The following is a 72,089-nucleotide window of genomic DNA, read 5'->3' as shown; positions in this document are numbered from 1 at the left end:
CGACAGTACGGTAAGTTTGTGGACGTTGTCAAGAACCTCCAGGTAACTGTCCCTTTTTCCAAAGTTATTACTCAGGTACCTACTTACGCTAAATTAATGAAAGATATTGTGACGCGTAAGAGAGAGCTAAGTGAATTTGAGACCGTTTCATTTTTGGAAGAGTCTAGTAATTTACTTTTAAATAAGGCTCCACCTAAAATGAAGGACCCGGGTAGCTTCTATATTACCTGTATTATAGGCAATGAGGTAATTGATAAGACTCTTTGTGATTTAGGAGCCAGTGTCAGTGTCATGCCCATATCTATCTGCAAGAAATTGAATATGGGTCATCTTAAATTAACTAACATCACCCTACAGATGGCTGATAGATCTGTTAGGTGACCCCTGGATGTCTTAGAGGACGTGCCTGTGAAAATAGGCAAGCTCTTTATACTAGTAGATTTTATTGTTTTAGACATAGCTGAGGACACCCGGACCTCAATTATATTAGGAAGACCGTTCCTTTGTACAACTGGGGCCATTATTGATGTCAAACAATGGCGTTTGACTCTTGCAGTAGGGGATGACGCGATCACTTTCAGTCTGCCTAGTACTTTGGCTCGGCTAATGATAGAGCACACATGTTATTCTGTTGATATTATTGACGAGTCTATTTATGATTTCTGGTCGGGTTCTTTTATAAAAGGACCCACTAGAAGCTCTTATGCTTTTGGATGAGTGTGCAGATAACCCAGATGACGATGACGCTGTGTTATTTGCTTAACGATGATTTAGATGAGCGTGAACTCACCGACGCTGAGGGAGAGCAAGTGGAACAAATGATCAGTACCCTTTGCTCCATTGAAGTAAAGGTACCTGAGCGTAAGCCTCTTCCCTCTCATCTAAAATATGTTTTCTTAGATGATACTGAGCAATATCCAGTCATTGTTAGCGCTAAGCTTGATAATGATCATCTGACTTCCTTGTTAGCTGTGCTTAAGAAAAACAGGAAAGCTTTGGGTTATTCCTTGGACGATATCAAGGGGATTAGTCCCGATATTTGTATGCACAGAATAGCTGGAGGAAGATCACAAACCTTGCGCAGACAGTGGTCGGCGCGCCGAACAACCGAAGATGCAAGATGTTGTGATGGCTGAGGTAATGAAGCTGCTTGATGCAGGTATTATCTATTCTGTTGGTCATTCTAAGTGGGTGAGTCCAGTGCAGGTGGTCCCTAAGAAAGGAGGGACTACCGTGGTTAGGAATGACAAAAATGAGTTAATTGTGGGAAATTATCTGTATACTTCCCATAAACTAGAAGGATTATAACGAGTTTAACAATGATGATCAATGGTCATAAACAAAATACATAAACAAAGTGGAAAGTATTTAGAATTAACCTTCTGTCCTAGCAAAATTGGTCTAAGAACAATATCAAAATTGATATTCGCCTATTAGTTGCACCCAAGACTATATGAGATATGCCCCTTGATTATGCTAGAAATCGATCTAAAATTTTCTGTAAAATTTAGTTGTTTTTGTGTTTTTCTGATGAAAGAGAGGAGGCAAGGTCAAGAAAAAGCATTAGGGTAGAAATAATTCTCTCCCTTTTTTTTATACAGACCGAAATTTGGAGTCAGTTAGGAAAGAACAATCCTTCCTAATTTTCGGCCAAACTGACCGAAATAAGGAGTATCTCCTCCTTATTTTTGGTCTTTCCAAAAATATATAATATGTGTTGAATTGTCATCTAGTGAGGATCGAACCCAAGACCTCTTGGTTTGTGTACCCTCACTATTACCACTATGACACATTCATCTTGTTGATATTAAATATAACTGATTATATTTGATTACGAATTAACAGATTAATCCGTCCAAGCTAACATTATATACATTTAATTAAATATAACTTATTATATTTAATTTACGAATTGACAGTAATTCGCCTCAACTAATATTATTTAAGTTTCATTAAATAATTATCTCATCAACACATTGACTAACTTTTTAGTCATATTGGGCATCAATGTGATTATATTTCTATAACCACATTTCTCAAACACATCCTATAGGTGTGACCTTTAGGGACCAGTTGATCACCGCCATCTGTATGATAATAACGTCAAACTTTCTAGCAAGCCAACCGTTATTAGGTAAACGTTAATCAACTGATTAAATATACGAAGTATACCCTTGTGAACCTGTAAGAGATTTACAAATGTTATCACACTAATTTGTGGAGGACACAAGCTCCAACAAACTCCCACTTGTCTTCATAAGTGTATGTGCGATAACCGATTCTCATATCTTATAAAATTTCTCCCACTCAATGTAAAACAATTTGCAAATCCGAATTCACAAAGGTCGTATTTTACAAGCGATCAATATCAAGAGTGGTTTCCCCGATTAGAGAGTAACTTAACTGATAAACGAATCAACATTCGAGCATGGCCATGTATTTAAGTTACAACTCCTCGAGTGGCCCTGAGAAATAACTATACCTGATAAGGTTGAATATTTTCCTCAACTCGAATCCTGCATATGTAAGCACAGTATGAAATGACCCAGAAAAAATCTACTTAGCCTCCGATTCTACGGCATCGTGAGAAAGAAACCAAAGTCACCCAAAAACTGCCTTAATCTCAAGAGACAATCAATAGTAAAAAGAATCGACTCTAGAACACAATGGATGTCCTATCCACGACCTGGAACCGAATGTTTTAAACATTTAGGACTCCATTACGTCGTCACAAAAAGTTGTCCTACGAGGTATCGTCATAATCTCACATCTGTGATCGATTAGTCAACCGTTTGACTTATGGCTCGTTGAACCCACCATCAATCGACTGCACAATATAATAGCCGGAGTTATCAGCTCACATTGGCGATTACGGACCAAAACAAATTATAATGTAATTCAGTTCACTTTGTGGCGTTCAATGTTGTCAGTACAATCCACATGAAAAACAAAATATTATATATAAAACGATGAAGTTATAAATAGTATATGAAAAAGATAATGTATCAAATCCATAATCAAGTACTACAACTCAGGAATATGTTTAATTCCCATGGAATTAACATGCCCTACATACTTATCATATTTCAACGGTTTGGTGAGAGGATCCGCGATGTTATCATCCGTCGCAATCTTGTCAATCACTATCTCTTCTTGCTCCACGTAATCACGGATCAGGTGAGCTTTCCGAAGTACATGTCTAGATTTGTTGCTAGACTTTGGCTCCTTAGCCTGGAAGATGGCACCTCTATTGTCACAATAGATGGTGATCGGGTCATTCGAACTAGGAACAACCGAAAGCCCTTGTAAGAATTGACGCATCCATATCGCTTCCTTTGCTGCCTCCGAAGCGGCATAGTACTCGGATTCAGTAGTAGAATATGCTACAACACTCTGTTTGGAACTCTTCCAGCTGACCGCAGCACCATTAAGAGTGAAGAGGAACCCGGACTGAGATTTTGAATCATCTCGATCCGTTTGGAAGCTAGCATCTGCGTAACCGGTTGCGCATAGCTTAGTATCGCGGCTATCGCCTTCATAAGTCAATACCCAATCCTTAGTCCTCCGTAGGTACTTGAGGATATTTTTGACTGCTATCCAGTGTGTTTCACCTGGAGGCTTTTGGTACCGACTCGACATACTCAATGCATATGCCACGTCTGGACATGTGCATATCATGGCATACATGATCGATCCTATTGCAGATGCATAAGGAACACGACTTATGCGCTCTATCCCTTCAGGCGTCGTGGGTGACTGAGACTTGCTCAACTGCATCCCAGTCGTCATAGGAAGGTTTCCCTTCTTGGAGTTGGTCATGCTGAACCTCTCAAGAACCTTATCCAAATAAGACTCCTGACTAAGTGATAACGTCCGTCGTGATCTATCTCGGTAGATACGGATTCCCAAAATACGCTGTGCCTCACCCAGATCTTTCATCTGGAAATGGTTCTTCAACCATTCTTTAACCGAAGAAAGGAGAGAAATGTCATTCCCAATCAAGAGTATGTCATCGACATACAATATCAAGAATACAATCTTGCTCCCACTCGCCTTGATATATAAGCATGGTTCTTCGACCGATCGAGTGAAACCATACTCTTTTATCACTTGGTCGAAAAGATGATTCCAACTCCGAGAAGCTTGCATACTTTCTTAGGATGCTCAGGATCTATGAAACCTTCGGGTTGCACCATGTACAACTCTTCCTCCAAATAACCGTTTAAGAAGGCGGTTTTCACATCCATTTGCCAAATTTCATAATCATGAAAAGCGGCAATCGCTAAGATTATCCGAATGGAACGTAGCACGACTACAGGTGCAAAAATCTCATCATAATGCAATCCTTGCACTTGAGTGAAACCTTTTGCCACAAGTCGTGCCTTATAGATATCTGGTTGCGCGTCTACAGAACGCTTTATTTTGTAAAGCCATTTGCACTGTAGAGGTTTTACCTTATTAGGTAAATTAACTAGATCCCATACGTTGTTCTCATATATGGAGTCCATCTCGGATTGCATGGCTTCAAGCCATAGCTTTGAGTCGGAACAGGTCATAGCACCTTTATAGGTTGCGGGTTCATTATTTTCTAGAAGTAAAACGTCATTCTCCTCGACCATACCAATGTATCTGTCCGGAGGATGAGAGTCTCAACCCGACCTCCTAGGTTCCTCAGGAATATTAACCGTATCATCAGTTGGAGGTACAGCTTCCTCCATCTGTTCCTCGGTTGTTGGTTCTGGAATCTCCGACAGCTCGAAGGTTCTATTACTCGACTTGTTCTCGAGAAATTATTTTTCTAAGAATGTCGCACTAGCCGCAACAAAAACTCGATGTTCGGTAGGCGAATAGAAGTAATGACCAAATGTTCCTTTTGGATAACCTATAAAGTATGTCTTGACCGATTGCGGGCCGAGCTTATCCTCGTGTCTCCACTTGACATAAGCCTCGCAGCCCCAAACCCGAATAAAGGACAAGTTGGGGACCGTTCCCTTCCACATTTCATATGGAGTCTTGTCGACAGCTTTAGACGGACTTCGGTTTAGTATAAGAGCAGCTGACAAAAGAGCATAACCCCATAATGAATCAGGCACTACGGTGTGACTCATCATGGATCGAACCATATCAAGTAAGGTTCGATTTCTCCGTTCGGACACACTATTCAATTGAGGTGTTCCAGGTGGAGTTAACTGCAAAACGATTCCACAGTCTTTCTGTAACACCCCCATACTCCAAGTGCCTTACCAGGACCACTTAAGGCATGGAAATGCTACCATCTCGGTTACCCGAGGCAATGATTATCATAAGACAATAAAGAAACATATTTAAATAATAATTAACGTTTAAAGTGATTACATGCCAAAAACCAAAACTGATAAAGAGATACAAGTTCTCCAAAACTATCTACTATCAAAAGACTATAAAACTATCAAACACAGCGGAAGACTTCTAAACTGCATCGTGGTGACTCCTCCCGATTACCCCATACGCATCGGCTCATACATACGCTCAATAACTCGCTCACCACCCCGAATGGATCACCACGTTTTTAAAACATTTAAACGGGGTCGATACTAATCACACAATCAATATAGATAATAACAATAAGATAAACAGATAAATGAATCACACACACACACACACACACACACACACCACCAACTCCCATCATCTCAATATCGACCGTCCACCGGACCAGCCACGCCATGGGGGACCGCAGCCGTTCCCACCTAAGCCCCGCTCATCATACCGAGCGATAACCCTGTCCCATTAATGTGCACATCCCCTTCCGTGGCGGGTTCCACGAAGGGCGAAACTAGGGCGTGAAGTCATTCCCACAAGTGACCCCACTCAGCCGAGAACGCATCTCGAGAACCATAGACAACCAATCACAATCACAATCACAATCACAATCACAATCACAATCATCATAACAAACAACTAACTACAGCACATCACCAATATCCCATCATGGGACTAATACTGAGTAGGAAATCCTACCCGGAAAGCACAACAAGCGACGGTATCTACAAATTTGTATCAAAACGCCTCTTCTACGAATCCTCCTCCTAACACATCACACATAAAGACTACACATCACATACTACTCATAAAACCCCCAAACCCTAAATTAGGGTTTAACCAAGCTTAGCAAAACATTATAAAAATTACGTTAAAAGCTTACCCTCGACGCAAGGAACTCAACGATACGAACTATGACAAGAACTGACCGTCTGAACTCCGGGAATTGCTAAGGATGCGATTAGGAAGATGAACTGACTGCTTTCTCTCTTAAACAGGTTTTAGGTTTTGGTAAAAGTGTTTTAAAACAATGACGATTATGTTTAAATACCTTAATCGCATAATTAACAAAACCCGAGAAAAACCCCCGTAAAACCGGACACTCGATCGAGTATCCAAGGCACTCGATCGAGTACCCCCCTACTCGATCGAGTACCCCAGCTACTCGATCGAGTACCCAACAGGTCAGAAACTATTTCACTTCGCAACTCGCCCTTACTCGACAGAGTAAGGGCTACTCGATAGAGTACCCCAAGACATATAAATACGGAGTATTACAGTCTTCCCTCCTTAAAAAGAACTTCGTCCCCGAAGTTCAACCCATACATAAAAACAAACATGCTAACTCGATCAAGACACAACAACGTAACTAAGAACTCAAAACAAAACTCCAACCCAAACATGAACTCGTAACACCAACTCCACTAACTATTCCTACCTCCACAACATGGCTCACGATATCGTATCAACTCCACATATATATATCTCTCATGACACCAACTCCATACATAACCAACTACCATCCTCTAACGCTGCTAGCTCCATAATATCATCCACTATCAAATCCAAAATCAAGACACTCATAGACATCAAACGGAATGTTACATTCTACCACCCTTAAAAGGAACTTCGTCCTCGAAGTTTACTCACACTCATAATCTCATCATCCAACTGTCAACACTATCGAAGTATTCTCGCATTCCTAACATCAAACTACTACGAGCACGGCCATGACCTTTTAACACCATCAACCACAACATATACAAATCCATATCTTATGCTACACCAACACTCTACTTCCAAATATACTACCATGTGAACAACCATCAAAATCTCTTTTATCGCATCCTACTCCTCTTAAGATAAATGTTACGTCCTCGTAACTCACTAATACTAAATCCTAGATATATCTTTTCATTACCCTCTTTACCACCACATGTCAAAGATAACCGTCTATAAACCAAACACTCACCATGCATATATCCAAGGCTCTCTTACTTAAACATTTCTCATAACTCAACTCATTTGGCATACCACCTAACCTATACCATAAAACTCGTAGCAAAATCACCATACTAACTCTCCATTATTTCTGCAAAACAACATACCTCTCTATGTAAGGCACTTATCTCCCAGAAGCATAATTCACGATCCACACTCGTTACGTACACGCACACTAGATCCTCAAGTTCTTTCTTCCATTACCGCAAAACTCATACACAACTTAACATGACACTAATTCCCAATACCCTACACTCACTGTCTCAACAAAATATTATGAACCACCTGCATCTTTCAGGTCATTACCACACATGTTCTACGACTCACTTGCCATTACCATGTCTACTGAAACCTTAACTAGAACAAGATCATAATTATTGTAACAACCTCTCACAACCGTGTCCCATTAACAGAATGTCACTATACTATGAGTGTGTGACAACAACGAAAACATATACAACTCTATGTATATCATACTCTACCCTCATTCCCAACTTAACCAGGAAAAGAAAACATCAATAAACAAGACAACTGTCTATCTGCACAAACTGAAACTCGCAGGGAACAACATCAAACAAAACAACAATCTATGTATAACTGCTATGTACTTTCGAAACTCGAATCATAATCATCCTGCCTACTCCACCACAACCGGTGACGGCATCACAACACCGCCACCAACAGCCACACCGCGGTGCGAAAATACCCGCATCACAACACTAAATATCGTGCCCGGATCACCACCTGAGGCACCACAACCACATCGATAGTCATCACGACTGCATACAACTCCTATAAATACTGTCTCAGAATAATTTCTCAGACAATAAAAACTTACTCAAATCCACTTTACTAAATCATAACACCACATATTTTATGAATTAAACAGATAATAACCTCGTGAATATCATCTCCTTACCATTTCACGGAATACACATGTGTTATTAATACACATAAAATTATAACTAGCCATGTCAAATTAATCAAATTATTACCCTTTTTAAACATCATTCCATTACGTTCTCGTATCCAACATGTATATTACAGAACATTCATGAAACAACTTTATAATTATCACACCATACCACTTCTTGTGAGGTCAGAACCTCACACAAACATTTACACATATCATAGACCCATAATCACATCCAACCAGTCAATCCTGATCACGTAAGTTACCACTCAACATAGGTTACCTGCCGCCCGAGCTTAACTCATATGCCCCTCATAACCTTTTCCCTTATCCGCACAACCATCACTTCCTGCCCAGTATAACCATACCATTACTATTCAACTATTAGCATCCGCCCCATCTAACCACATCTTATACCCTCTCACAACCATAAATATCCATCTGGTCTCTACAAAATCAACCTCTTTAGAATTGCTACCTTTCTAATATACCATCACCCTTAACCACTAGTCACAAACGATAACACTACCACTGTCCGAACATCAAACCTCTTACACTCATCTCTAAACATCACAATTTCTTTCCTATCTTTGGTTGACATCCCAAATAACAAGCATCGAATCCATCAACAAAATTACCTCAACATTCTTCCCAATACTATCCTTAATTGTATCATCATCTAACTCTCCGCCAAAAATCTCGTATCGTGCAAATATTCTACCAACTTCTTACTTTCCTTAATTCCTCGAAACTCATTACTAATCATGTTGTCCCAAAACTCCTCTATAACCATTAACTAACATCCTCATGATTGGTAGCACACATCTCGACGACTCCTTACCTCTATATCACATAACTCCGGTCAACATTTTCTCAGTTTTATTCCCCTCATTCTTTTCCTTTACATCTACAAAATCAATTAACCATTCAACTCCTTATCACTTCTACCTAACTCTTTAGTGTTCCGGTTACGTTCTCACTGCTCCAAAACTCACATCTAATTATTTCATATCGATATCATCTCACTCTCTCTTACCACAAATATTCTCTTATTATGTCATCAATCACCCTTGCCACTAATCCATCCATAGAATCAACGTTCTTGTTCAACAATTGCATCTTCCTTCTTACATCTCTAGAAATCAAAATTCCTTTCATACCGCTAATTGCCCAAGGAAAACCCACAATAGTTTCATCTCTTAAAAAGCCAAATCTCCACCCCGTGACGTGTCTCCACAAAGTTCACTATATACCACTCTTCTCAACCCCTGTAGAACGAACTTTCATTATGTATATTCTTAACCCACACGGCTCTTAACGACCTCCCTCCATAATTCTTTACACATCTCAAGTTGTCACTATCCATATCCTTACTCTCAATCCTTTCATTCTCACGTTCCTTAGACTCACATCATCCATTGCCCACATTCACATACTTTTACGTTACTCAACACACACTCATATCACTCATCTCATTTCATCTCGTAAAAACATGCTCTATGTCTTAATTAAGCCATAACAATCTTCCTTTTCTTTTTCCACTATCTATTACAACCACGTATAACTCATGTCCTCCCACCGAACTCATACTCACCACAGGTGCCACTCACTACACCACAAGATTGGGTAACTTACGCGTCAAGACCAACATACATGTAAACCAATGCATAAAGAAGCAAAATAATAACTTTGAATTAAACATAATATGCAACGAATTCAAAAGATAAGCATATGACCCAAAACAGGGGTCACTAGATCGAGTACAGGACACTCGATCGAGTAAGGGACTTACTCGATCGAGTAGGTGAAGATCAGAAGCACGTAAAACAAATTACCAGGGCTACTTGATCGAGTAACTAATGTACTCGATCGAGTCCCCACCTACTCGATCGAGTACCAAGGCTACTCGATCGAGTACCTACGCATTTCTCAGCACTGTCCAGTTTTCGTAAAACAGCCATAACTCACTCATTTCTTGGTCGCTTTGGGCGTGTGACCTATCGTTAGAATCGTAAAAGAACAAGCTATCACCTCCAATTGGAATCACATTAAAATCATTTACGCATCTCAAGTTATAACAGTTTAAAGACAACTTTGCTGTAGTCAGACGACATAACTATTCGATTTTCTCTTTCAAACAACTTAAACATCAACAAAGCGAATAAAAGCGACTCAATACTTGTAAAACCACTATCCCTAACCACATGTTACGACCTACAAAAAGCCAAAAAATAACATTTATCATGCACATAATTCATTTAACTTGCCAATCATGGCTTCCCACATGCTTTTATTCTATCACTTTTCGTAAACAAAATCGGAAATACATGACATCAAGTCCCCTATTCACATGTTACTAGCATAATAACATTATAAAATAACTTTCATTATATAACATGCTTAATCATAAATCATATTATCATACAACGATTATTCATCTTTTTCCACTAATTCATCCATCATGCCACATATTTATCCACCACATTCGTACAACATATTCACCCAACACATGTTCAATTCACACTCCCAACTTTCTGTACTCTTACTCAAAACGACAACAACAACATGTATACTTACGCATTGCTTTATATGTATATAAACAGAACACTTTCCCTTACATAATTATAACATGCCAAATTACATGTATCAATCATTATACTTTCATGCTTTACAATCAACCAACATACGATTCACGCCATCATCATCAATTCATGCAACATACTACTACATAGATACACACAACACACAATATGCACATAACGATCCCGACACATATCCCATGGTGACCGGTTCAAAATTGTAGGGCGAGTTCGCGACTTTAGGACGTCTCCCAAGTCTTTGCATTAGCTCCTACAACCTTTACCCCGGGTTCATTTTAATTGACTCCCTATATTCATTGGATTTATTGGTTACAGGTTTCAGGATCGTCGCTCTGATACCATTTGTAACACCCCCATACTCCAAGTGCCTTACCAGGACCACTTAAGGCATGGAAATGCTACCATCTCGGTTACCCGAGGCAATGATTATCATAAGACAATAAAGAAACATATTTAAATAATAATTAACGTTTAAAGTGAGTACATGCCAAAAACCAAAACTGATAAAGAGATACAAGTTCTCCAAAACTATCTACTATCAAAAGACTATAAAACTATCAAACACAGCGGAAGACTTCTAAACTGCATCGTGGTGACTCCTCCCAGTTACCCCATACGCATCAGCTCATACCTGCTCAATAACTGCTCACCACCCCCGAATGGATCACCACAGTTTTTAAAACATTTAAACGGGGTCAGTACTAATCACACAATCAATATAGATAATAACAATAAGATAAACAGACAGCTGAGCTGTCACACACACACACACACACACCACCAACTCCCATCATCTCAATACTGACTGTCCACTGGACCACCACAAGCCAGGGGGACCGCAGCCGTTCCCACCTAAGCCCCGCTCATCATACCGAGCGATAACCCTGTCCCATTAATGTGCACATCCCCTTCCGTGGCGGGTTCCACGAAGGGCGAAACTAGGGCGTGAAGTCATTCCCACAAGTGACCCCACTCAGCCGAGAACGCATCTCGAGAACCATAGACAACCAATCACAATCACAATCACAATCACAATCACAATCATCATAACAAACAACTAACTACAGCACATCACCAATATCCCATCATGGGACTAATACTGAGTAGGAAATCCTACCTGGAAAGCACAACAAGCAGACGGTATCTACAGCTGTATCAAAACGCCTCTTCTACGAATCCTCCTCCTAACACATCACACATAAAGACTACACATCACATACTACTCATAAAACCCCCAAACCCTAAATTAGGGTTTAACCAAGCTTAGCAAAACATTATAAAAATTACGTTAAAAGCTTACCCTCGACGCAAGGAACTCAACGATACGAACTATGACAAGAACTGACCGTCTGAACTCCGGGAATTGCTAAGGATGCGATTAGGAAGATGAACTGACTGCTTTCTCTCTTAAACAGGTTTTAGGTTTTGGTAAAAGTGTTTTAAAACAATGACGATTATGTTTAAATACCTTAATCGCATAATTAACAAAACCCGAGAAAAACCCCCGTAAAACCGGACACTCGATCGAGTATCCAAGGCACTCGATCGAGTACCCCCCTACTCGATCGAGTACCCCAGCTACTCGATCGAGTACCCAACAGGTCAGAAACTATTTCACTTCGCAACTCGCCCTTACTCGACAGAGTAAGGGCTACTCGATAGAGTACCCCAAGACATATAAATACGGAGTATTACACTTTCAGGTGTTAATCAAACTCATTTGAAAGATATTCGCCACCCCGATCTGAACGGAGTGCTTTAATCTTTCTACCCAGTTGGTTCTGTACCTTGTTCTGGTATTCCTTGAATTTCTCAAAGGACTCACTTTTATGCTTCATTAAGTAGACATATCCGTATGTACTCAAATCGTCCGTGAAAGTGATAAAATATCTATAGCCATCTCTATCGGTAATTGACATAGGTCCACATACGTCCGTATGTATGAGTCCTAATAGGTCACTAGCGCGTATTCCAACACCTTTGAAGGAAATTCGAGTCATCTTGCCAATGAGACATGATTCACACGTGCCATATGTAGAAAAATCGAATGCGAGAATAGTCCCATTATCGACGAGTTTCTTCACGCGTTTCTCATTTATGTGTCCCATTCGACAATGCCATAGATAGGTTTGATCTTTGTCACCAACCTTTAATTTCTTATTATTCATGTGTAATACTTCCGTGGTTTGATCTAAGATGTAAATTCCATTCATGGAAACTGCTTTGCCATAAATCATTTCATTAAAAGAGAAAATACAACTATTATCCTTTATTGAAAATGCAAAACCGTCTTTAGCAAGTACGGAAACAGAAATAATGTTCTTAGATAAACTGGATACATAGTAACAATTATTTAAAGATAACTTAAAACCACTAGGGAGTTGGATTACATATGTCCCCTTCGAGGCAGCAGCAACTCGTGCTCCATTCCCGACTCGCAGGTCCACATCACCGTTTTCGAGAGGTATGATGTTCTTTAGGCCCTGCAAATGATTACACAGATGAGAACCACAACCAGTATCTAGTACCCAAGTTCCGAAACTTGCATGGTTAATCTCAATCATATGAATATAAGATGACATACCAACAGGAACGACACGGCCTGCCTTGATGTCCTCACGGTAGACGGGACAGTTCCTTCTCCAATGTCCAGTCTTGTGACAACGGTGGCACTCTATGTCACCGCCCTTGCTCTTTGTCTTGCCATGTGAGCCACTAGTCACACCAGGTGCACTCTTACCGTTTCCTGGTTTCTTAAACTTTGGCTTACCTACAGGTAGGTCGTCATGAGCCTTGCCCTTACCTTTACCTTTGTAAATCGTGAGAACATCCTGCTTCACGCTCCCACTAAATTTCATATCCTTCTCGGTCTGTACGAGAAGGGAGTGTAGCTCATGAGGACTCTTTTTCAAGTCATTCATATAGTAGTTTGCCCTGAAAAGGGCAAAACCATCGTGAAGAGTATGAAGCATTCAGTCAATGAGAATGTTCTCACTGATTTTACAATTCAGTGCCTCCAGCTTCTCGACATTCTCAATCATGTGAAGAATGTGTGGGCTAACCGGTTGGCCCTTCTGGAGTTTCGCATCAAAGAAGCGACAGGTATGCTCATAAGTAACGATTCTCGGTGCCTTTGAGAACTCGTTGGTGAGCGTGGTGAAAATCTTATTTGCACCTTGGGCAATGAAGCGTCTCTGCAAATTGGTTTCCATTGCAAAGATGAGTACGTTCTTTCTCGCACCTGCTTCCATAACGAAATCACTATAAGCGAGTGACTCGTTGGCTCCTGCATTGGGGCCTGGGTTGACAAGTAATGGCTCAGTTAAATACCTGAGCTTACCGTCAGCAGTGGCAGCATTCCGTAGTGCCGCCTCCCAGTCCGCAAAATTGGACCCATCATTCTTCAGTCGAGTGGACTGATTCATTTGGTCCATGAACATTTTAAGCCAGGACGAACGATCTAGTGTGGCACTAGGCATTGGGATTGCGTTATTTCCAGCCATTTGTTGTAACAGTATTATTGATAATAAACGTGTTCTACACTGCGAAAGAAGAATAAAAATAATAAGCATGTGCATCGTTTTGATTTTAAGTCTAATGAACTAATGTCATAACGCGAAGACTAAAAACATTTATACAATTGACCTCCCTCAAGAATTATATAAATGACCCCAAGACTCAATTCTCTGTAAATTGATAAGCTAACCTTTTAGCTAATTCTACCGTTAGAATTCTTGGTCGATAAATTTACTAAATACTATCTTTAGTCCATCATAATCACGAGAAACTCTTCGGACTATGATGTTGAGGTAAACTAAGTCAACACAACTACTTACCCAACGTAGAAGGGGTCATATTAGGCCTACCGACGAAGAAGGGATTCATAGATGTTTGCCTTTATAAAGACTAATCTCAATTTCCGTTTTAGAGGAAGATCCCATCAACATTATTTTAATTCATTTTAAGTGAACTATAATCTAGCATGCGAGAATGATTAAACTAAGATGATGGCTTAAAGACTGTGACATCTGCATGTCCATGAAAACTAACATACAACCTATATGAGTCAATTTTCATGCATTTTAGTAGTAAGTGGTTTGGTTTTAGGCGGAATATGATGCATAAACTAACATGTGAATGAAAAGCAATAAGAATGAAAACGTAAAAATAAACAGTAAAAGTCCTAGTGTGGCCTATCCTATCAAAATGAACAATAAATACAAGTTTGGAATCCATCCTTGGACCCGAGAAGCTTATCTTGATGTTCCATCTTGATCCATGTAGTGGGAGTGAGCTTCAATCTTCATCTTTAGTCTTCTTTGAAATTACAATAAATAAAATTACATAATTGACCTATTTATTACATTCTAATTTCAAAACCCAAAACTAAAATAAAGGAGATTCGAGATCTCATAATTACATAAAAAATCATGTTTCCTTCATTACGAAAACATAATTTGACTAAGGCCACACTAAGTAATACAAATTACAACCGATTGCAAAAATTAAATACGTAAATAAAATTCATTCATTCGATTCATTCAACAAAATTAAAAGCATCAACTAAAAATAAATTAAACATACATGACACAATTCCTTAATTATGTTGATTAATTTATCCAAACCACCTATTTAAATTAAATTAAGTGACAATTCCGCAATTAATCACATTAATTTCATTCTTAATCCATATTAAACTTGTAATATGAATTCTATCCGCCAAAATTTTAAACTGCTTTAAAATAACTCGGTATCTTTAAATTGTGAACCGATTCACAATAACTAATTGGCCAAAATAAAAAAAAAACAAAAACAAAAACCAATTATAATTTGGTCTCGGCTGAAAAATAAACAAAATTTTTTTTTTTTTTATAATTTCAGCTCCACATGGCTGAAAAAAAACAGCCCCCTTTTTTTTTTTTATTCGGCAATTAGGTAAAAAAAAAAACTTTCCATATTTTATTCTTTCGGCAATATGGCAAAAAAAAACAAGAAAACAAAACTTTCCTTTTTTTTTTCTCGGCTTACCAAAAAAAAAACACAACAATTTTTTTTTTTTTACGGCAAACCCTAAAAAAAAACGTCCTCCCTCTTTTTTTTTTCTTTCTTTTGCGGCAATATGCCGTAAAACAAGATTTGATAACAAAATTATTTACATTTGCTATTAGAACATGATTAGCATATGAAATAATAAACATGATTAATTTATATGCCAAAAACTATATAGCAAAAACAATCTTTTCATCATAAACATGACGATTCCATTTAATTTTAACTTAATCTACATTAAATCAAAAACTACCAATTCTTCATATGATAATTTTAACTGATTATAAACTATAATATGAAAAATATAATGGAAAAATATCATCAAACTAAAAGAAAAAAAAAACAAATTCGGCACAAAAAAAATTTGCCGAACCAAAAAAAATTTGAAACCCTAAAAAAAAATTTCGAAAATCCTCATTGTTCATATACAAATTTATGAAAATCATCAAGATTAAAAAACGTGGCCTAGTGCTCTGATACCACTTGTGGGAAATTATATGTATACTTCCCATAAACTAGAAGGATTATAACGAGTTTAACAATGATGATCAATGGTCATAAACAAAATACATAAACAAAGTGTAAAGGATTTAGAATTAACCTCCGGTCCTAGCAAAATTGGCCTAAGAACAATATCAAAATTGATATTCGCCTATTAGTTGCATCCAAGACGATATGAGATATGCCCCTTGATTATGCTAGAAATCGATCTAAAATTTTCTATAAATTTTAGTTGTTTTTGTGTTTTTCTGATGAGAGAGAGGAGGCAAGGTCAAGAAAAAGCATTAGGTTAGAAATAATTCTCTCCCTTTTTTTTTATACAGACCGAAATTTGGAGTCAGTTAGGAAAGAAAAATCCTTCCTAATTTTCGGCCAAACTGACCGAAATAAGGAGTATGTCCTCCTTATTTTTGGTCTTTCCAAAAATATATAATATGTGTTGAATTGTCATCTAGTGAGGATCGAACCCAAGACCTCTTGGTTTGTGTACCCTCACTATTACCACTATGACACATTCATTTTGTTGATATTAAATATAGCTGATTATATTTAATTACGAATTAACAGATTAATTCGTCCAAGATAACATTATATACATTTAATTAAATATAACTTATTATATTTAATTTACGAATTGACAGTTAATTCGTCTCAACTAATATTATTTAATTTTCATTAAATAATTATCTCATCAACACATTGACTAACTTTTTAGTCATATTGGGCATCAATGTGATTATATTTCTATAACCACATTTCTCAAACACATCCTATAGGTGTGACCTTTAGGGACAAGTTGATCACCGCCATCTGTATGATAATAACATCAAACTTTCTAGCAAGCCAACCGTTATTAGGTAAACGTTAATCAACTGATTAAATATACGAAGTATACCCTTGTGAACCTGTAAGAGATTTACAAATGTTATCACAGTAATTTGTGGAGGACACAAGCTCCAACATTAATACCTACTAGAGTAGTGACTGGTTGGCGGATGTGTATAGATTACAGAGAGCTGAATGCCGCCACCAAGAAAGATCACTTTCCCCTTTCTTTTATTGATCATATGGTAGAAAGGTTAGCTTCTCATAAGTTTTTCTGCTATTTAGACGGGTATTCAGGGTTCTTTCAGATCCCTATTCACCCACACGATCAAGCTAAGACTACTTTTACTTGTCCTCAGGGCGTGTTTGCTTATCGCAGGATGCCTTTTGGTTTATGTAATGCCTCTTCCACCTTCCAAAGGTGCATGATGGGGATATTTTCAGAGTATATTGAGTCTATCATGGAAGTTTTCATGGACGATTTCAGTGTTCATGGAAGTGATTTTTCTAACTGTCTGTCTAACCTTGATAAAGTGTTGCAGCGCTGCATTGAGGTTAATCTCGTGCTTAACTGGGAGAAGTGCCATTTCATGGTCAACGAGGGAGTTGCCTTAGGGCACTTAGTTTCTGATAGGGGAATATAAGTTGATAAAGCAAAAGTGGAAGTGATTCAGCAATTACCTCCTCCTGTTAATGTTAAAGGATTGAGAAACTTCCTTGGTCACGCCGGCTTTTATCGCCGGTTTATCAAGGATTTCTCAAAAATTGCTAAACCACTTACATAGCTGCTACTTAAGGATTCCCCTTTTGTATTTATTGACGAGTGTCTTTCTGCTTTTAACAGGTTAAAGCAGGCCTTGGTATCTGCGCCGATCATACAGCCTCCCAACTGGGATTTGCCGTTCGAGATAATGTGTGATGCCAGTGACTATGCATTAGGAGCGGTGCTAGGCCAAAGGAAAGACAAAGCTTTAAATGCAATCTACTATGCGAGCCGAACTCTGGATGAGGCTCAAGTGAAGTACACCACCACTGAAAAAGAGCTTCTAGCTGTAGTTTATGCCTTAGAGAAATTTCGTTCTTATTCGATTGGGTCAGAAGTTACTATTTTTACTGACCATACAGCTCTAAGGCACCTCCTTGCTAAGAAGGAGGCTAAACCACGGTTATTGAGATGGATATTCCTTCTTCAGGAGTTTGATTTGCAGATAAAAGAAAAGAAAGGAGCTGAGAAAGTTGTAGTTGATCATCTGTCGCGACTGTCGCGACAAGAGGGGGAAGATTCTTTACCTATTGATGAGTCTTTTCCTGATGATTCTTTATTTCCTGTATTATCTTCTATTGTTAACCAAGAACCTTGGTATGCAGATATAGCTAATTACGTTGTCAGTGGCAAGCTGCCCCCTGACCTTTCTCATCAGAAGAGGAAGCGTTTTCTGTATAACGCTAAGCAGTATTTCTGGGATGATCCTTATTTGTTTAAGGAATGTGCAGACGGTCTCTACAGACGGTGTATTCCGCAGTGGGAGACCAAAGTAATCCTGGAAGGCTGTCACTCCTCTCCTTATGGTGGTCACCATGGTCCATCGCGCACCGTGGCTAACGTACTTCAGTCTGGTTTTTACTGGCCTTCTTTGTTTGTTGATGCTAAGGCTTTTGTTTCAGCTTGTGATGCTTGTCAACGATCAGGGAACATTTCAAAGAGACATGAGATGCCACAAAATGGTATCTTAGAGGTCGAGGTTTTCGAAGTCTGGGGCATTGATTTCCAAGGATCGTTCCCGTCTAGTAAAGGTAACAGGTATATTCTAGTAGCTGTCGATTATGTGTCGAAGTGGGTTGAGGCAATTGCCACACCCAATTGTGATGCCAAGACCGTGATTAAGATGTTCAAAAAGGTCATATTTCCCCGATTTGGTGTCCCTAGGGTCGTCATTAGCGATGGGGGAATGCACTTTAAAGAAAAGAAACTAACTTCCATTATGTCTAAGGTTGGTATTCAACACCGGCGTGGTTTGGGGTATCATCCCCAAACCAGTGGTTAGGTTGTGGTCTCTAATCGCGAGATTAAAGAGATCTTGTCTAAGGTAGTTTCTAAATCACAGAAAGACCAGAGTCTTAAATTGGAAGACACATTATGGGCCTACAGAACTGCCTTTAAGACACCGATTGGTGCATCACCTTATCAGTTAGTTTACGGGAAATCATGTCATCTGCCTGTTGAATTGGAATGTAAAGCTTGGTGGGCAATCCGTGAACTTAACTTTGATCCTAAGTTGTGTGGTCAGAATCGTCTTTTACAGCTAGATGAATTGGAAGAATTCAGGCTCAATGTCTATGATAGCTCGCGCATTTACAAGGAAAAGACGAAGAGATGGCATGGCAAAAGAATTCTACCTTGGGAATTTCATGTCGGGCAGAAGGTGCTGCTGTTTAATGCCCGACTGCGATTATTTCCTGGCAAGCTGAAGTCCAGGTGGAGTGATCCTTACACGGTGACAGCTGTAACACCCCCATTTATTCAGGAGACTTTAGCTAGAGATTCCCAAATAAATAGGGCTGTTACCATCTCGGTTTCCCGAGGTAGTAGATAACAAAGTCCAACTCACCAAAGTACTTTAAATAAAAACTTTAATGATTACATGTTTATTACAACTTAACCAACTAAAACTTAATATAAAATATTTACAACTCGCAGCGGAAATAAATAAAGTGATAAAACATTCTATGTGGTCTAGACTTCTAGGTAGGTTGTCCAAGTCCTCACGCATTCCCATAAGCTCCCAAGTCAGCTAATCTTTAGTACCTGCTATTTAAATTTGCTCCCCATTTAACCGGAAATATTAAATGGTTCACCACAGGATGCCATCAATTAAAGCAGGCATCAATTTTATTTTGACACCGAAGCAAACACGTCAACTAATGGTTGAGTAGGAATAAATACTAACAACAAAGACATACGATAACAATCCAATTTCTTTTTACATTGCACAACCCCCTGACAACGTGCTCCATCCTTTTACTTAGCACACCTCCCTTAACAACGTGCTCACTTTACATCATTCTAACCGAAGTTGAAGTATCCACCATCCCAACCGAAGTTGAGGTATCCACCATCCCAACCGAAGTTGAGGTATCCATCATCCCAGTATAAAACTGAGGTATCCAACACAAATGTCATGATCAACAACAATACTAATCATCTCAAAACGAGTCTGAGGTATCCAATAATTACGACATGAGATAACCAACAACCACAATATAAACCAATGACATATACTTCACATCTGATAATTCATCCAACAAACATTATCGAGTAAAAGTTGAGTAGGATTTATCCCTACCTGGCAAGCAAGCACTCCAATTACGCAATCCAATAATTAAAGCGAACAAATCCAATTATAAACTCTTCACAATTTCCATCACCTATATAATAATAACAATTACAACAATTATAATTACTAAATTTATTTACTTATTTATTTATTCATCTTATTATATAAATTATTCAAACCGACTCATTTATTTAACTATTACGATATTAAAGACCCGTTTATAAACTAACCCAAGTCACCCAAATTACCCACTTAAAACCCGCCACAAAAAAAACGCACAAAACCCCCAATACAAGGCTTAGAGACCGTGTACACACCCCCCCATACACACACCCAAAACTGACACCACTGACCACCACGACCACCACCCAGTCAGCCTACCTCCTCCCTACACCACGGCCCATCCAACCATCCCCTAACCACCCATCAAACCGCCAGCAGCTGCCCAGAAACACACGCCCTAACTCCCTCCTCTACTCGCCATCACCAACCAAACACCACCCTCTACCGTGTATAAAACCCACCACCACGACCACTACAGCCACTCCCACACCCAACGGCCACCACCATTATCATCCTTGGTCTATGACGGTTCTAACGGTACCCTTCTTCCTCACTCACGGTCAGAAACACAACCACAGGAACCGTCCTAAAGCACCCACGACACCACCTCTGTTTTCCCCTGTTTACCGCCAATACCGCCACCAACCACCACCTACGGCCTCCCTCGACCACCCACCTTGGTCGACTAACTTCCCCCAACACAACCCTACCATGCCCAGGTCAAGACTCGGCCATTAGAGGGTTCAATTACCCCCTACAACCACCCACGACCTAAATTCGCAACCCTCCTGACCAGCCCCCTTTAACCGCCCTAAAATCTACCCTATCAAAGTCAAGGTCGGTCAAATAAGTTCAGGTCAGAATCTCGGCAGTCCAAGGTTGCTCTAGGTCCAAATCTCGAGTCCTATAGTGGTCTATAGAGGTCACACGGTTGTCTTAAAGATGCTTGCATAATTAAGTATAAAACTGATTTAAGATGAGTAATTACCTCGAGTCGATTAATTGGTTTTTGTTAATTCCTTCATCTTCCGTCTCCTAAAGCTCCTCCTCTTAATTTGTGATTTATTTCTCAGATTTTAAGGGGTATTTATAGTGTAAGATTAGAAAGAAAGCGTGGTCAATTAGGAAACTATTATAATTACCTTATTCTAATTAGTATAGGAATTGTCATTATAATTATATCATTATTATTATTATCACATATTATTAACCTTACCATAACTATGATTTCCTCATATAATACTTACTAATTTATTATGGCCATAACTTTATTATTATTATTATAATTATAATTACCTTTATATATTATTATCTCCTTATTATATTATTATAAATTTCCCGATATAAATCCCGATTATACTAATACCAATTTAATAAGTGTCGGCCTATATAATAATAGTACACGGCCCAAAGCACAAATATTAGCCAAACCCAATTCCCGACTTGAATTATTAATTTATTATTTAATTAACGTCTTACTTGTATTTATTATTAGAAATGCCCTTAATTATTTATCAAATTACATAAATTATTCTCATAAATTATTATCAAATTACGGGGTATTACAGTCTTCCCCCCTTAAAATGAACTTCGTCCCGAAGTTCGCCCATAACTACCACCACATCACTTATAAACATCCTTACAACTAAGCACCATCCAACACAATCAAGCATTTTACGATTATCAATCACGTCAATCTTATCATAAGGTAACACAACAATAACTCAAAATATTTGACACGTCAGTCGTATACCTGTCAAAAATACCAACTGGCTCTAACTAATATAGCTAGGGAAGTCGGGTCGATCTCCATAGGGAGATGGGAAGATGTCAGCTTTGTCTAAGTTCGTCTCGGTAACCAAATTGGGGGGTTTTAAATTGATTTATTCTAAACTAATGAGAGTAAGGTAAAGAGTAAAGCAGAGAAAATAAGGAGGAAAAACAGGGGTAAATCAGATAAAAGAGAGAAATATGCTAGGAATCGGTCTACCGTGGCAGTTAAAATATCGGATCAACTGAGTCGATTAAATTATTGATGAGAAGAGCAAGGTCGTCACCTTTCGGTCCTTAAACCTACGATTATACCCTTTCGGTCTCTAATCGCCCTAGGGTCTTTCTAACTTAGCTTTCGCCCTAATTAGGTGTCACCTATTGTAATTAAGCAAGCCTTCCCTTCCAATCTTTCGATCCAGGTCGGGGGTAACTAATTAATCGGTCTCCTGCATGCATTCATTCAACCTAAACACAATTATATTGCTTAATACAATTCTTGTCGCAAAGCTAATCTAATCATGTCGATCCTAACATGTTTCTACCACGGTTTCCCTAATCCTAACATATTAAAGGATTTAGCTACGCCTCATCATTGGATTAACAATAACAACATATAAATGATTAACACTAAACATTATAGCAAACTAATAGAAATCGAATAAGGTAGAGATGAAATAATAGGGAAGAACAACAACACAATAACTATAATAATTGTAATTAAAAGATTAAAGAAGAATGATAGTACCAATCGTAATCCAATTCCGAGTAGCAAAGTATAGAGTAAAAATGTTGAGAGAATCAAGAGTGTCCAACAGAGAGAGAAGTTACGTTGTTCACTCCCTCAGTCTTATACGAAAAATCCACTCTAAACCTAATCTATGGACTAATTACAAAAGCCCATACGAAATTTAGGCGGAAAAAGTCTATAGCAGGACAAACTACTCGATCGAGTGGAAATAAACCATTCGATCGAGCAAACTGACGCCAAACCACTCGATTGAGTGGAAATGAACCACTCGATCGAGCACTCCTTGCAAAGTCTTGTCTTGCGCATATTTGAACTGCTCGATCGAGCAACCTTAAGCAAATAAAGCATTCGATCGAGTAAGAAAACTACTCGATCGAGCTATCTTGACACGTAAGACATAAAAATACTTCCCGAATACAGCTCACGCGTCATCCAAGTGTTAGATTTCCATGCTTCGGCTCCTCGCTCTCCATAAATGCATGCAAATGGGACGAATTGAGGCTCGATTTAGCTCCTCTTTGGTTAATTCCTGCAAATTACATAAAACGAACCAAAGTAGAATATTCGGGGGTATTTGTAGCTAGATGCTACATAAATAGTATAGAAATGCGTGTAAAAATGAGGTAAAAACCTTATATAAAATACACACATCAAATCTCCACAAACCAAACCTTTGCTTGTCCCCAAGTAAAATATGAATGCAACTAAAGGATAAACAATGGAACGGGACCAACGCATCGGCTACAAATCACCCACTAAAACCAGTTTAATGCAACAAAATGACAAAGTGGCAGATGAGAAGTGCAAACGAATTAAATCAATGTTTCAAACTTACTGAACCGTCGACCTTGCTAGACTCAAAAGATATCGGACTCTCACGGGTCGCTCATCACTCAAAATTAGACACATGGTGAGTATATATGTGAAAGATAGAAAGAAGTAAAGACACTCACCTAACTCGACCTATATAAACATGCATGCAGTTAACATGAATAAAATCTTCTACAACCAAACATATGCATTCCAACCATACTAATGACCAAGACACATGCCGAGGACTTACATTTGGGTAAGTGAGGTAATGGGTAAGAAGGGGCTAAAATGAATTTGGATATGTGGAGTTAATAGCCAGGCTAGCAACAACGAATCCAAATATAAACTGCATCCCAATTCGTACTCAATATAATCAAGATGAAACGGTGCAAAAACCATGCACTCTACTCACAAAACACCAAAACAGACCGTCAACTCCCCACAAAGTATAGATAGAACATGGGAGTGAAAATCATTATACAATTTCTTTTTTTTCTTTCTTCGCAAATGTTTTTTTTTTCTTTCTATTTCTTATCTTTTTTCTTCGTTCTCTCTCTCTTTTTTTTTTTTCATTCATCAATTTCTCTTTCTTTCATTCCCTTCAATTCTTCCACCAACTTCTGAAAATCAGATAAAGATAACCAAACTGCAGTAAAACATTCCAAACAGCTACTCGTCACTAGCTCGGCTAGGGTAGGAAAATTATAGACAGTAGCTAAAAGGACAAAAAGGCAATTTGGCTATGTAGGGCTCATGGGTAGAATGAAATAAAAGGGAAATGCCTCTCCTAACATGTGTCACCATCCACAGACCGAATGCATACAGATATTAAGAAGACTAGACTCATGCTTATGCAAATTGATGTTACATGCCTTAAAGAGAGTATTACTCACATCCTAAATGAAACCGGTCATGAATGTCACCAGTTTATAAAGCTCTAACCTCAGAATGTAATGTAGCTTGCCGATATAAGAATCAAGTCTATTCGTTCAGATAACAGAGAAACAAAAACTCGTAGATCATGCACATAATCATGCCAACTAAATGTCAAGAATATGCAGGGCTCAAGTAAGGATTCAATGTAGCGTCAAAGTTCAAACGTTCCGACTTAAATTAAACGTGAATTTTTTTGAATTTTTCTAAATTTTTTTTTTTTATTTTTATGATTTTTTGAATTAATTAAAACAACAATGCATGCGGAAATAATTAAACGTGCAAGCGAAAATGCAAGAAAACATGCAGACAGACACAGATATGGATGCATACCTCCCCAAACCAAACCGTACAATGCCCTCATTGTACCAAAAATAGGGAAAGAAATGCAAACAAAAGTGAAAAGGAGAAGTGGAGTCGGAAAACTTACAAAACGTCATAAGGAGGGACCTCCCCAAACCGACCATGAACATGGGAGGTCAAAGAAAGTCAAGCAGTAGCTCAAGAGACGTAAAATAGCTACTGGAAGACGAAACCACTCGATCGAGTAACTTGGAACTGCTCGATCGAGTGAACGGGTAAATGGAAGGACTCGATCGAGTAGAAAACTACTCGATCGAGTAAACGTGATTTTGGCTCTGGTCGATCGAGCGGATATATCACTCGATCGAGTGAATACTACCCAAAAAGTGCTCGATCGAGTAGAAAAACTACTCGATCGAGTGCTTGGACCTGCAAAGCACGCGTTAAAAAGCATGGAAAGTATAAAAAGTTCGTAAAACAGCGTCTAAAGTTCAACAGAAAGCTAAAGAAAAATAAAATGTTCAACAAAAGTTCAATAAAACAGTCTGGGCTGCCTCCCGGAGAGCGCTGGTTTATGAGGTCCCGCACGACCTTTCTTCTGGCATCAATTAACTGGCACATCTAGCTCGTCGAAGTACAAGACTTCAACATGATTGTCTCCTTCATTTGCCTCGTAGTAATGCTACACATATTGCCATTCACCTTGAACCTACTACCTTCAGAGTCTTCGAGCTCCACGGATCCAAATTTGGTAACAGCCGTCACCGTATAAGGACCACTCCACCTGGACTTCAGCTTGCCAGGAAATAATCTCAAACGGGCATTAAAAAGCAGCACCTTTTGCCCAACATGAAACTCCCGAGATAGAATTATCTTGTCATGCCATCTCTTCGTCTTTTCTTTATAAATGCGCGAGCTATCATAGGCATTAAGCCTAAACTCTTCCAACTCATCTAGCTGCAAAAGACGATTCTGACCACACAACTTAGGATCAAATTTAAGCTCACGAATTGCCCACCAAGCCTTACAATCCAACTCAACAGGTAAGTGACATGATTTCCCATAAACTAACCTATAAGGTGATACACCAATTGGTGTCTTAAAGGCAGTTCTGTAAGCCCATAATGTGTCCTCTAACTTAAGACTCCAGTCCTTCCGTAATTTAGAAACTACCTTAGACAAGATCTCTTTCAACTCGCGGTTAGAGACCTCAACCTGACCACTAGTTTGGGGATGATACACCAAACCACGCCGGTGTTGGACACCGACTTTAGACAGAATAGAAGTTAGTTTCTTCTCCTTAAAGTGCATTCCCCCATCACTAATGACGACCCTAAGGACACCAAATCAGGGAAATATGACCTTTTTGAACATTTTTATCACGGTCTTGGCATCACAATGGGGTGAAGAAATTGCCTCAACCCATTTGGACACATAGTCTACAGCCACTAAAATGTACCTGTTACCTTTACTAGACGGGAATGGTCCTAGGAAATTAATGCCCCAGACATTGAAAACCTCAACCTCTAAGATGCCGTTTTGTGGCATCTCATGTCTCTTTGAAATGTTCCCTGATCGTTGGCAAGCATCACAAGCTAAAACAAAAGACTTAGCATCAGCAAACAAAGAGGGCCAGAAAAAACCAGACTGAAGTACCTAAGCCACGGTGCGCGATGGACCGTGGTGACCACCATAGGAAGAGGAGTGACAGCCTTCTAGGACTAATTTGGCCTCCCACTGTGGAATACACCGTCTGTAGAGACCGTCTGCACATTCCTTAAACAAATAAGGATCATCCCAGAAATACTGCTTAGCGTTATACAGAAAACGCTTCCTCTGCTAATGAGAAAGGTCAGGCGGCAGATTGCCACTGACAACGAAGTTAGCTATATCTGCATACCAAGGTTCTTGGTTAACAATAGACGATATAAGAGCAATTAAAGTATCATAAAGGAAAGAGTCATCAATAGGTAGAGAATCTTCCCCTTCTTGTCGCATCAGTCGCGACAAGTGATCAGCTACAACGTTCTCAGTTCCTTTCTTATCCTTGATCTGCAAATCAAACTCCTGAAGAAGGAGTATCCATCTCATTAGCCGTGGTTTAGCCTCCTTCTTAGCAAGAAGATGCCTCAAAGCTGCATGGTCAGTAAAAACAGTAACTTCTGACCCAACTAAATAAGAACGAAACTTCTCTAAGGCATAAACTACAGCTAGCAGCTCTTTTTCAGTGGTAGTATACTTCACTTGAGCCTCATCCAGAGTTCGGTTCGCATAGTAGATTGCATTCAAAGCTTTGTCTTTCCTTTGGCCTAGCACCGCTCCTAGTGCATAGTCACTGGCATCACACATTATCTCAAATGGCAAGTCCAAGTCGGGAGGCTGTATGATCGGTGCAGAGACTAAGGCTTGCTTTAACCTGTGAAAAGCAGAAAGACACTCATTAGTAAACACAAAAGGGGCATCCTTAAGTAGCAGCTGTGTAAGTGGTTTAGCAATTTTTAGGAAATCCTTGATAAACCGGCGATAAAAGCCGGCGTGACCAAGGAAATTTCTCACCCCCTTAACATTAACAGGAGGTGGTAATTGCTGAATCACTTCCACCTTTGCTTTATCAACTTCTATTCCCCTATCAGAAATTAAGTGCCCTAAGACAACTCCCTCGTTGACCATGAAGTGGCACTTCTCCCAGTTAAGCACAAGATTAACCTTAGTGCAGCGCTGCAACACTTTATCAAGGTTAGACAGACAGTTAGAAAAATCACTTCCATAAACACTGAAATCGTCCATGAAAACTTCCATAATAGACTAAATATACTCTGAAAATATCCCCATCATACACCTTTGGAAGGTGGCAGGGGCATTACATAAACCAAAAGGCATCCTGCCATAAGCGAACACGCCCTGAGGACAAGTAAATGTAGTCTTAGCTTGATCGTCTGGGTGAATGGGGATGTGAAAGAACCCTGAATACCCGTCTAAATATCAGAAAAATTTATGAGAAGCTAACCTTTCTACCATTTGATCAATAAAAGGAAGGGGAAAGTGATCTTTCTTGGTGGCGGCATTAAGCTGTCTGTAATTTATACACATCCGCCAACCAGTCACTACTCGAGTAGGTATTAATTCATCCTTATCATTCTTAACTACAGTTGTCCCTCCTTTCTTCGGGACCACCTGTACTGGACTCACCCATTTAGAATTACCAACAGAATAAATAATACCTGCGTCTAGCAGCTTCATTACCTCAGCCATCATAACATCCCGCATCTTCTGGTTCAGCCGGCGCTGACCCTGTCTGCAAGGTTTGTGATATTCCTCCAGCTCTATCATGTGCATACAAACATCGGGACTAATCCCCTTGATATCGTCCAGTGAATAACCCATTGCTTTTCTGTTTTTCTTAAGTACAGCTAACAGAGAAGTCAGCTGATCATTATCAAGCTTAGCACTAACAATGACTGGATATTGCTCAGTATCGTCTAAGAAAACATATTTTAGATGAGACGGAAGAGGCTTACGTTCCGGTACCTTTACCTCAATGGAGCAAACAGTGCTAATCATTTGTTCCACTTGCTCTCCCTCACGCTCATCTAAATCATCTATAAGAAAATCCAACGCAGCGTCATCGTCGTCTGGGCTATCTGCACACTCGTCAAAAAGCATAAGAGCTTCTAGTGGGTCCTTCATAAAAGAACCCAACCAGAAGTCATAAATAGACTCGTCAATAATATCAACCGAATAGCAAGTATCCTCTATCATTGGCCGAGCTAAAGTACTAGGCAGACTGAAAGTGATCGCGTCATCCCCTACTGCAAGAGTCAAACGCCCTTGTTTGACATCAATAACGGCCCCAGATGTACAAAGGAATGGTCTTCCTAAGATGATTGGGGTCCGGGTATCCTCAGCTATATCTAAAACAATGAAATCTACTGGGATAAAGAGCTTACCTATTTTCACAGGCACGTCCTCTAAGACACCTAAGGGCTTCCTAACATATCTATCAGCCATTTGTAGGGTAATGTTAGTCACTTTAAAATGACTCATGTTCAGTTTCTTGAAGACAGGAAGGGGCATGACACTAACACTGGCTCCTAAATCACAAAGAGCCTTATCAATGACCACGTTGCCTATAATACAGGTAATAGAAAAGCTGCCCGGGTCTTTCATTTTAGGAGGAGCCTTATTTAAAAGCAAATTACTAGACTCTTCCATAAATGAAATCGTCTCAAACTCACTTAAATTTCTCTTACGCGTCACAATATCTTTCATAAACTTAGCGTAAGTAGGTACCTGGGTAACAAGTTCGGTAAAAGGGACAGTTACCTGGAGGTTCTTCACAACGTCCACAAACTTACCGTACTGTCGCTCGATCTTTGTGTCCTTCAGACGACCTGGGAAGGGCACTCTGGTAGCAATGAGTGGACCCGCAACTTTCTCCTTCCCTTTATCAATGCGTGACATCTCCGCAGCAGGGGAAGATGACACGGTAGCGGAATTAGATAGTAAAATAGGATCTCCGTCGCTTCTGGTACTCGATCGAGCACAATTACCACTCGATCTAGTGGTTTCACATTCCAATATACTCGATCGACCATTTTCCTTACTCGATCGAGCGATGTCCTTTTCTGACTTACTCGATCGAGCGTTTTTATCACTCGATCGAGTGATTTCTTCACCAAATTTAGTCGATCAAGTAAGAATGTCACTCGATCGACCATCTTCAATTTCTGCAATGCTCGATCGACCATAATTATCACTCGATCGAGTGATGGGATGAATAAATTCACTCGATCGAGTTGATTTTTCACTCGATCGAGTGTCTGCATTGCACGCAGCTAGTAGTTCTTCTAAAAAATCATCAATATCATCCTCCAGGGCATCGCCAGCTATCAAAACCCTGTCTTCTGGTACTTTTGGCCCCTCTTGAGTAAGGCCAACTTGGAGATTCGTCACACTAACTGGATTGCATATCGGTAGAAGCTTGCCTTGGTCACTCGCGAGTGTTAACTGCGCAACTTGTTCCCTCAATTCTGCTATGACAATTTCTTCCCTATTGCACTTCTCATCAAATTGTTGTGATATGCTCATCACAAAAGATTTCAATTCGGCAATTTCCTCATTTGCAAATGGAGAAACCGGTTGCGGCGCTGGCGTAGAAAGAGTAGAGACATTCCTTATTTCTTCATACAGCTGAGAAAAAGGAACTCCTTGCTTATATTTCTGATAAGCAAGGACGCGCTCTACACTTGCCAGGCACCCAATAGGGTCATGCCCTTCCATTCCACATCTACCACATGGCTCTATATACTCAGTAATCGAACAAACCTGTAATTTAGGCATTCTGGCAAATAGACTTATAAAGCAAACGAATAACCTGCAAAACTAATCAAAACTTTGCAGAAATGAGATCAGCCTCAAGGAATAAATTCTCTGAGACGAGAAACAAACTTAATTAAAGCAACAAAATTGCGCCACCTCCCCGGCAACGGCGCCAAAATTTGACACGTCAGTCGTATACCTGTCAAAAATACCAACTGGCTCTAACTAATATAGCTAGGGAAGTCGGGTCGATCTCCACAGGGAGATGGGAAGATGTCAGCTTTGTCTAAGTTCGTCACGGTAACCAAATTGAAGGGTTTTAAATTGATTGATTCTAAACTAATGAGAGTAAGGAAAAGAGTAAAGCAGAGAAAATAAGGAGGAAAAACAGGGGTAAATCAGATAAAAGAGAGAAATATGCTAGGAATCGGTCTACCCTGGCAGTTACACTATCGGATCAACTGAGTCGATTAAATTATTGATGAGAAGAGCGAGGTCGTCACCTTTCGGTCCTTAAACCTACGATTATACCCTTTCGGTCACTAATCGCCCTAGGGTCTTTATAACTTAGCTTTCGCCCTAATTAGGTGTCACCTATTGTAATTAAGCAAGCCTTCCCTTCCAATCTTTCGATCCAGGTCGGGGGTAACTAACTAATCGGTCTCCTGCATTCATTCATTCAACCTAAACACAATTATATTGCTTAATACAATTCTTGTCGCAAAGCTAATCTAATCATGTCGATCCTAACATGTTTCTACCACGGTTTCCCTAATCCTAACATATTAAAGGATTTAGCTACGCCTCATCATTGGATTAACAATAACAACATATAAATGATTAACACTAAACATTATAGCAAACTAATAGAAATCGAATAAGGTAGAGATGAAATAATAGGGAAGAACAACAACACAATAACGATAATAATTGTAATTAAAAGATTAAAGAAGAATGATAGTACCAATCGTAATCCAATTCCGAGTAGCAAAGTATAGAGTAAAAATGTATGAGAGAATCATGAGTGTCCAGCAGAGAGAGAAGTTACGTTGTTCACTCCCTCAGTCTTATACGAAAAATCCACTCTAAACCTAATCTATGGACTAATTACAAAAGCCCATACGAAATTTAGGCGGAAAAAGTCTATAGCAGGACAAACTACTCGATCGAGTGGAAATAAACCACTCGATCGAGCAAACTGACGCCAAACCACTCGATCGAGTGGAAATGAACCACTCGATCGAGCACTCCTTGCAAAGTCTTGTCTTGCGCATACTTGAACTGCTCGATCGAGCAACCTTAAGCAAATAAAGCATTCGATCGAGTAAGAAAACTACTCGATCGAGCTATCTTGACACGTAAGACATAAAAATACTTCCCGAATCCAGCTCACGCGTCTTCCAAGTGTTAGATTTCCAAGCTCCGGCTCCTCGCTCTCCATAAATGCATGCAAATGGGACGAATTAAGGCTCGATTTAGCTCCTCTTTGGTTAATTCCTGCAAATTACATAAAACGAACCAAAGTAGAATATTCGGGGGTATTTGTAGCTAGATGCTACATAAATAGTATAGAAATGCGTGTAAAAATGAGGTAAAAACCTTATATAAAATACACGCATCAATATTCGTAGTATTACATTCCTTCCCCCTAAATATAAACTTCGTTCCCGAAGTTCGAAATAACAACCAATAGGAACAACCAAATCGTTGTTGAAATGCTACAAAATCAAGAACGCACACCGTAACACAAGTCAACTATTATTTCAAACACAACTCCCAGTATTGATTAAATGAATAACAAAATCTTTGATTTTCTTCCAAATAGCAAACCACATCATATAAGATATTCGAACTAAACATTACTTAAACTTAAACTTCTTACGTAGCTATCGACGAATAGATTGCCAGACTAAATAATAATCTCTAACAAAATACGCATATTGTTTAGTTAATCTTTTCTTAATGATGACATCTAACTACAGCATGGATGTAATTAATGTGAACATATATATAGGCTTAGGGAAACACATTCCGCATATCACTAGACATATCATCCTACTTCACATAATTCACAACATCAAAATATTAATGTGCAAGAGATAAGAAACAAAACTTATACTTTTTCAAGGCTAGGAAAATATGCTACAACTTTAAAAAAATCATTAATAAATAATAACATAATTACTTCTCGAGGATTTATACTTTTTAGAAAATAAAGAGAGTTAGTAAAACATGAGAGAAAGAATAAAGTCAAAAACTCAAAAGATCAATTTATAATGCATTTTACAAACTATTTGATCGAAATAGAAATTTTACAGCAACTTGTCAGAAATTTAGGTCAACTTGTAAAAATCACTATTAATTGTCAAAAATTTAAATTTTGACTTGGCTTATCAATTTAGAAATATATATGAATATTTTGAACAATGGAGTTGAAATTACACCAAATCGACATGTAGTTTTTAAATGACAATTTTTACAAAAACATGGCGCGAAAACATCACTGTACAGGAACATTCCGACCACTGTCCACTAAAATATTTATTTCTCCTAAACCCTATCTTATTTGAATATGAAACCAGTGGCATATGAAAACTAACTCACAAAGGTACTAAAGATAAAATTTCCGTACAAGGATTTGAAACAGGCAATAAATGGCAGCCAAAACAATCAACAGTAAAATAAAATCACATTCTTCACAATTTCATGCAATTCCTTTAACACTTCACATATTAATCATACTCACACCTCCCACATACATGTCAACATACGTTTCCCATATCAACATGCTCATAACAATACTTAAAAGAAATCATGTCACATCTCCTCACTGTAAAGAAAAAGTTACGTCCCCGTAACCGCAATCATCAATGAAAACAACATGTACACAAGGCAACAAGAACTTTCAAGACAAAATAAACAATATTCGTTTTAAATTACCCCACACTCTCAAGTATTATCTCAGGGTTCCCGGTTCAAAACTGGAAGGGCCAAGGTACGAATTAGGCGCGCGCTTTCCTAACGGTACTAAGAGGGGCTCCTAACAGTTTCTACCCGGGGTTCATTTTAATTAGACACATCCTAAGTTCATTAGCTTCATTTGTTTAGGCCTGAGGATCGTTTTGCTCTGATACCACTTTGTAACACCCCCATTTATTCAGGAGCCTTTAGCTAGACATTCCCAAATAAATAGGGCTGTTACCATCTCGGTTTCCCGAGGTAGTAGATAACAAAGTCCAACTCACCAAAGTACTTTAAATAAAAACTTTAATGATTACATGTTTATTACAACTTAACCAACTAAAACTTAATATAAAATATTTACAACTCGCAGCGGAAATAAATAAAGTGATAAAACATTCTATGTGGTCTAGACTTCTAGGTAGGTTGTCCAAGTCCTCACGCATTCCCATAAGCTCCCAAGTCAGCTAATCTTTAGTACCTGCTATTTAAATCTGCTCCCCATTTAACCGGAAATATTAAATGGTTCACCACAGGATGCCATCAATTAAAGCAGGCATCAATTTTATTTTGACACCGAAGCAAACACGTCAACTAATGGTTGAGTAGGAATAAATACTAACAACAAAGACATACGATAACAATCCAATTTCTTTTTACATTGCACAACCCCCTGACAACGTGCTCCATCCTTTTACTTAGCACACCTCCCTTAACAACGTGCTCACTTTACATCATTCTAACCGAAGTTGAAGTATCCACCATCCCAACCGAAGTTGAGGTATCCACCATCCCCACCGAAGTTGAGGTATCCACCATCCCAACCGAAGTTAAGGTATCCATCATCCCAGTATAAAACTGAGGTATCCAACAGAAATGTCATGATCAACAACAATACTAATCATCTCAGAACGAGTCTGAGGTATCCAATAATTACGACATGAGATAACCAACAACCACAATATAAACCAATGACATATACTTCACATCTGATAATTCATCCAACAAACATTATCGAGTAAAAGTTGAGTAGGATTTATCCCTACCTGGCAAGCAAGCACTCCAATTACGCAATCCAATAATTAAAGCGAACAAATCCAATTATAAACTCTTCACAATTTTCGTCACCTATATAATAATAACAATTACAACAATTATAATTACTAACTTTATTTACTTATTTATTTATTCTTCTTATTATATAAATTATTCAAACCGATTCATTTATTTAATTATTACGATATTAAAGACCCTTTTATAAACTAACCCGAGTCACCCAAATTACCCACTTAAAACCCGCCACAAAAAAACTACACAAAACCCCCAATACAAGGCTTAGAAACCGTGTACACACCCCCATACACACACCCAAAACAGACACCACTGACCACCACCCAGTCAGCCTACCTCCTCCCTACATCACGGCCCATCCAACCATCCCCTAACCACCCATCAAACCGCCAGCAGCTGCCCAGAAACACACGCCCTAACTCCCTCCTCTACTCGCCATCACCAACCAAACACCACCCTCCACCGTGTATAAAACCCACCACCACGACCACTACAGCCATTCCCACACCCAACGGCCACCACCATTGTCATCCTTTGTCTATGACAGTTCTAACGGTACCCTTCTTCCTCACTCACGGTCAGAAACACAACCACAGTAACCGTCCTAAAGCACCCACGACACCACCTCTGTTTTTCCCTGTTTACCGCCAATACCGCCACCAACCACTACCTACGACCTCCCTCGACCACCCACCTTGGTCGACTAACTTCCCCCAACACAACCCTACCATGCCCAAGTCAAGACTCGGCCATTAGAGGGTTCAATTACCCCCTACAACCACCCACGACCTAAACTCGCAACCCCCCTGACCAGCCACCTTTAACCTCCCCAAAATCCACCCTATCAAAGTCAAGGTCGATCAAATAAGGTCAGGTCAGAATCTCGGCAGTCCAAGGTTTCTCTAGGTCCAAATCTCGAGTCCTATAGTGGTCTATTGAGGTCATACGGTTGTCTTAAAGATGCTTGCATAATTAAGTATAAAACCGATTTAAGATGAGTAATTACCTCGAGTCGATTAATTGGTTTTTGTTAATTCCTTCATCTTCCGTCTCCTAAAGCTCCTCCTCTTAATTTGTGATTTATTTCTCAGATTTTAAGGGGTATTTATAGTGTAAGATTAGAGAGAAAGCGTGGTCAATTAGGAAACTATTATAATTACCTTATTCTAATTAGTATAGGAATTGTCATTATAATTATATCATTATTATTAACACATATTATTAACCTTACCATAACTATGATTTCCTCATATAATACTTACTAATTTATTATTGCCATAACTTTATTATTATTATTATAATTATAATTACCTTTATATATTATTATCTCCTTATTATATTATTATAAATTTCCCGATATAAATCCCTATTATACTAATACCAATTTAATAAGTTTCGGCCCATATAATAATAGTACACGGCCCAATGCACAAATATTAGCCAAACCCAATTCCCGACTTGAATTATTAATTTATTATTTAATTAACGTCTTACTTGTATTTATTATTAGAAATGCCCTTAATTAATTATCAAATTACATAAATTATTATCAAAATACGGGGTATTACAACAGCTGTTACTAAATTGGATCTGTCGAGCTAGAAAGTTCCGAAGGAAATCGGTTCTAGGTGAATGGGCAATATGTGAAGCATTATCACGAAGCAAATGAAGCAGAAAATCATGTTGAAGTCTTGTACTTCGACGAGCTTGACGCGCCAGTTAATTGATGCCAGAAAGGTCGTGGGGGACCTCTTTATCCTGCGCTTTCCGGGAGGCAACCCGGACTGTTTTATTGTACTTTTGTCGAACTATTTCTTTGCCTTTAGCTTTTTGTTGAACTTTAAACGCTAAACTATGCGTCTTTTTTATTTCCCTTGCTTCTTATACGTGTTTTGCAGGTGCAACAACTCGATCGAGTAGTTTTTCTACTCGATCGAGCACTTTTGCTTTGATAATCACTCGATCGAGTAACATTTCTACTCGACCGACAAGCTGCAGATTCACAATCACTCCATCGAGTGATATATTTACTCGATCGAGCACTTTTGACACCAAACCATTCGATCGAGTTGTTCTATTTTACTCGATCGAGCTGTTTCGTCTTCCAGCTGCTAGTTTTTCGTCTGTTGAGCTGCTGTGTGACTACCTATGACCTCCCATGTTCATGGTCGGTTTGGGGAGGTCCATCTTCATGACGTGTTGTAAGTATTCCGACTCCAGTTATCCTTTTCTCCTTAGTTTGCATTTCTTTCCCCATTTTTGGTACAATGAGGGCATTGTACGGTTTGGGTTGGGGAGGTATGCATTCATATATGTGTCTGCATGTTTTCTTGCATTTCCGTTTGCACGTTTATTTATTCCTGCATGCATTGTCGTTTTTATATTTAATCGTTTTTAAATTCAAAAAATCACATAAAATTCAAAAATCTTCACGTTTAATTTGAGTCGGAACGTTTGAACTTTGACGCTACATTGAATCCTTACCTCTGCCTTGCATATTTTTGACATATAGTTGGCATGATAATGTGCATAATCTACGAGTTTTTGTTTCTCTCTTATCTGAACAAATAGACTTGAATCATATATTGGCAAGCTAATATACATTATGAGGTTAGAGCTTTATAAACTGGTGACATTCATGACCGGTTTCATTTAGGAAGTGAGTAGTACTCTCTGTAAGGCATGTAACATCAATTTGCATAAGCATGAGTCTAGTCTTCTTAATACCTGTATGCATTCGGTCTGTGGATGGTGACACATGTTAGGAGAGGCAGTTCCCTTTATTTGATTCTACCCATGAGCCTCACGTAGCCAAATTGCCTTCTTGTCCTATTAGCTACATCCTATAATTTTGCCTACCCTAGCCGAGCTAGTGATGTGTAGCTGTTTGGAATGCTTTACTACAGTTTGGTTATATATCTGATTTCAGAAGTTGGTGGAAGAATCGAAGGGAATGAGAAGAAAGGAAATGTTGTGAAAAAGAAAGAAAGAAAAAAATGAATGAAAATGAATTGAAGAAGAAAAATGAAAAGTAAGAAAGAAAAATCATATGCGAAAAATGAAAAAATTGTATAGATGATTTTCACTCCCATGACTTATTTATATTTTATGGGGAGTTGACAAGTTTATGGTGTTTTGTGAGTTGAGTGCATCGAATTTGTACCGTTCTGTATTGTTATATTGAGTACGAAGTTGGAATGCATATGTACGGTTGTAGAGACTTTATTCATACTAACTGCATGCATGTTCTTATAGGTCGAGTTAGGTGAGTGTCTTTACTTCTTTCTATCCTTCACTTATATACTCACCTTGTGCCTAAAATTGAGTGATGAACGACCCGTGAGAGTCCGATATCTTTGAGTCTTGCAAGGTCGACGGTTCAGTAAAGTTTGAGACATTGATTTAATTCGTTTGCACTTATCATTTGCCACTTTGTTAGTTGTTGCATTAAACTGGTTTTGGTGGATGATTTGTAGCTGATGCGTTGGTCCCGTTCCACTGTCTATTCTTAGTTGCTTTCATAGTTTTCTTGGGGACAAGTAAAGGTTTGGTTTGGGGCGATTTGATGCGTGTGTTTTATATAAGGTTTTTACCTCATTTTTATACGCATTTCTATACTATTTTATGTAGCATCTAGCTACAAATACCCCCGAATAGTCTACTTTGGTTTGTCTTGTGCAAATTGCAGGTACGGACCAAAAAGAAGATAAATCGAGCCTAAACTCGTCCCATTTCCATGCATTTATGGAGAAAAAGGAATCGGAGCTTGGAATCTATCACTTTGCAGACGCGTGAGCTGATTTCGAAAGGTGTCATAGTGCCTCACGTGCCAAGATAGCTCGATCGACCACTTTTTTAGTCGATCGAATGCTTTATATCATGAAGATCACACGATCGAGCATAAATATTACTCGATCGAAAAGGCATTATAAGGAGTTACTCGATCGAGTGATTTATTTCCACTCGATCGAAGGGTTTTATGCATAGTTACTCGATCCAGCGGTTTTATTCCACTCGATCGAGTGGTTTGTCCCTGTAATTATGTTATTCCGCCTATTTTCGTATGGGCTTTTGTAATTAGGTCTGGATTTTAGGAGGAGAATTTCGTGTGATATATCACACAGTAGACTGCGTAACTCTGCCTCACCTCTTCTTTACTGACTTCATCTTACTCACTGCTTCCCTTTTTCCATTACTCTTTCCTATTTCTATTGCTCGAATTCGGATTTGTAATCGGTACTATTCTTCCTTTTAATTGTTTATCATAATCTTCATTTATCTTATAGCTATTATTTTCTCTCTTCTCTTATTTTGCAATTGCCCTACTTGGATTTCTCTTGTTTATTAATACCATGTTTAATTCGTATTATGTATGCATTGTTGTTGTCGATTCAATGATGGTACGTAGCTAATTTCCCTTGCTAAGACTAGGGAATCCATGATTATGAAGGGATAGTAATTGAATTATTAGGTTAATGCTTGTGTAGTCTTTGATGTTAATCGCTTCTATCGATTGTATCTGTCTAATTGAGTCGACGCAATTAGGCATTTATTCGTAGTAAACCTCGACCTGGACCGGAAGGTTGGAAAGGGTGAGACTCATAGCGAACATTAGGGCACCGTAGTGAGGCGTAAGCTAAGCTATTTGTGCTTTAGGGCGAATTGAGACCGGAAGGAGATATTCGCTGCCCCTTAGACCATACTTGCATTGACCTGAGACCTAAATTGCTTCACTGAATGATCATGGTGAACCGACTGTCTTAGCTGCTTTCTCATTTTTGCTTAATCTTTATTCTCTTGGTTTCCTTCTCTTTCTTAGTCTCTTTAGTTTAAAACAATCAAATTAAACACCAAATTGGTTACCGTGATTAACTTAGACAAAGCCGACATTTTCCCATCTCCCTGTGGAGATCGACCCAACTTCCCTAGCTATATTAGTTAGAGCCAGTTGGTTATTTTTTATAGGTATACGACTGCCCTGTCATTGGCAGTGGTTCTTGAGGTGGCCAAGTGTCCCCCATAAGCGGAATTGTGGAGCTGGTCAACAATCTCCAAGCCCCCCTCTCTAGAAACACATATTCGGAACATTCTATCCCCACACTTGCGAAACAAGTGGGGATCATTCCAAAAGTATCGCTTGGCATCATGTCTCAATTTCCTCCTTTCCCTTGGTTCCATCTAATCCGGTATAAACCCACTCACAATGTAATTTGCAAGATCCGCAAACCAAGGAGTTTTGGAGCTAACTTCCATGAGCCCATCATCCTTCAGCCACTCATTGATAGGTCCACTCTTGTCTTAAATTCCATGATCCTCAATGGTCTATCTTGATAAATGGTCGGCCAAAACGTTTTCCGACCCGGCCTTATCCCTAATCTCCAAATCGAATTCTTGGAGTAGTAAGACCCACCTCAAGAGTCGGGGCTTTTTTTTTTTGCAAGAAAGGCAAGCCATCTTATTCATCCATTAGAGGGAATAATAGGCAAATTCTTACAAAGAATAACCAATAACTTAGACCTCTAGACATTAAGAAGCTCAACTATCTCATTCTTGTGAGAAAAATGAGTTACATGAATCAATCTTACACTAACTAGGTGTTTCACTCTCCTAATTATGTAAGGTATGTCATGTTCAATGCCTTGAAAAATTCTGAGATTACGCTCTTGTTGGGAAATGTGTCCTCAACAATAGTGCGATCATATGATTTAAAATCATTATTAAATCTCATTTTAAAGAATACAATTGGGAAGTAATATTGTTACTGTCAACTGGTCAACATATATCGGTAATGATTGGCTGACTAGAGTTTGACATTACTGTCGTGTGACGGTGGTGATCAGTTGACCCCCTAGGTCATACCTAAAGGGCAATACACTTAATTGATTATTTAATTAATCGTATAACGTTGCGAGTTAATTAAATTACTTGAAAATTGAAGGACGATTTTGGAAGTAAAATTTACGTATCAAATTGAAATGTGATTAAATGAGATGCGGTCTGAGTAATCGAATTGTATCATTACTCGGATGAAATTATTGTTTAAAGAAACAATCGGAATTGAATGACTTATTGTAAATACGATTTATAAATTGGTAAAATATTTTGGCACAAGTAATTATGAAATTACTAAGTCGATTTTTGTAAGTGACGTATTTTATTAATACGTTGATTTTTAATATGTTAAAAATACATAACAAATATATGTGACATGTAACATGTAACATATAGACAATTGACAAAAATAATATGGAATCCATATTATAGAATGGGCCGACAATTAGAAGGGTTTGAGCTAATTATAAGTTGTTTGTAATTAGTGGATAAACACAATGATGAAAAAGGAACCTAGCCATGCAAGCCTATTGTTCCTTGTGAAGAACAATTTCTCCATGCATTGGCTCACCCATAAAGCTCCTCTTACACGGTTTTGGGAAGAAAAATGATCATTGTTTTTCTATATAATTTTACCAAATAATATACTAAAGCTAGTGTATTATTTTCTCATTCTAATTCACTCATCCAATATACAAGTTCTAGTGAGAAGAAAATCCTCTCTTCTTCTCTCTTAAAAACCGAAAACACATAAGAGTTTTATAAAGTTTTTGGTTCAATTTTCTCCTAAATTAATATTATACTAGATCAAATAATATTAATTAGATTAAGTGTTAAGCCTTGGGTATAATACATAGGGAGAGATCTTATTCTTAGATCTTTGTTCTTCCATAAGGATAAGCTCAAGAACAAAAGAGAAAGGTGATCTCTTTTGTGCCCTTAAGTCCGAAATACCCATTGTAAGAACATGGTTTCTTCTCTTTGTTATTTTGTTTGCATGCATAAAATCCGTAATTAATTTTATGACAAATTAGTTAGACATATAAGAGTATGTTAGTATGTATATGAATCTACATTTCCTTCAATCGGTATCATGAGCCACGGTTGTTTGCATGCAAATTGGTTAAAAGTTTTTCCGAGTTATATGAATAACAAATAAAACTTGTAAAATTTGTGTTATTATGATATATCACGAAATTATTACATGCATGTTAATATTTCTGGTCCTAAAGTGTTTTAGGATTTTTGGTTAATTTTTCGGATTTTTATTGTTCATAATTTACATTAATGACATTTAAATGTGATTTTATGAGTAAAAATGTCATTTTTGGTCGAAAATTAGCTATACTTCGAATTTTAAGTTGGTTTTTGGATATGTTGTTACATATAGTATTTTGAGATAACCTGTAAATTTTCATAATTTTTGGACTTGTTATGCTCGAAAAATGAATTTTTCATTATTAAATTCGGATTTAAGAGAAAAATAGGTTAATATGAGTTAAATTTCGAATCTGGTCATATAAAATTAATATGTTGTCACATGCAATTTTACAAAATGTGTGTAAAATAATTGGCTATAAAGAAGTCCTTTAGCATGATTTATGAATTTTTGAAGAAAAATAGCATAAATAGTGACATTATTAATGGAAAATTAATAAAACATAATCTATGACTTAGGAAAAACGTCTAATGTTGCATTTTATTATATTTTTCAGATCTAAAATTGAAAAGTTAATGGAAGTAATTTTTCCATGTTTTTATGATTATTTTTATTAAATATCGATAAACCGCAACATTGTTTTTCCGGAAAAATTTTCGAAATTTTTAACCTAAGATTTTGAACATTATGAGTGTCATGGAATTTTTCCAGAATGTTCATGAATTTAAATTTCAAATTTTGAATTTATTTGGAATTTTTGGATTTATTTGAAGTTTAATAGCTTATTTTGTAATTTTTGGTCCTTTTATGAACAATTATGTAAATAAAAGTTAATTATGGTCAAATTATTAGTGAAGACTAAATTTTGAGTCCTAAGAGGTTAGGGTAATTAACTTATGCATAAATATGAGTTTATGCATTTTTGTGATTATAAAATCACGCAAATCCGTAAAAACCAAGTAATATACGATATTGGCTAATTATAAAGGCGATTTAGCATAAAAATTGAGCATGTTCATACATATTATAATGCTGCATTTTTCTTTATGATTGTCATAATTTTAATTTATGTAATTTTGAATTATGTAATTTTACTTAGTATGGCCTTAGATTTTAATTGGTATTTCCCGAAATGTATGGGAATATCGATTCGGTTGTAATTTTTATTGTGATCTCGTATCACCGTTTTGTAATTTAATAGATTTATTTTATTTTAGTTACAAATGTATAATAGGAAATTATGTAATTTATTATATAATTTTATTCATTCCGGAGTTCCTAAAGACGGATTTCTTCAAGAATGGCGATACATAAAGACGGTGTTACCTCGAGATGCGTGCCACAACCGAAGTTCAAGGGACCAATGGAGTTGGTTTCCGAATATGTAATAGATTAATAGTTTTTCTATTTTAGGAAAGGCCATACTAGGATTTATTTATCTTTATGCTTGCATTTTATTTTATGTCACATGCATCGCTAAATCGCCATAACTAAACATGCATTGTCATTTTATCGAGTTTATCGACCGTGTCAATTCGAATTATCGTAGTTCACCGCTTTAGTTCACTTAAAACGTGATAGATAATAAATTGACATGACCTCTCGCTAAAACAAACAATTGAGACATAGCCTTACCAAATAGTAGAAACCATGAAAACCTATTTCGCGAGGGAGTGCACTCGGCCCTACCGGGGTACAAACCTTGTTACGTAGGGGAAGTGGGTGATGAATGTTAATCCACCGAGTTCATGTTGATGAGGGTTTCATCGGCCATACCGTGCCCAAGTTGATGTGGATTTGGATCATGGACACATTTATTCGAAATTTGGATTGAGCTCAACGGAAGTATTCGCGACCGTAGTTGCATGTGTTCCGGGCTATAGATAAATATTAGAGTAATTTTATCGACCAAGAGTTCTAAAAGTAGAATCGATTAAAGAGTTAATCCACCGAGTTATATTGATGAGGGTTTCATCGGCCATACCGTGCCTAAGTCGATATGAATTTGGGTCTTGGAATCATTTATCATAGTTGGGTAGAGGTCACTATGTAAATGCTATACTTGTTTTTCAAGTATTAATAAAACGATAAATGTTAAGTTTTCCACTATTCCGTTTTTATATTGTTCTATTTCTTTACCACTATTCATATACGATATCATTTCGTTTTTGATTCAAAACTCCATTAAAACATCGTAACTAAAGACAAAATTTGAATTTTCTTCTAAAGACCTCGTATTAACCATTGCTAAGGATCTCTTGTAAAGAGTATAGATTAAAGTTATTCATTATCAAACAGGTTTTTGATTCTTGACTAACACTTCTACTTACAATGGACTATGTTTCATGTACTTAAATGAATTAAGTACATTAAAGCGATAAATTGTTTTGGTAATTAGTTTTGTCAGAATTCGTAATTGACCAAAATAACGCAACCACTTCAATGAAAGTTTTAAGACTAAAACGAACAAATGAAGAGTGATCTTCATGAATTTAACTTTGCTTCTCAAAGCAAAGACTCATTGAATTAAGTGGGAGCATTCTCTTAAACCGTTAAGATAAGGACGAGGTTCAAGAAGTAAAGATTATAATGGAATTGATACAAGGTAATGTTAAAGGTAAAGTTGTTGAGAATGACGATACTAAACCTATCAATCCCGACCGATAAAGTTTCCATTGTCTTAAATGTTAGACACGAGAAAGGAAACTACCCCAAATTATTGAAGAATCAACAAGTTAGTTGTGTGACATCTAATGGGACCTTCTTCGTTAAGTGTTTAATTGGTTAAACATAAGTTTTGCTAGTATTACTTCGTCAATATTAGAAACCGGTGGTGGTTTTCATCATTATGTTTGATACATAGGATGATTAGAATATGACGACTAGCAACAATGAAGTCGAGAGATAGAGTAATTGTGTACTCAATCTAGTTTTTGGATTTAAAGTTGTACTTAATTATGAATATTAAGTACATTAACTCTAAATAAGAATATAAACTTGTTAAGATACAAAAGAGGTTTCACTTTTGTGACCCTATACACCACGATTTGATGTATGGCTGGCCCATTATCAAGGTGAATATATTCTAAACCAAACTAGAATGATATATCATGTAGATGATGTAAGACTCAAATTGGTAACCCAAGATTAAACCTTAAATTCTGGAATGATGAACGCAAAGAGTTATCGAGTACTCTTGAAGCCATTAGATTGTTAATGGTTTATGCGTATCTTGTATTCAAAGCAAGATGTCTCGTGCCTTTTGGTTGAAAAGGAGATCGAGGTTGTAAATCAATGATCCAAAATAGGTTGATCATTATCTTTTACCAACGATTTAAGTTGACACTAATATGTTCACTTAATAAGGTAAATAGAGAAATCTTTGAAGAATTTCAAAGAGTTCAAGTAATCACGATTTAGTCGTGATGGGATTATCAAAGTGAAAACTTTGATATAAGCCAAATGAATTGTGATATAGTATCACAAATTAATCTCTCTTAACACGCATTATGGGATAATGTATGATTGGATAAGAATTCAAACGCTATTTGATAAGGTTTGGACTTCGATCAAGTTACTTTGAGTTACTTGATCCTTTTGGGGATTTTATCATTTTGTCTAGATTATTTTTCCACTAAGTCGAATCATATGTGATATGAAATGGTAAGGGTACCATGTTTGTAAGTTTTCACAAGAAACAAATGCTCATTTTTCCCTCTTAAATTATCACGAGTACGACGGGTTTGCGGCTCGTGAAGCTGTCTTTCTAAAATACAAGTTTATTTTTAGAAGACAGAGTGGGAGAAATTATTCAAGAGCCACAAAGAATGCCACAGAGAATGTTATGTCGCAAGAAACTGGTCTTTCTTGGCTACATGAGACGTTTTGTGTAAGACATTGTTTCTTTAAAACCTAGGAGGTTAAATTCGTCACTTGTCAAAAATGATGAATTCATGCTACTTTTAAGAAAGTAAAGAGCTTATAACTTACAAAGAAATTGTTTGATTCAAGTTGATTACTTCTGGAAAGTAATGAACATATGACTTACATAAAAGTGTTTAAGTCACAACTCAATACAAGGCTTAGAGCCATGACAATCCGAAATAAAAGGCTTGATTAGTGACAAAGGGTTTTGCACTAATAAAGAGATATTTCAAAGTAAGATTGGTTGCAAAGGGTTTTGCACTAGTTGAAATGCTTAAGTCTATTAGGATCTTCTTAGGGATTGTGTTTCATTATGAGGTTATGAAATACATAGCGAGTAAATCTAAAACCCACTTCTTCAATAGAAGGAATGTATTCAATACATATCATGAGTTTAGTAGATTCTTGCAATCCTAAGATAGTGTGAAACTTAAGAGAGAATCTTAAGTAGGACATCAATGAGTTGAAATCAATGTTTTGATCATGTTATAAAACTTTTCTCGATAAGTCGAGAAGTTGTGTTTATACATGGAGTTTAGTGGGAGTTACGGAAATTTTAATTAGTCCGATATGTGGATGACATATTGATCATTAGGAATGATTTAAGACTTTTGGAGTATTACAATACATCTTTAATATCCAGATTTATGAATCCACGTGATATTAGCGTCAATAAGAAGTCTTATGTTGATAAGATTCATGACTAGTTCAATTAAATTGAACATATTTGATTGATTCCATTTGCTTCCGCTGTCAAATCAATTAAATAGAAAATGATGTAGAACACTTCATATACTTTGAGTATGATGAATTGTTTTTCAAAATCGAATTTAAGTAATCTTTACCAAGTAAGCCATAAAGATTACCCTTAAGTGCTTACAGAAGCATTAAGGCAATAAAGCAAAGTGTTTATGATGCAATATTGTGTAAGGGTGTTACACAAGTGACAATTGACAATTGAGATTGCGCATGGTTTCCGACAAAACCATAATCAAAACACATTAAGATGGTTAAGATACCATTGTGGCTATATTAATTAAGAAGTAGATTTTCTAGAATCGTTCTAGGAAATAAAGAACAATGAGAGATATTTATAACGGAAATTGAGTACACTTGCGATCATGAGATGTGCAAGAGGGATGGGTCCCGCACACTTTGAAAACAAAGGGAGCTATTCTTAGGCTAGAGGGCCTATGTCTTGATTGGATCTCGACACGTACTCGAAAAGTTTTGTAATGCAAATGTATACATTACAAAGGAAAACGAGTATGTAGTAAGGTTGAGTAAGGTACAAGAAATTGATAAAACCTACTAACCAAAGCCTTCTCAAAGGCTAAACATGATGAGTCATGTCATTTCAATTGAATTGAAATGAACAACTACGTACAAGATCAAATTAGATTATAGAACATGAAACAGTAATCGAGCATTGACTATTCATGTGTGATAATCGCATTTGTCGTTCGAGTTTTATTTTAAAACTCTTTTATTGTACTTTGTTACATCCAAACGGGTTGTAGAGACAATTGAACCCCGTTAAAGTGAACACGGATTAGCATAGTATTCGCCCATAGTCACTTGTATGAGGTGACGTCTCGAAGTGACTAGAGTGTGATGCGATTGATGGCAAGTTCAAGTGCCATACAGTCATGAGAGATGACTAGTCGATCACATAGGCAGATGTTAGGAACACCTTGTCGGGCCTTATGACCGCTTATAGAGTTCTGGCAAATTTATATAGCCTGGTCGTGGCGAGAGCTGCTATAGTATTCTTATGAGTCGATTCTTTTGACTAAAGACTATTCACCTAAGATGGCACAGTTTCAGATTAACTTTGATTTGTGTTACTACGACCTTCGTAAATGGGGTCAAATGGGCATATTTTGGGTTATGATGGTTGTGGCTAGTCGAAGGGAATGAGTGCGATAGGAATTGTCCATCCCCTTGTCAGGGTTATAACAATATCTCGGGGCCACTCGAGGAGTAATGAATCGTAAATGCGTGGCCACGCTCGGAAGGTATTCAGAGTGGATAAATCCGGTCAATCAGTTATTCTCCAGATCGAGGAAACCACTCTCGATAGGATCACTTGCAAGTACGACCCGAAAGACACCTTGCATTGAGTGGGAGATAGTAATAGGACAAGAGAATTGGTGACGCACACTTGTCGAGGACAAGTGGGAGATTGTTGGGAAATGTGTCCTCAACAATAGTGCGATCATATGATTTAAAATCATTATTAAATCTCATTTTAAAGAATACAATTGGGAAGTAATATTGTTATCACAACTGGTCAACATATATCGGTAATGATTGGCTGACTAGAGTTTGACATTACTGTCGTGTGACGGTGGTGATCAGTTGACCCCCTAGGTCATACCTAAAGGGCAATACACTTAATTGATTATTTAATTAATCGTATAACGTTGCGAGTTAATTAAATTACTTGAAAATTGAAGGACGATTTTGGAAGTAAAATTTACGTATCAAATTGAAATGTGATTAAATGAGATACGGTCTGAGTAATCGAATTGTATCATTACTCGGATGAAATTATTGTTTAAAGAAACAATCGGAATTGAATGACTTATTGTAAATACGATTTATAAATTGGTAAAATATTTTGGCACAAGTAATTATGAAATTACTAAGTCGATTTTTGTATGTGACGTATTTTTATTAATACGTTGATTTTTAATATGTTAAAAATACATAACAAATATATGTGACATGTAACATGTAACATATAGACAATTGACAAAAATAATATGGAATCCATATTATAGAATGGGCCGACAATTAGAAGGGTTTGAGCTAATTATAAGTTGTTTGTAATTAGTGGATAAACACAATGATGAAAAAGGAACCTAGCCATGCAAGCCTATTGTTCCTTGTGAAGAACAATTTCTCCATGCATTGGCTCACCCATAAAGCTCCTCTTACACGGTTTTGGGAAGAAAAATGATCATTGTTTTTCTATATAATTTTACCAAATAATATACTAAAGCTAGTGTATTATTTTCTCATTCTAATTCACTCATCCAATATACAAGTTCTAGTGAGAAGAAAATCCTCTCTTCTTCTCTCTTAAAAACCGAAAACACATAAGAGTTTTATAAAGTTTTTGGTTCAATTTTCTCCTAAATTAATATTATACTAGATCAAATAATATTAATTAGATTAAGTGTTAAGCCTTGGGTATAATACATAGGGAGAGATCTTATTCTTAGATCTTTGTTCTTCCATAAGGATAAGCTCAAGAACAAAAGAGAAAGGTGATCTCTTTTGTGCCCTTAAGTCCGAAATACCCATTGTAAGAACATGATTTCTTCTCTTTGTTATTTTGTTTGCATGCATAAAATCCGTAATTAATTTTATGACAAATTAGTTAGACATATAAGAGTATGTTAGTATGTATATGAATCTACATTTCCTTCAGCTCTTCCCATAGAGCTTGGACTTGAATGTTGTTGGAAGATCTGCAAACAAAGGTTTCCCTACAACACTTGCCATCTTACTCAAAACTTTTTCTGACCACATAAAAGGATCTAAGTCAGGAAAGAGTATCCAAGCAGGAACAATGGATACAGAGTCCATTTCCTTAGAAAACCCAGGTGATCATTTCTTCAGAACCAAAGTACTGCTACCCATATTCCAAGGTCCTCCCTTAAGGATCTCATTCATATCCTGTTTAGAGAGGAACCTGAAGCTGTACCATCCTTTTTTATAATACTGCACAATAGGTCTGTCAATAATCTTTCAGTATTTCGCCACATATTCATCAACTTGTTTAAGTTTAGGTTTGGCTCCTAAGAAATTCCCCATCAATGTGTTACTCCAGAACTTAATCTCATCAATTACATCATCCTCAACGATTTCAATCGTCTTTGATTCAGCACTCTTATCACAATAGTACAAATTCATGCCTTGTTTAGGTTTCGCCACCATATTCCATGGCTTCGTAAAACCGATTCCAAGTTCAGTTGCAGGTGGTGGAATTTCAGAACTAGAAGGTATATCAGATTCCTTTCCCAAATTATTTCCAACAGGTTTATCCAATAATCCAGTTAAATTGAGTAATTGACCAACTGTATCAGGAGTATTGATACCTGAATTGTCCGCAGTAACAAGTGTTTCCGCAGAAATGGTCGTAGCTTCCGTCGAGTCCTCAATACAATTCCCAGTTTCCAAAGGATCTGTAACAACCATCGAATTATCATCTACAACCTGTTTATTACGAGCTCATGGCTTTGCATATTTCTTCACCATTAATTGTCTCAAGGCGTTGTGATCGGAATAAACCACCATCTTAGACCCAACTAGATTTTGCCGAAACTTTTCAACGGCATGCACAATTGACAACATCTCATTTTCGGTCGTAGAATAGCCACATTGTGTTTGGTCAAGGGTCTTGCTTGTGTAATAAATGACATGATGCTTCTTGTCAACCACTTGCCCAAGGACCGGATCAACCGCGAAATCCGATGCATCGCACATGATCTCGAAAGGGAGGTTCCAATCCGGAGCCCGGATTATTGGAGCCGTGACCAATGCTTCCTTCAACCTATGGAAAGCCTCAAGACAAGGTTCATCAAATACAAAAGGGGCATCTTTGAGGAGTAATGAAGTTAATGGCTTTGCTATCTTTGAAAAATCTTTAATGAAACGCCTATAGAATCCGGTGTGGCCTAGAAAACTCCTCACTCCCTTCACATTGGAAGGAGGTGACAAGTTTTCTATGACAGCAACCTTAGAACCATCAACTTCAATAACCCTTCTAGAGACAATGTGACCGAGTACAACTCCCTCCTCTACCATAAAATGGCATTTTTCCCAATTTAGGACAAGGTTGTGCTCCTCACATCTCTTCAACACATTCGTCAAATTGACTAGACCATGATCAAATGAGTCTCCATGGACGCTAAAGTCGTCCATGAAAACCTTCATGCTTTTCTCTAGAAAGTCCGAAAAGATTGCCATCATGCACCTTTGGAAGGTGTCGGGCGCATTGCAAAGCCCGAATAGCATCCTACGATATGCATAGACTCCTATGGGACATGTGAAAGTTATTTTTTCTTGGTCCTCCGGGTGAATGGGGATTTGGAAGAACTCGGAGTAACCATCTAGAAAGCAATAATATGCATGACCCGTAAGTCTCTCGAGCATTTAGTCTATAAAGGGGATTGGGAAATGGTCTTTAAGGGTGGCGGCATTAAGTTTCCTATAGTCGATACACATTCGCCATCCCGTCACCGGTCTAGTAGGTAGGGTGGTCCGGTCTTCTTGCTCAACCATGCTCACCCCTCCCTTCTTGGGTGCCACGTAAACCGGACTTACCCATTTGTTATCCGTTATTTGATAGATAATCCCGGCCTCAAGTAATTTCAAAACTTCATTTTTAACTACCTCGGCCATTTTAGGGTTTATCCTCCTAAGTAGGGATGTCAGCGGGGCGGGTACAAGCAGGTACCGCCCCGCACCCGCCCCAGTTGGGACGGGGATGGGTAGAGCTTTGGCGGGTGGTGGGCCGGGTGCGGGTATGAAAATTATACCCGCCATGGGTAATGGGGCGGGGATGGATTTTGCATCTTACCCGCTTCAACCCGCCTACCCACCAATTGCTAAAAAAAAATTAGTGCGATTATGACAATTTTTTAAATCCTATTTAGTTATAATTAAGATATAATATAAATAATAGCTATTTTATAAAGTTTTTTACTAACTTCTTTGGTGAAAATATAAACTTATAATGATAAATTTGAAAAAAATGGAAATTAATAATGATTAAATCTACATTTGCGAAAAAATTTATTGAATAAAATTATTGTGTAGCGGGTTAATGGATAAACGGGGTGGGTACGGTTTTATATTTCCACCCGTTTGGGCGGGGATGGTTTTGGAAACTTGTACCCGCCACGGGTGGTGGGGCGGGGATGGGTACGAGTTTTTCTTGGTGGGTACGGGTACGGGGGAGCCTATATCCACCACCGCCCCGCCCCAATGACATCCCTACTCCTAAGCTAGGTAGCACCAAAACGGACACGGACACGACACGGACACATGATACGGCATCCCATGAAATTTAGGACACGGGACACGCCATTTAAATTTAATAAAAAAACATATTTTATGGTTACAAATAACGTATGATTTTATTATTGTAATGTATTTGGTTCTAAATTTAATGTATTTGATACTAAATTTAGGTAACTGAAGGTAAAATTCGACCTTAACTATAACTAACTCTAATTTCGCACCCAAACAAATCATCTAATCAATCTTTTTTGAGAATTTATTCCTCGTGTAAACTATAACATGTTTAGGCGTGTGTCCGACGAGTGTCGGGTGTCCGGGTGTCGGACACGGTGTCGGACACGGGGCTTCTAGTTAGGAGGAGTGTCCGTGCTACCTAGCTCCTAAGACCATCTACCTTGGCTTGACTCCCCTCTTCTAAGACAATTCTATGCATGCACAAACTCGTGCTTAACCCCTTGATGTCATCAATGCTATATCCAAGTGAGCTTCTATGAGTCCTCAAGGTTTGCAAAAGTTTCATTTATTGCGACTCGCTTAAATTAGCATTTATGATCACGGAGTAAGTCTCCCCCTCACCAAGGAAAGCATACTTGAGTGAGGGAGGTAAAGGTTTGAGTTGTACCTTTGGAGGGAGAAGTCCCTCCAACTTCTTCAAGAGCTCATCATCCACATCATGATCTTCTTTCATGGCTTCATCATGCAATGAGATTTGAAAAATCTCTTCCATTTCTGCCTCTTCTCGGGCTACCCCATGAACTACCTCATCAATCACCTCAATAGTGCTTAACCTTTCAACTCTTGGTCCTTTCATCAAATGTGGGAGGTTAAATTCGACATTGTTGCCCTCAATTTGGAAGGTTAGCCGCCCATTCTTGACATCAATAAGCACTCCTCCGGTAGCCAAGAATGGCCTACCTAGGATGATGGGGGTATGGCTATCCTCCGGGATATCAAGGACAACAAAATCGGTGGGGATTAAAAGCTTTCCAACTTTGACGGGTACGTCTTCAAGCACCCCCAAAGGGAGCTTGCCGGACCTATCCGCCAATTGGAGAGTCATGGTAGTAGGAGCAAGATTTTGAATGCCAATATTCTTTGCAACTTTTAAAGGAATGACACTCACACTTGCTCCCAAGTCACAAAGAGCTCTTGATATAGGAACATCGCCAACTACACATGGCATTGAAAAGCTTCTCGGGTCACCAAGTTTAGTGGGCATTTCGTTAAGGATATGAGCACTACATGCCTCTTCCATTGCCACTATCTCTTTGTCACCCAAGACCCTCTTCTTAGTCAAGATATCTTTCAAAAATTTTGAGTAAGTTGGCATGTTCAAAATTACTTCCGTAAAGGGTAGGGTGACTTCAAGTTTCTCAAGCATATCACAAAACTTGGCATACTTAAAGTTTTCCCTAATCTTTACGGCTCTTGAGGGGTAGGGGATATGAGACACAATTTGAGAATTGGAAGGTACCTTTGGAGGAACCGAATTCTTTGTTACCTTTTTGGTGTGTTGTAAAGGCACTTCCTCAATTGCTTCTTCCTCATAAGGAAGGTCTTCAACATACCCATCAACATCTTTTTCTACTTTAATTCCCCCACTTGAAGACTCTTCACTAGCTTTCTTACCCTTCTTGGCTTCACTCACTCTAGCCGACGGTGTCATGGGTGGGGCTTCCTTTTCACCACTCATTTCCATCTTATCCCTCTTGGGATCCTCAGCAACTTCTACCTCAAGATCTTTGTAGGGGTCCTCAAGCTCTATACCGCTCCTCAAAACTACCGCATGAGCATGGTGGCTATTTGAGATGTCCTTGGAACTTTGTCCTTAGGCTAATAGACCATCGGGCGGCCTTTGAGGGTTAGCCATAGCATGAGAGGCCATCCTTGATTTCATTTCCCTCATATCTTTAATGAAGGTAGCCCTCAAGTTTGCTTGTTCTTGTTGGTTTGCCTTTGCGAGATTAGCCATTTTTTGGCTATGTTGCATTTGCATGTTCTTTATCATCTTCAAAAGTTCATTTTGGGAGGGTTCACTTTGGGGTTCTTGATAAGGTTGGTTGGATATGGGTAAAGGGAACCCATAGTCAAACCGAGTGTTGGAACCTTGGTTGTTGTTTTGTCCCCCTTGAAAATTTCCTCTATGACCATTGTTGTTGAAATTTGGCCCTTGCCCTTGGTCTTGAAACCCTTGAGCATACCCTTGCCCAAATCCTTGATTAGCTTGATTCCCTTTATAGAATCCTTGGTTGTTTTGATTGCCTCCAAAATCTTGGTAACCTTGAGGTTGGTTGCCGTAGTTTTGGTTTTGATTGTTGTTTGGCCATTGGTTTTGATTTCCGGGGTTAATTCTTTGGTTGGAGTATCCTCCCCTTGGTTGAGAAAATCTGGGTGGATTATTTAGGGCTTGTGGTTGAAGATGTTGTGGGTTTTGAACATTGGTACTCTTGTAGCTAAAGTTGGGATGGTTCTTTAAACCCGGATGGTAGAAGTTAGTGTTTGGATTGTAGACATAGGGATTGTTGTAGGGGGGTCTTGGTGGTCTAGTATTATTATTATAGCTTTGGAAAGCATTAACATCTTGAACATTTTCCTCATACCCACCATCATAGTTATTGACACACATGTCAAAAGTGTGACCATTCCCTCCACAAAGCTCGCAAAGTAAGACTTGAGCTACCTCTTCCATGGGTGGACCATGTGAGGTGGTGGCTTGGTGAACTTGGTTCCTTTGCAATTTCTCAAGTTGCTTGGTGAGAAAATCAAGCTTGGCATTTGTCTCGGCATTTGCACTAGAAGAGTTCTCCTTAGGGAATTTGCCATTTGTCCTAAGCATGTTTCCTCTTGAGCCATAATTTGCTTCCGAGTCTATTATCTTCTTGATTAGTGTCGTCCCTTCTTTATCACCTAAATGATCAAATCCTCCCCCTGCGGAGACATTTACCATCTCTTTAGTTTTAGGCAACAATGTTTGAAAGACTAAGAGAGATTAACAGTAGAGGAAGAGAACTAGGATTGTCGGGTCATCAATGAATGTCAGATAATTGCAGCTAAGGTCACAGATCGATCAATTGTATCAGTCTAAGGGGCAACGAATATCTCCTTCCGGTCTCAATTCGCCCTAAAATACTATTAGCTTAGCTTCCGCCCATATTAAAGCATCTTATTGTTCACTGCGGGTCTCACCCCTTCCAACCTTCCGGTCTAGGTCAAGGCTTACCAAGGTTACTTAGCTAAGTGCATCGATTCAAGTAGCTATTTACAGTTAATTGCAGTGATTAACAACATAAACATGATAACAACGAAAGATCTGTAAACCTAATTAGCAGCTAACAACAGTTCATCGAATCCCCTAAATCCTAGCAATTAAATTAGCTAGACATAATAGTGATAGAACAAGAGCGAAAGAATATAGGAATAATAAACATCACAAATTAAGGAGAGAGTAAAAGAAAGAGAAAGAGTAAAAGGAAGAATTACAGATTAAGAGCTCCGGGAAAAAGAGCAGAACAAAGTAACGTGATATGAGGTTGAATGATAAGGAAAAAGTGATGGAAGAAGTCCCCCCTTATTCTAACCTAATTATCTCTTATATAGTAGAAGAGATATTTATTATAAGATAAAACTAAATATAAGATAGTCTCGACATAAAATAAGCCGCGTCCAACTCGATTAGCTCGATCAAACAACATAAAGTTGTTCGATCGAGAGGTTTCCTCAGCGAAAGTTCTCGATCGAATGATAAGGACCTCGATCGAACACATTAAGGGCTCAAGGTGGTCGATCCAAAAGAGTATCTGGTCATTCGAAATGTAAAGAGGTCGATCGACATGTATATATTATAGAGCTCTCGATCGAGAGCTTCAGTGCGTAATTTCCTACTTTGTGCACTGAACTTCAAACACCCGCCATTTCTTCGTTACTTGTCCGAATCAAGCAATTTTCATGGTGTTGGAAGCTAAGAGGATAAGCTTTCACCTACAATTGGAATCACCTGATTATCATTTGTAGAACTTGAAATATGGCTCTTAAAATTAGACACTAGTAGTTTGAAGCTCTTCCTTTGCTCGCCTAGCTTCTTTACTTAAATGCGCACCTCAAATTAGAAGTTTCCAAGCTCCAACTAAACTCATCTCCTAAATGTATGCATAGAGACATGTTTTAGGCTTGATTATGCTCCTCTCCGGTTCATACCTGCAAATAATACAAGACAAACCAAAGTAGACAATTCGGGGGACATTTGTAGCTAAACACTACTAAATAACCATAGGAATGCGTGCAAATGAAGTACGAAATGCTTATATAAAATGCATGCATCAATTATCCTAAAGGTGACCACTAAATTTCATTAAGCATCATACTTCTCTTAAACATACAACAAGACCACCACAAACTTTCATTCAATGGGGGAATTAAGCAATAATGAAAAAAAGGCATAAGCTTTCACTCACACAATTCATCAAACACCTTGTGTGCATGAATAAGAAAGATAAACAATTCACCAGAGACCCAAATAATCATACAATCATGCCCATAAATTCATTTAGACTCACCCTAAACCCTATAAGGATTTTTACTCACTCATGTTCAAATTGTTCATACAAACAAAGGTATAAAAACAAGTAATCAAAAGAGATGACATGATATAAATTCAAACAACTATAAAAGACAACTTAAAATGTAAACAATTGATTAAACAAGTAAATAAGAAGAGAAATGTACCAACAATGAGTAAAGATGGTTGCTTTGATTGAATTAATGAAGAGAATCCTTCAATATCTCCCAATTACAACCCAAAAACAAAATGTAAACAATTGATAACAACTACTACTAAGCTAATTTTACTAAATAATTAATACTGATTAAGGAAAGATTAGTGCTTGATTAGGGAAAGATTGTATAAATTAAAGAAAGGTTTTCAGATCTAGGGTTGTGTGTACAAATGACTAAGGGAGGGGGTGTTTATAGTTTGCACCAAGATTAGGGTAGGATTACAAATGGGTTTCAAAATGCGGGTGCGTACTCCCAGCCGGTCAACCGGCTGCCGGCCTTATGACCGGCTGGGAGATTCCTGGAAAGTTAAATTGAATTTGATATCATCAGGTGGCCACAGCCGGGCAACCGGCTGCCGGTTCTTGACCGGCTGGGAGCACGTTGACTTCCTCTTGACTTCTAGGCTTCATGTGAACTCCCACCTGGGTGACCGGCCGTCGGCCTTATGACCGGCTGGGAAGTTCCTGTAACTTTCCTTGGATTTGAGCTCAATTGTTCTCCCGGTCGGGTAGCCGGCTGCCGGGCTACCGGCTGGGAATCCCCTTAGCCTAAACTTTGTATACATTTGCTGAATTGTATACATTTTGGGGTTCCCAGCCGGCTGACCGGCTGCCGGCCTACCGGCTGGGACTATATCTAAGCTCAATTTCCTCCTCTTTTCATACTTAGCTCCTTAAAATCATCCTCTCGCTTCGATTCTCCCGTTTCCGCCTCAATTCCTACAAGGAGGGCATGTTGTCATAGTCTAGGGGCTCGGGGCACAAAAATGCAAGCAAGGGCATATAAAATCGTCTCAAATTGAGTCGGAAAGTACGGAAATAGAGGGGAAAAAGGTGCAAAGAAATCCTATATCATTAGTACAATGAAATTTAGTCAAACCGAGTCTCTTAGCGAGAGATAACGGTAAGACACTCACACTAGCTCCCAAATCACATAATGCATTGTCAATTAAATGGGTCCCTATATGACATGGAATTGAAAAGCTACCTGACACGGCAGTCGTATACCTATAAAAAATAACCAACTGGCTCTAACTAATATAGCTAGGGAAGTCGGGTCGATCTCCACAGGGAGATGGGAAAATGTCAGGTTTGTCTAAGTTCGTCACGGTAACCTATTAGGGGGGTTTTTAATTGTATTGTTCTAAACTAATAAGAGTAAGGAAGAGAATAAGACAGAGAAAAGGATTAAGCAGATAAGAGAAACAACTAAGACAGACGGTTCACCATAATCATTCGGTCAAGTAATCTAGGTCTCAGGTCAATGCAAGTATGGTCCAAGGAGCAGTGAATATCTCCTTTCGGTCTCAATTCGCCCTAAAGCACAAATAGCTTAGCTCTCGCCCTCACTATAGTGCCCTATTGTTTGCTACTAGTCTCACCCTTTCCAACCTTTCGGTCCAGGTCAAGGTTTACTGTGATATAAATGCCTAATTGCGTCGACTCAATCAAACAGATACAGATAAATGCAGCAGTTAACAACAAGGACTACACCAGCATTAACCTAATAAAACGATTACTATCCTTTTATAATCATGGTTCCTCTTTAGTCTTAGCGAAAGGGAATTAGCTACGCATTATCATTGAATCAACAACAACAACATATAAATAAAGAGAATTAAACATGATTGCAAAACTAATAAGGATTGAAATAGAGTAATGATGAAATGATAGAAGAGAGATAGCAAAATAAGAGTAAATATGATTAAGGAATTAAAAAAGAATAATAATACCAATACAAATCCGAATTCGAGTAGCAAGAGAGTAGAAGAAGAGGAAAATCCAAGAAACAGTAGCCAAAGATAGAGTAAAAGTGAATGAGAGGAGTTACGATGTCTACTGTTCTTTTAACATACGAAGATCCTCTCCTAAACCTAACCTATGGACTAATTACAAAAGCCAATACGAAATTAGGCGGAAAAAGTCTATAACAGGATAAACCACTCGATCAAGTGGAAATAAACCACTCGATCGAGCAACTAAGCATCAAACCTCTCGATCGAGTGGAAATAAACCACTCGATCGAGTAACTCCTTGTGATGTCTCCTCTTTTGTATACTCGAACTACTCGATCGAGTAAACTTCAGTATATAAAGCATTCGATCGACTAGAAAAGTAGTCGATCGAGCTATTTAGGCACATTAGACATTATAACACCTTCCGAAACCAGCTCATGTGTCTTCAAGGTGATAGATTCCAAGCTCCGGCTTCTTGTTCTTCACAAATGCATGCAAATGGGACGAGTTTAGGCTCGATTTAGCTCCTCTTTCGTTTATTCCTGCAATTTACATAAAACGAACCAAAGTAGAATATTCGGGGGTATTTGTAGCTAGATGCTACATAAATAGTACAGAAATGCGTGTAAATATGAGGTAAAAACCTTATATAAAATACACGCATCAAATCTCCCCAAACCAAACCTTTGCTTGTCCCCAAGCAAATTATGAATGCAACTAAGAACAGACAGTGGAGCGGGACCAACGCATCAGCTACAAATCACCCACCAAAACCAGTTTAATGCAACAACTAACAAAGTGGCAAATGAGAAGTGCAAACGAGTTAAATCAATGTTTCAAACTTACTGAACCGTCGACCTTGCAAGACTCAAAAGATATCGGACTCTCACGTGTCGCTCATCACTCAAAATTAGGCACAAGGTGAGTATATATGTGAAAGATAGAAAGAAGTAAAGACACTCACCTAACTCGACCTATAAGGACATGCATGCAACTAACATGAATAAAGTCTCTACAACCGTACATACGCATTTCAACCATACTAGTGACCAAGACACATGCCGAGGACTTACATTTGGGTAAGTGAGGTAATGGGTAAGAAGGGGCTAAGATAAATTTGGATATGTGGAGTTAATACCCAGGCTAGCAACAACGAATCCAAATATGAACTGCATCCCAACTTCATACTCAATATAACAAAACAAAACAGTGCGAATTCCATGCACTAAACTCACGAAACACCAATACTTGTCAACTCCTCATAAGATATAAATTAGACATGGGAGTGAAAATCATCCGTACAATTTCTCAAATCTCTGCACATGATTTTCTTTCTTTTTTTTCTTTCCTTATTTCCATCTTTTTCGATCTCTTTTTTTCTTTTTCATTTCATTTTTCATTCCCTTTAATTCTTCCACCATCTTCTGAAATCAGATAAAAATAACCAAACTGCAGTAAAACATTCCAAACAGCTACTCATCACTAGCTCGGCTAGGGTAGGAAAAATTATAGATAGTAGCTAATGGGACAAAAAGGCAATTTGGCTATGTGGGGCTCATGGGTAGAATGAAATAAAAGGGAACTGCCTCTCCTAACATGTGTCACCATCCACAGACCGAATGCATACAGGTATTAAGAAGACTAGACTCATGCTTATGCAAATTGATGTTACATGCCTTAAAGAGAGTACTACTCACATCCTAAATGAAACCGGTCATGAATGTCACCGGTTTATAAAGCTCTAACCTCAGAATGTAATGTAGCTTGCCGATATATGAATCAAGTCTATTCGTTCGGATAAGAGAGAAACAAAAACTCGTAGATCATGCACATAATCATACCAACTAAATGCCAAGAATATGCAAGGCTAAAGTACGGATTCAATGTAGCGTCAAAGTTCAAACGTTCCGACTCAAATTAAACGTGAAAATTTTTGAATTTTATGTTATTTTCATTTTTGAATTAATTAAAACAACAATGCATGCGAAAATAATTAAACGTGCAAGCGAAAATGCAAGAAAACATGCAGACACAGATATGGATACATACCTCCCCAAACCAAACCGTACAATGCCCTCATTGTACTAAAAATAGGGAAAGAAATGCAAACTAAAGAGAAAAGGAGAAGTGGAGTCGGAATACTTACAAAACGTCATGAAGAGGGACCTCCCCAAACCGACCATGAACATGGGAGGTCAAAGAAAGTCAAGCAGTAGCTCCATAGACGTAAGACAGCAGCTGGAAGACATAACTACTCGATCGAGCAACTTGGAATAGCTCGATCGAGTGAACTGGTGTCTGGAAGGACTCGATCGAGTAAAAGAATCACTCGATCGAGTAAACGTGATTATGCATCTGGTTGATCGAGTAAATATACCACTCGATCGAGTGAATATTACCCCAAAAGTGCTCGATCGAGTAGAAAAACTACTCGATCGAGTGACTGGACCTGCAAAACACGCATCAAAACAAGGAAAATACATAGGGTACATAAAAACAGCGTCTAAAGTTCAACATAAAGCTAAAGAGGAGTAAAATGTTCAACAAAAATACAATAAAACAGTCCGGGCTGCCTCCCGGAGAGCGCAGGTTTAAGAGGTCTCGTACGACCTTTCTGGCATCAATTAACTGGCGCGTGAAGCTCGTCGAAGTACAAGACTTCAACACGATTGTCTGCTTCATTTGCCTCGTGATAATGCTTCACATATTGCCCATTCACCATGAACCTACTACCTTCGGAATCTTCGAGCTCCACGGATCCAAATTTGGTAACAGCTGTCACCGTATAAGGACCACTCCACCTAGACTTCAGCTTGTCAGGAAATAATCGCAATCGGGCAATAAACAGCAGCACTTTTTGCCCAACATGAAACTCCCGAGGTAGAATTCTCTTGTCATGCCATCTCTTCGTCTTTTCTTTATAAATGCGCGAGCTATCATAGGCATTAAGCCTAAATTCTTCCAACTCATCTAGCTGCAAAAGACGATTCTGACCACACAACTTAGGATCAAAGTTAAGCTCACGAATTGCCCACCAAGCCTTACATTCCAATTCAACAGGGAAGTGACATGATTTCCCATAAACTAACCTATAAGTTGATGCACCAATTAGTGTCTTAAAGGCAGTTCTGTAGGCCCATAATGTGTCTTCTAATTTAAGACACCAGTCCTTCTGTGATTTAGAAACTACCTTAGACAATATCTCTTTCAACTCGCGATTAGAGACCTCAACCTGACCACTAGTTTGGGGATGATACCCCAAACCACGCCGGTGTTGGACACCAACTTTAGACAGAATAGAAGTTAGTTTCTTTTCCTTAAAGTGCATTCCCCCATCACTAATGACGACCCTAGGGACACCAAATTGGGGAAATATGACCTTTTTAAACATTTTATCATGGTCTTGGCATCACAATGGGGTGAAGCAATTGCCTCAACCCATTTTGACACATAATCTACAGCCACTAAAATGTACATGTTACCTTTACTGGATGGGAGCGGTCCTTGGAAATCAATGCCCCAGACATCAAAAACCTCAACCTCTAAGATACCATTTTGTGTCATCTCATGTCCCTTTGAAATGTTCCCTGATCGTTGGCAAGCATCACAAGTTGAAACAAAAGACTTAGCATCAACAAACAAAGAATGCAAGTAAAAACCAGACTGAAGTACCTTAGCCACGGTGCGCGATGGACCGTGGTGACCACCATAGGAAGAGGAGTGACAGCCTTCCAGGACTACTTTGGCCTCCCACTGCGGAATACACCGTCTTTAGAGACCGTCTGCACATTCCTTAAACAAATAAGGATCATCCCAGAAGTACTGCTTAGCGTATACAGAAAACGCTTCCTCTGCTGTTGAGAAAGGTCAGGCGGCAGCTTGCCACTGACAACGAAGTTAGCTATATCTGCATACCAAGGCTCTTGGTTAACAATAGACGATAATACAGCAAATAAAGTATCGTCAGGGAAAGAGTCATCAATAGGTAGAGAATCTTCCCCTTCTTGTCGCGACAAATGATCAGCTACAACGTTCTCAGCTCCTTTCTTATCCTTAATCTGCAAATCAAACTCCTGAAGAAGGAGTATCCATCTTAAGAGCCGTGGTTTAGCCTCCTTCTTAGCAAGGAGATGCCTCAAAGCTGCATGGTCAGTATAAACAGTAACTTCTGACCCAACTAAATAAGAACGAAATTTCTCTAAGGCATAAACTACAGCTAGCAGTTCTTTTTCAGTGGTAGTGTACTTCACTTGAGCCTCATCCAGAGTTCGGCTCGCGTAGTAGATAGCATTCAAAGCTTTGTCTTTCCTTTGGCCTAGCACCGCTCCTAGTGCATAGTCACTGGCATCACACATTATCTCAAACGGCAAGTCCCAGTCGGGAGGCTGTATGATCGGCGCAGAGACTAAAGCCTGCTTTAACCTGTGAAAAGCAGAAAGACACTCATCAGTGAACACAAAAAGGATCCTTAAGTAGCAGTTGTATAAGTGGTTTAGCAATTTTGGAGAAGTCCTTGATAAACCGGCGATAAAAGCCGGCGTGGCCAAGGAAACTCCTCACCCCCTTAACATTGACAGGAGGTGGTAATTGCTGAATCACTTCCACCTTTGCTTTGTCAACCTCTATTCCCCTATCCGAAACTAAGTGCCCTAAGACAACTCCCTCGTTGACCATGAAATGGCACTTCTCCCAGTTAAGCACAAGATTAACCTCAATGCAGCGCTGCAACACTTTATCACGGTTAGACAGACAGTTAGAAAAATCACTTCCATAAACACTGAAATCGTCCATGAAAACTTCCATAATAGACTCAATATACTCTGAAAATATCCCCATCATGCACCTTTGGAAGGTGGCAGGGGCATTACATAAACCGAAAGGCATCCTGCGATAAGCAAACATGCCCTGAGGACAAGTAAATGTAGTCTTAGCTTGATCGTCTGGGTGGATAGGGATCTGAAAGAACCCAGAATACCCGTCTAAATAGCAGAAAAACTTATGAGAAGCTAACCTTTCTACCATTTGATCAATAAAAGGAAGGGGAAAGTGATCCTTCTTGGTGGCGGCATTAAGCTGTCTGTAATCTATACACATCCGCCAACCAGTCACTACTCGAGTAGGTATTAACTCGATTTTGTCATTCTTAACCACGGTTGTCCCTCCTTTCTACGGGACTACCTGCACTGGACTCACCCATTTAGAATGACCAACAGAATAGATAATACATGCGTCGAGCAGCTTCATTACCTCAGCCATCACAACATCTTGCATCTTCTGGTTCAGTCTGCGCTGACCCTGTCTGCAAGGTTTGTGATCCTCCTCCAGCTCTATCATGTGCATACAAATATCGGGACTAATCCCCTTGATATCGTCCAATAAATAACCCATTGCTTTCCTGTTTTTCTTAAGCACAGCTAACAAGGAAGTCAGCTGATCATTATCAAGCTTAGCACTAACAATGAGTGGATATTGCTCAGTGTCGTCTAAGAAAACATATTTTAGATGAGAAGGAAGAGGCTTACGTTCCGGTACCTTTACCTCAATGGAGCAAAGAGTGCTAATCATCTGTTCCACTTGCTCTCCCTCAGCGTCGGTGAGTCCACGCTCATCTAAATCATCTACAAGCAAATACATCACAGCGTCATCGTCATCTGGGCTATCTGCTCACTCATCAAAAAGCATAAGAGCTTCTAGTGGGTCCTTCATGAAAGAACCCAACCAGAAGTTATAAATAAACTCGTCAATAATATCAACCGAATAACAAGTATCCTCTATCATTGGTCGAGTCAAAGTACTAGGCAGACTGAAAGTGATCGCGTCATCCCCTACTGCAAGAGTCAAACGCCCTTGTTTGACATCAATAACGGCCCTTACTGTTGTAAAAGGAACGGTCTTCCTAAGATAATTGGGGTCCGGTGTCCTCGGCTATATCAAAAACAATGAAATCAATCGGTATAAAGAGCTTGCCTATTTTCACAGCACGTCCTCTAAGACACCTAAGGGCCTCCTAACGATCTATCGCCTATCTCGTAGGGTAATGTTAGTCACTTTAAGATGACTCATATTCAATTTCTTGCAGACAGATAAGGGCATGACACTGACGCTGGCTCCTAAATCACAAAGAGCCTTATCAATAACCACATTGCCTATAATACAGGTAATAGAGAAGCTACCCGGGTCTTTCATTTTAGGTGGAGCCTTATTTAAAAGTAAATTACTAGACTCTTCCATAAATGAAACCGTCTCAAATTTACTTAAATCTCTCTTACGCGTCACAATATCTTTCATAAACTTAGCGTAAGTAGGTACCTGGGTAACAAGTTCGGTAAAAGGGACAGTTACCTGGAGGTTCTTCACAACAGCCACAAACTTACCGTACTGTCGCTCGATCTTTGCGTCCTTAAGACGACCTGGAAAGGGTACTCTGGTAGCGATGAGTGGACCCGCGACTTTCTCTTTACCTTTATCAGTGCGTGACGTCTCCACAGCAGGGGAAGATGACACGGTAGCGGAATTAGATAGTAAAATAGGATCTCCGCTGCTTCTGGTACTCGATCGAGTACTTTTACCACTCGATCGAGTAGTTTCAGATTAGGAAATACTCGATCGACCATTTCCTTCACTCGGTCGAGTGATCTCTTTTTCTGGCTTACTCGATCGATCAGTTTTATCACTCGGTCGAGTGATTTCTTCAGCAAATTTACTCGATCGAGTAAGAATATCACTCGATCGACCATCAGCGATTTGTGCACTACTCGATCGACCATAATTATCATTCGATCGAGTGATGGGATGAATTATTTCACTCGATCGAGTAGAATTTTCACTCGATCGAGTGTCTGGACAACACGCGGCAAGGATTTTGTCCAAGAACTCATCCATATCATCCTCCGGGGTATATTCTGTAACACCCCCGTACTCCAAGTGCCTTACCAGGACCACTCAGGTATAAGGATGCCACCATCTCGGTTACCCGAGGCATGATAATCATAAGACAATAACGAAACAACTTTAAATGATATAACTTTAGTGAAAAGTACAACCAAGGCCAAATCCCAAAATACGGGTACAAGTTCTAAAACCAACTGTCTAAACAACTAAATGCAAAGTTTATAAAACTACTAAGCTACAAATGGAAGACTTCTATCGTCGACAAAGGCACATCCCAAAGAATCCCATGTGACTCAACTCAAACTCGCTCAATTCTTGCTCACCATCCCCGAATGGATCACCGCAGGTTTTACAAAACAACAACCGGGGTCAGTACTAATCACACAACTTATATATATCAACAATACGATAAACAGACAGCTTAACCGTCACACACACACAATCACACCAGTCCCATCAATCTCAATCACCGACTGTCCACTGGACCAGCCCTGCCAGTGGGCGACCGCAGCCGTACCCACCTAAGCCCCGCTCATCATACTGAGCGATAACCCTGTCCATTAATGTGCACATCCCTTATGTGGCGGGTTCCACAGAAGGCAAAACTAGGGCGTGAAGCCACTCCCGCAAGTGACTCCACTCAGCCGAGAACGCATCTCGAGAGCCATAGACAAACAATAACAATTACTATACCAATGAAACAATCAATCTCAACACATCAACAATCATCATGGGACTAATACTGAGTAGGAAATCCTACCTGGAAAGCACAACAATCAGACGGTCTCAACAGCTGTATCAAAAAGCCTCTTCTACAAATCCTCCTCCTATCATACATACACATAATCACTACCAATCATTATCTACAACAAAACCCCCAATTCCACATATTAGGGTTTAAACAACTTAAAGGAAATACTATAAAAATGGTACATAGATCTTACCCTCGACGCAAGGATCTCAACGGTATAAAGAAAGGTGAAATCCGACCTTCCAAACTCCGGGATTTGCTAACAATGCGATTAAAGCGAAGAACGATGTTTTGTTTTCTCTCTTGACAGTAAATAGGTTTTGAAAAGTGTTTAAGAACAATGACGGAAAAGATTATATACCTAATCGCATAATTAACAAAATCCGAGAAATAACTCCCCGTAAACCGGCTACTCGATCGAGTAGCTAAGGTACTCGATCGAGTGCCCCCTTACTCGATCGACTATCAACGTTACTCGATCGAGTACCCAACAGGTCAGAAACTATTTTAAAACGCAACTCACCCTTACTCGACAGAGTAAGGCCTACTCGATAGAGTACCCAGAGACTCATAAATACGGAATATTACATCTTCAGCTGTCAAAACCCCGTCTTCGGGTATTTTTGGCCTCTCATGAGTAAGGCCAACTTGGAGATTCGTTGCACTAACTGGATCGCATGTCAGTGGAAGTTTGGCTTGGTCTTTCGCGAGTGTTAACTGCGCAACTTGTTCTTTCAATTCCACTATGACGGTTTCATTCCTATTGCACTTCTCCCCAAACTGTTGAGTTAAGTTCAACATCAAGGATTTCAGTTCGGCAATTTCCTCATTTGCAGAAGGAGAGACCGGTTGCGGCGCTGGCGTAGAAAGGGTAGAAACGTTCTTCATCTCTTCATAAAGTTGAGAAAAATGAACTCTTTGCTTATATTTCTGATAAGCAAAGACGCGCCTATACTTGCCAGACACTCAATAGGGTCATGCCCTTCCATGCCACATCTACCACATATATCCACATGCTCAGTGATTGAGCAAACTTGTGCACACTCACCTGTAGCTTCTGTAATCTCCACATTACCTAGACTTTTGCTAGGACCTTCCACTGCAGCTGCTGCCAACTCATTAACTTGCTCACTACCTCGGGGAATTCCATATTCGGATACATGGATAGCCATCTCCTTAATGAGACGCCACCCTTGATCATCTTCAACATTCTTCGTGAATCTCCCCTTAGCTACATTGTCAAGAACGGCTCTCTGGCTCCGATATAACCCATTGTAGAATTGGGTGCAAAGGAACCAACGCTTGAACCCGTGATAAGGTACATAACGGACAAGCTTCTTGAACCTAGTCCAAGCCCCATCCAAGTTTTCAGTAGACAATTGCTTAAAAGAAGTAATCTGAGCTCTCAAGGCATTGGTACGCTGCGGTGGGAAATATCGCCTGTAAAAGGCTAAAGTAAGGGAACTCCAGTCGGTTACACCGGCTGGCTCCCTATCTAGATCTCTCAACCATTCCCGGGCATCATCAGCTAAAGAAAAGGGAAAAAGAGCTCCCTTCACCTTGTCCTGTGTCACCCCAGCAGAAAGAGGAATGGTAGAACAATACTCTGTAAACAGCTCTATATGCCTGCATGGATCTTCTTCAGGTACCCCCCTAAAGAGATTTTCTCTACCAGCTGTATGTAAGATGGGTGGATTAAAAAGGTTCCCTGATCAGTAATGGGTAGTAAGAAACCTTTTGGAAGGGAATCCACATTCGGCTCTAAATGGCTGGCTATATTAGGCATTCTGGCAAATAGACTTTACAAAGCAAAACAAAAAACCTGCAAAACTAATCAAAAACTTTGCAGAATATGAGATCAGTCTCAAGGAATAAATTCCTTGGAAACTTAAATAAAGCAACAAAATTGCGCCACCTCCCCGGCAACGGCGCCAAAATTTGACACGGCAGTCGTATACCTATCAAAAATAACCAACTGTCTCTAACTAATATAGCTAGGGAAGTCGGGTCGATCTCCACAGGGAGATGGGAAAATGTCAGCTTTGTCTAAGTTCGTCACGGTAACCAATTTGGGGGGTTTTTAATTGTATTGTTCTAAACTAATAAGAGTAAGGAAGAGAATAAGACAGAGAAAAGGATTAAGCAGATAAGAGAAACAGCTAAGACAGACGGTTCACCATAATCATTCGGTCAAGTAATCTAGGTCTCAGGTCAATGCAAGTATGGTCCAAGGAGCAGTGAATATCTCCTTTCGGTCTCAATTCGCCCTAAAGCATAAATAGCTTAGCTCTCGCCCTCACTATAGTGCCCTATTATTTGCTACTAGTCTCACCCTTTCCAACCTTTCGGTCCAGGTCAAGGTCTACTGTGATATAAATGCCTAATTGCGTCGACTCAATCAAACAGATACAGATAAATGCAGCAGTTAACAACAACGATTACACCAGCATTAACCTAATAAAACGATTACTATCCCTTCATAATCATGGATCCCCTTTAGTCTTAGCGAAAGGGAATTAGCTACGTATTATCATTGAATCAACAACAATAACATATAAATAAAGAGAAATAAACATGATAGCAAAACTAATAAGGATTGAAATAGAGTAATGATGAAACGATAGAAGAGAGATAGCAAAATAAGAGTAAATATGATTAAGGAATTAAAAAAGAATAATAATACCAATACAAATCCGAATTCGAGTAGCAAGAGAGTAGAAGAAGAGCAAAATCCAAGAAAGAGTAGCCAAAGATAGAGTAAAAGTGAATGAGAGGAGTTACGCTGTCTACTGTTCTTTTAACATACGAAAATCCTCTCCTAAACCTAACCTATGGACTAATTACAAAAGCCCATACGAAATTAGGCGGAAAAAGTCTATAACAGGATAAACCACTCGATCGAGTAGAAATAAACCACTCGATCGAGCAACTAAGCATCAAACCTCTCGATCGAGTGGAAATAAACCACTCGATCGAGTAACTCCTTGTGATGTCTCCTCTTTTATATACTCGAACTGCTCGATCGAGTAAACTTCAGTATATAAAGCATTCGATCGACTAGAAAAGTAGTCGATCGAGCTATTTAGGCACGTTAGACATTATAACACCTTCCGAAACCAGCTCATGTATCTTCAAGGTGATAAATTCCAAGCTCTGGCTCCTTGTTCTTCACAAATGCATGCAAATGGGACGAGTTTAGGCTCGATTTAGCTCCTCTTTGGTTTATTCCTGCAATTTACATAAAACGAACCAAAGTAGAATATTCGGGGATATTTGTAGCTAGATGCTACATAAATAGTACAGAAATGCGTGTAAAAATGAGGTAAAAACATTATATAAAATACACGCATCACTACCCGGGTCAGATAACTTAGGCGGAGTCTTATTTTGAATTAGGGCAGTGCCCGCTTCGGTTAAAGACACCGTCTCATAATCATTAATGTGCCTCTTACGGGTTAAAATTTCTTTCATAAATCTCATATAAGAGGGTATCTGGGTTAGAAACTCGGCGAAGGGAACATTAACATGAAGGCTCTTTAAAATTTTTGCAAATTTACCGAACTGTTGATCGACCTTCTTGTTCTGCAATCGCCTTGCAAATGGGGTCGTGATGAGAATAGCTAGTATTTCATTTCTTTTTGCCAAAGAGATCTCGTATTCAGCATCATTTTTACTCGATTAAGCATCAGTTCCTCTCGATCGAGTAACATTCTCAGCCATTTCACTCGATCGAGAACTTCTACCCACTCGATCGAAAGCTTCCTTTTCAGCAGTACTCGATCGAACATCTTCGCCATTCTATCGAGTAACTTCCACAACAATTCTATTCGATTGACCTCCAGATATCAGTCGATCGAGTACTATCTTTGGGTTCAGCATATTTTCGTCAAGGGAGGACTGTTCAGGTACAGTATTATCAGCTTCCGGGTCTAATCTATCACTTTCAGTCGGCATTTTGGGTCCCTCATAGGAAAGACCGCTCCTCAAATTTATCATATTTACCGTCTCGTGATGTTTCTTATCAGGTTGGGACGGTAGATGACCCGGTTGCCTCGAATCTTGATTGGTAGCATGTTGAGCTATTATGATTCGAGTGACTTGACAGAGGTTTAGATACCCAGTATCTGCTGAGACTCCAACAAACACCCGATGATTATCGGACTACAACATGTTTTGGGATCGCAGCGTTTGATCGACAGTTTGTGTACAACTTTACGTCGGAAAACTTAAAACGATTTCAAAAACAAAACATTTCAAAACATTTCAAAAATACCTGGAGTGTTTAATGCACGACGACGGGGTCGCAATGACACTAACTAGAGTCAAAACTGACACCGGGCCAAAAACCGACTCAAAAATTCAAATCCCGACTCCAACAACGAGTCAAACCGAGTCAACCACAAAAACAAAATATCTTCAAGCCTTCTATACTAAGTTTTCCTGGATTCATGTTGGTCAAGTACCAAACATGTGACTACAAAACCTATGATAAAACAAATCATGATTGCGTTTGTTGTGAAAGCGACAACACAACTCGAAGACCCGCGACGTGGTTCGCGCCTCTTTGAGCAGCTCAGGTGGCCACGTCGCTCAAAACTCACACAACCACTCATTCTCCTATAAATACCCCTCAAATGCCACCCATTTGAGACTTACGCGAGTGTCCGCCCCCTCTTTTCTCCCTTAAAATTCTCGACTCGACTTCTTAAGTCACAAACCGACGCGTGTTTACGACCTACCGATCGTAAACACGAGCCTTACACATTGTTCGGTACCGTCATCGTGCATTAAACCACTTGACCGACCACTTCGACCACTACACCATCACTAAACATTTAAAACACTCTTTTACTTACCAAAACGGTTTTAAGTCGAGTTTATTCCGATCAAACGAGTTGTTACTGAAGGAAATGTAGATCTTTATACATGTTAACATACTCATATATGTCAAAACTAATTTGTCATAAATTAAAACGAATCTTATGCATGCAAACATTAAAATAAATAGAGGAGAAATTATGTCCTTACATATTAAATTTCGGATATTTGGGCACAAAAGAGATCACCTTTCTCTTTTGTTCTTGAGCTTATTCCAATGGAAGAACAAAGATCTAAGAGTAAGATCTCTCCCTAAATATAATACCCAAGGCTCCTCTTAATAAAATTAATATTACAAATACTAGTTATAATATTAATCTATGAGAAAATTGAACCAAAAATATTGTTAACACTTTGAATATTTTCGGTTTAGAGAGGGAGGAGAAGAGAGCTTTTTATCTCACTAAAAATCTCTTATTTGATGATGGAATAAGAATGAATATCACTAAACTAATTTAGTGTAATAATAGGTAAAATTATATGAAAAACCAATGATGGTTTTTCACATAAAAAACCGGGTGGAAGGGGGACTTTTTAGGGGAGCCAATGCATGAACATTTTTATCTTCACAAGAAAATTAGAGTTGCATGGCTAGGATATAGGTAATCATTGTGTTTTCTCAATAAATTAATCAACACAATATTAACCTAATAACCCCCATAATTTCGGTACAAATGATAATATGGAATCCATATTATTTTTGTCAATTGTCAATATGTCACATGTCATATGTGACATAAATTGTTATGTATTTTTAACATATTAAAAATCAACGTATTAATAAAAATACGTCACATACAAAATCGACTTAGTAATCTCATAACTACTTGTACCAAAAACATTTCTCCATTTATAAATCACAACGGATTGTATTTATAATAATTCATTCAAATTTAATTGTTACATTAAACAATTTATTTCATCCGAGTAATTATACAATTTGATTACTCAGACCGTATCTCATTTAATCACATTTCAATTTGATACGTAAATTATACTTCCAAAATCGTCCGTCAATTTTCAAGTAATTTAATTAACTCGTAACATTATACGATTAATTAAATAATCAATTAAGAGTGTCGCCCTTTAGGTATGACCTAGGGGTCAATCGATCACCACCGTCACACGACAGTAATGTCAAACTCTAGTAAGCCAATCATTACCGATATATGTTGACCATTGACATAACAATATTACTTCCCAATTGTATTCATTTTAATGAGACTTAAACATGTGATCATCATGATCAACATTGTGATCGCATTATTGTCGGAGGACACATATTCCAACAATCTCCCACTTGTCCTCGACAAGTGTGCGTCACCAATTCTCTTGTCCTATTACTATCTCCCACTCAATGCAAGGTGTCTTTCAGGTCGTACTTGCAAGTGATCATATCGAGAGTGGTTTCCTTGATCGGAGAATAACTCGATTGACCGGATTTATCCACTCTGGATACCTTCCGAGCGTGGCCACGCATTTCCAATTCATTACTCCTCGAGTGGCCCCGAGATATTGTTATAACCCCGACTAGGGGTGGACAATTCCTATCGCACTCATTCCCTTCGACTAGCCACAACCATCATAACCCAAAATATGCC

The sequence above is a fragment of the Silene latifolia genome, chromosome 2 (assembly GCF_048544455.1).
Source record: "Silene latifolia isolate original U9 population chromosome 2, ASM4854445v1, whole genome shotgun sequence".
NCBI classification, from domain to species: Eukaryota; Viridiplantae; Streptophyta; class Magnoliopsida; order Caryophyllales; family Caryophyllaceae; genus Silene; species Silene latifolia.
The sequence above is the reverse complement of the archived record's forward strand: the minus strand, read 5'-3'. Positions refer to the sequence as shown.